Source organism: Syngnathus acus, chromosome 22 (assembly GCF_901709675.1).
Source record: "Syngnathus acus chromosome 22, fSynAcu1.2, whole genome shotgun sequence".
Lineage (NCBI taxonomy): Eukaryota > Metazoa > Chordata > Actinopteri > Syngnathiformes > Syngnathidae > Syngnathus > Syngnathus acus.
The window spans coordinates 256,935-323,522 of record NC_051106.1 but is presented as its reverse complement, the minus strand read 5'-3'; the positions used below and the strand labels follow the sequence as shown (position 1 = coordinate 323,522).

The window sequence follows — 66,588 nt, the reverse complement described above, 5'->3', positions numbered from 1 at the left end:
CTCTAAATGGAAGAACAGTCTTGTTGGCGTAATGTAACGTGTTCACAATGAATTGTACGCATGCAAATTCGTTGCCAGGTTAGTGTTACAGCATTTGATGTATGCTATGATGTCATTATTATCACGCTTGGTAAAGTACTTGTTTCACCCCTCCCCCCCAGGATGTTCTTGTGCCCTCTGGTAAGACATAGAAAATGCTAAAGACGTGTGGAATGCGCCCATGGCCTCTAAGGCACAACAGAAAGTGATGGTGTTTGATGACGGCAGGTCGGCCAGCCCTGCATTTGCGCCTGATGCTGATTATCTACCTCAGCACTTTGCTCAGGCAGGCCGAGGCTCAAATGGATGTTACAAAGAGGCCACCCTGACGGGTGAAGCCGACGCGCAGTCAGGAACATCCTGCAGTAGACGCGCTGCCACCAAACTGTCTAGAGGGGATTTGCTTCCAGCTGAGAGCACTTGCAGAGGCATCCAAGTGACTTTGGACAACAACAACATGTGGAACGAGTTCTTCAGGTGTAAAACTGAAATGATTCTGACGAAGCAAGGCAGCAGGATGTTTCCATATTGCCGGTTTCGCATCTCTGGACTGCAGCCGTCCAAGAAGTATGTTTTGATGATGGATGTTCAGCTGGTAGACCAGAATCGTTACACCTGGACCGGCACCAGCTGGCAAGCGGCCGGGAAGGCGGAACGACACGTGACAAATCTTCTGTTTGCCCATCCCGAATCACCTGCCGCCGGTCAGCTCTGGATGCAGAATCCGGTTTCGTTTTACAAACTGAAGCTGACAAGCAACGCGGCCGACCAGCAAGGCAACGTCCTAGTGCACCCGATGCATCGCTACATTCCGCGTTTGCATGTGGTCCAGACAGAGAAAGCTCCTGAAGACATTAAGCTGAATGCCTCAAACGTTGCCACGTTCACATTTCAACAGACTGAGTTCATGGCTGTCACCATGTACCACAACTGCCAATTTGCTCAACTCAAAGTCGATTACAACCCGTTTGCTAAGGGACTCAGGGAGGACGGTGTCGGTTCGCTCGGCCCGAAGATGAAATCCAACCAAGGTGAAGCTTCAGTATCCGGTCGGCAGCAACCGCTCAAGAAAAGCTTGAAGTCTTTGCTTGCAAATCACAAAGCTCGAAGCTTTACGAACACTACAAACTGTGTCCAAGAAGTATCCTTGGGACCTGCACCCCAAGTTGTGAAGAACACTACCTGGTAAGCGCTTCTTCTTTTAAAGATGCTTTTATTCTTTACTGCAACATCACATTGTTTCCTACTCTGAGCTTGAGTTGTGCTTCAAGAAGTCCTCCATGTTGCTGAGTGTTTTGGGGAAGTGACCCATTCTGTAAATGAGAACGTATGTCTTGGTGCTTGCCTGATCTGCTCTGTGCTTAGTCGTAGATAAAATGAATCCTTCTCAAGATGCCGTTTGAACGAGCTGTCTTGGTTCTGACACCATGGTCTTTAGACTTGATTGACAAGCACCAGTGATTGTTTGTTGTCTCCTTACACCCACCTTGTGAGTTGTAAATGAATGACATGCTACTGTTGTTTCCTTTAGCAACAACTCACGACCAGCAGATCAATTAAGTGGGGACCTCGGCCGAGAGGCGCACATTTCCTTAACGAGATGCAGCGTGGGCTCCTCAAAGGGACTTGAGCAAAGCAACGCTATTACAACTGCAGGAAACGCCACAAGCCAAGACATTGATAAAGCCAATAAGCAGTCGACAGAGTCCTCAAGTGAAGCTCCACCGCAAACAAAGGGCCAAGGACTGGTTGTTTCTGAGCCTGAATGTCAGGCCAAGGTCCAACGGCCTCTTCCTCTGCCGGCCTTGGCGCTGTTCTTGAAAAAGCATTCCACTAAGACCAAGGCCGTCAAGAGCAAGTTGGAATCTTCCTCGACCCAAGTTCCTGCAGAGGTCCAAAGCGGAACAAGCACCGCTTCTGCTAATCAGAATCCAAACACAACATCTCACGTGAAACCTGACAACCAGGGTTCTACCCCAAGCGGATCAGACAAGTTGAGTCTGGGAGAAGAACCTTCTCAAGCGCTCTGCAGTCTGGCTTCTCCGGAAGCAAAACGATTAAGAACTTGCCCTAATGTCCTGGTGCGTTCAGCTTGTGAGCCAGCAAAAGCAGAGTTTGCCAAGGTTGAAGAGCCACTTGGAAACCACAAGACTTTGCTTTGTTCATCTCGTCCTACCTCCTCTTTGTCTCCACTGTTGAACCGTGATACTCCCGACATGCCAAGCACCCCGCCGCCCTCAGTGTCCAAGTCTGCTCATTTTCTTGCTGGCTCACCGTGTTCAGCTTTTGGCTTTGAGCTGTTGTCCCCCGTGAGTTCGCCAGAGCCACTGCCTTCTCTCCCTGCTACCTTTACGTTGGAGCTGGACTCTGGCTCTTCCAAGGCTCCTGAGGCTTCACTGCCAAGCAAAGACTGTGACCCGTCTGTCTTTAAGTGGCATACGGTGTTACCTCCTCCTGAACCCTACGTGGAGCCCTCTTTTGAAGTGTTCCAGCCGACGGCTCAGAGACTTTCACTGGAGTCCTCCTTGTTGCCTTCCCAAAGTGCAGCCAATGAGCCATCCCCGTCTGGTGTCCCGGTCCAGCCCGATCCCCCAGCTGTCCATTCTCTTTCTTTTCAAGAGAGTGAGCAGCCGCTGCCTTTCCCAGGGGAACTGTCTCCCCTTGCACTTCCGCTCACTCTCTCGCCAACGTTTTCCTCCTTGGATGGCGACGCGTTGTCCCCTACGCCTTCTATCGCCGATCTCGTGCAGTTTTTCTCGACAGAAGAGCACCTCGCAATAGGTGTGGAGTTTCCCAACGCGGATTCGCTTCTACCTCCCTGTCCGGCTGATGTCTCGGGAGAAGCCAACACCCCGGCTCCTCCTGAGCATGTCCTGACGATGGCGTCCCCCAAACAACTGAAGAGCAAAAAGAAGACTCGACGGCGAAAAGCCGCCATGTCCGATTTGGACCTGAAGACGGACGACTCCGCCTACGTGACCATGAAGCCTAACCTGGAAGAAGTTGAGGAGCAGCTCTTTATCTCCTTCACGTCCAAGGTAGCCAACTCGCACATTCACACGGCCATATTGTGTTTGTCACCATCTTCCTCATCAAGATAATGTCAAATTGAGCACCGTAAGTAAAGATCTTATGAGCGCCAAAGTTTCGATGTGCACCAGAGCCAATCTCCAGTTGATGGAATTCACGGCTTTTAACCAAAGCGCTCATTTGAAATGAGTCAGCAGTTGCACGTGTAGAGGCCATCAGAATGCACTTGCTCTAACTTTTACCTCATTTGTCCATTTCAAATTCTTGTGAAATGACCATTGTCCTTTGTTTAGAAATTGCATTTTGCAAAATGTTGTCAATTTCTACGATCCCAGATATAGCAAAACATGAACATCAGTATAAAGCTGTTGATTTCCCCTTTTTTTTTTATAGTTTTGACATCATTATGAACTTAAATTAGGCTGCAAATTTGCAAAATATTCCGTAAACAATACCCAAGAAGTGTAGCGTAGCAACAATTTGTTGCCACTGTTATGTTAGAGGTCATGACTCCAAAATGCTGGCTTGCAAGTCAGTATTAGATCATCTCTGTGATTTTGGTCCCTGGACAGGTTCCTGGTGTCGTCACTCCAAAGAAAAACAATGCTTTTATGTTTTAGGAGGCTCTCAAACTTCATATTGCCGAGAGTGACGAGCAAGAAGCAAACAGCCGGCTTGTGCCGTCGCTGCCGGACGTTGGCCTGCTGCGAGCAATGGAATATCGCTCCCGTGGTAATCGTTCATCTGAACAGCCTCAACCTTTCTTCTTTGTGCTTAGCGCGCCGCTTCCCGTTTTGACTCTATCAACAGACGAGACGATCGCTTTCTATGAGGAAGCTCTTGTCAAAGACCTCAAGATGATGAAGCACCAGCAGATCATCCACCCAGTGCTGCAAGAGGGTCGGAATCATCAGTTTCCTCTCTCCTGAAATTTGTTTGCCAATCAGCAGAATTGCAGGACACCTTCCAAACTTACTATCATCTCATAAAAAAAGAAAAAAAAATGGGCTTGCTAAAATCTTTTTTTTTTTCCCCATCTCAGTCGTCATGGTCATGTGTTGTGTTTTCCTCTTCACCAAAGTCTGTAGCAGTTTTGCCGTCAGGCTAACTAACGTTCATGTTATGTCATTTGGTCAGTTGGACTGAAGATGAACCTGCTGGACGCCAGCCTCTCCATTGACCTGCAGTACTTGGGTGTGCGTCTCCCCATACCACCCCCGGGAGCCAGCGTGGAGCCTCTAAGCCAGGCACTGCCGCCGTTGCAGGGTGAGTCACAGAGTTTAAGGTTGGACTCGTCAACATTAGCCATGAGCGTCAGGCTGTTTGTCACCATGACAACCGTCGCCTTTGTCGATGCTCAGTGTACATTCATTCGTCTTTCTGTATTTTTCTAGGCGCTTCTGGATCGTTTGTGTCCAGGACCGGAAAGACAACAGATGTGACGCAAATTAAAGGTTGGAGGGAAAAGTTCAGTCCTTCGGAATCCTCGGAGACTCCGTCGCCTTCCAAGGCCGAAGGTGACCCATATACTCTCGATAACATGTGCGCTGTCTTGTGTGAGACTCTCGAATGTCGCCTTTCATGAAGCTTTGCTCTTAGCAGTGTCGGTCAGCTCAGAGCAGAACCGCAAGAACTTGTCGGCGTTCTGCAGTGACATGCTGGACCAATACCTGGAGAGCGAGGCCAAGCTGATCGACCAGCGCGTGGCCAGCTTCTCTCAGCCACCACCAGATTCGCTGCCCGTCTACGAGCTTCCCACCAGCAGCAGCAGCTATGTGCGCACGCTCGGCAGCATCCTCAAGAAGCAAAGCGCCGCCCCGCCCAGCTTCGACCTCATCACTGGGTTCATCCCACCCTCCAAGAGAGCCAAAGCCCCCCACCTGCAGCTTAAGACCTCTAGGAAAGCTGAAAGGAAGCCCAAGAGTTCCAAACCCCTTTTGACAGACTGCCCCCAGGCCCCAGCTCCCCTCGTGGAGGAGTCTCCAAAACCAAAGGAAACTCCGCCCATAGTCTGCCCTGCGCCAAACATGCTGGTCTCTCCCCCCGCCCAGTCCCCTCCTTTTGAGAGGAGGAAGAGGCTCAAACGTAAGCCGGCCCCGCAGCAGTCTGGCGCAGACCATTCAAGTTCCCTCCAACCGCCGCTGACCCGAGGCTTGCTGAGGCAGAAAGACCTGGAGGACGGCGCTGCCTGGGCGGGGCATCCTCGCACCTTTGTCACGGAGGAGAGGGCCTCCATATCGCTGACGTCGCTTTTCACCTTAAAGGTAGTTGATTTGTTCCCATGTCAGCGCTTGATATGTTTTGCACACACTCCGTGTGATTCCCGGCAGGGTTTTGTGAGCGAGAATCCCACCGCCCCTATCCAGCTGGCACCCCGGCCCGATCCAGCGTGCCTCAACGACTTCTGCCGCCTGGGCTGCATCTGCTCCAGCCTGGCCCGCACGGCCCGGCTCAGCCACTGCGGCCGGCCGCAGTGCATGCTGGGCTGTAGCTGCCTCAAGCAGAAGGTGGTTCTGCTCAAGAACCTGGACGGCTCCGACTCCAGCCCATCGGGCTGCAGCGCCACCAAAAGGAAGAAGAGGAAGAGGATGAAGATGGCCTACAGTAAGTCCGTGTAGCTCTGGATTGCTCATGCTGTGCACTCCCGGTTCAGCAAAAAACATTCAAGTGTGCACACACAAGACAAGCGAGTTCATGATGGACTTTTGACTCAATTTCTACCCAAGCTGGTCTCAATCAGGCCAACGCGCCACGTCGTACTTAAAGTCGACAACGACGGATGGCCGCCATCTTGCTTCCCCGAATCTGTCGGATGAACTTGACAGTAGAAAAGAAACCAGAAAATGTCTGTTGAAAATATGGAAAATGTCAAAAGACATCTGCAAGATGGATTTGAACTTGCAGGCGTCGTTTTTTTTCTTTCCCTTCAGTACTCAAGGAAGCTGACAGCGTCTCTCAGCCCGCTGAGCGCATCCGGACGCTATGGAAGAGGGACGACGGCGACGCCCACCCAGAGGTGATGCATGTCCCCGAAGCTGTCTTGCTTTCCAAGGTGCTCCTCCATCTTATTTCATTCAGCCAAAAATGAACCTCGAAATTAACAAATGATCCGCGTGATCCAAAAGGCAACACAGGGCACCGGCAGCTGTGCCCGAGTGAGAAGATTTGTGGGAAAGTGTGGAACAACGCAGCAGGTAAGTGCTGACTGACTCAATGGAGAATTTCAGCCAGCAACCCTCCACTGACTACGCCTCCATCATCCAGCCATTCAGGAAGCCCAAACGGCGCAAGATGAAATGTGGCAAAAAACCCGTAACATTGCATCCAGGTAAGTTCCTCCTGTTTTTGTGTGATCCCATTTGGAAGTGAATAAGAAAGAGGAGGGGGGGCTGATGGTGTGAGCGTCACGGCCGTCTTGCCAGCTGAGCCGCCAAACCTTGCGGAGGAGTCGAGAGCGTCCAGACGTCTGACCATCCTCACCGAGGGTCGCTGGACGTGTGACGAGGACCGCGACCACGTGCTGAAGATGCTGTGCGAGGCCATGGCCCAGGACCTACTGAAAAAGCCCTTTTGGGCCCGCACGTACCAGATCAGCCCCATCAGCCAGACGGTGGAGGACAGCGGCACCATCCACTACAAAGTTCTCATCAGCAAACAAGATGGCGCTCAGAAGGTTAGTGCGCTTGACAGAGTATGTTGTTCAGCTCCAGTCAAGATAAGTCCAAACAAAGTACAATCTTTTCTAAAGGTCAATGACCTCCACCTTTGCTGTCAAAAACCTTTGTGGTGCCTCATCAAACCCGGCAGGCGCAGGAGGTGGAGCCCATGGAGGCCTGGCAACGTGAGGTCACCGAGGAGGATTTTACAGAGGACTCTCCTCAGGAGCCCGACCAAAGCGACACAGAAGAAGATTCGGCGGAGCGAGCTTGGAGCGAGTGGGAGGACAGGAGCCAGATGGGCTTGGCTCTGCCCTTCTTCAACGGCGTCTCAGCCGCCGGCTTCCTGTCGGCCAGCAAGAAGCGAGCGGGTGGCACCGACCCCATCCAGGTGAGCCGTGATGATGTTGACGCTTTTAGAGCTTTTTAGAGCGCTTTCGAAGGCGACTGAGTGATGGATTGGATCGGCTGGCTTGTGTCTGCATGCAGGTGAATGGGAAAAAGTATCCTCTGGCCAAGATCCAATTAGGCGAGATGGGGGCGCTCCACCCCGCCAACCGTCTGGCGGCGTATCTGACCGGCCGTGTGGCGGCCGCCAAGAAGCAGACCATTATTCCAACCTTACTCGAGCCCCAGCGGATGTCTTCTCACCGCCATGGGCTGACGTACCCAACCGCCATGTCAACCGCTGTCTCCATGTCAACCGCTGTCTCCACGTCAACCGCTGTCTCCACGTCAACCGCTGTCTCCACGGCAACCGCTGCGTCCACGGCACTCGTTACTACTACAGCCCTGACCACCACGTCACCCGCCGTCTCCACGGGTAATGCCGTCTCCACGGGTAATGCCGTCTCCACGGGTAATGCCGTCTCCACGGAAACCACCGCGTCCATCGCACTCGTCGCTGCCACAACTGCCTTCAGTGTAGCTGCCATCTCCCCGGGAACTGCCGCTTTTTCGTCAACTGCCGTCTCCACGGCAATCGCCCCCCTCACATCACCTGTTACTACCGCATTTGCCGTCACCACAGCAACCTTGACCTCAACATCAACCGCCACCGCTACGCCTGCTGCCGCTGTCACTTACTACTTGGTGCCACCTCCACCATCAGGTGAGCTTAAAGTGAACTCAACATAACTGGTTTTCCGGTGTCGTGTAACAATTTCCATTCATGTCCTGACTGAGCGAGCTAATTATTCCTCACAAAAGCAGATTGCGCGTGTTTGCTAATCATTCCTCACAAAAAGCAGATTGCACGTGTTTGGAAACAGCACACACATGACTTTTGGTGGTCTTGAATGGTTCCGCTCGCAGGTCCCCGCATGCCGACGGCCCACCCGGCCGTGCCCTCCTCCTCGACAGTCCGGATGATTCTGCGGCAGGTGCAGAGTCCGACGGGCGTTCGCTACTACCGCAGACCGGATGGCAAACTGGTCCAGCTGATCCCAGTCAGCCAGCTGAGAGCGGCCACCCCCTGCAAGACAGGCGAGTCCCCAAAAGGAAAACCCCTGTCCAGTGTCCCAATGCTCGGTGTCGCCACATTTAATTTTCTGCATGATTGAAAGGCACATCAGAGCTCAGACTCTCACCCATAGTCCGCATTCGCTATTTGTTTTGACGCTTGTGAGCGAGTTCCGAATCAAAAAATATGATTGTAAAGGGCGTGCACTTCTCGAGTGCTTCATCGTCATCGCAAATGGTCTGGCGCCATATGAAAAATGAGAAGGAGAATTGCATGCAAAGATCCTTGTTTACAAATCGTGATGAAAGCTGCTCTTGTTGTCCTCAGGTTCCACCCGCGCCTCTGGAACTTCTTCTCTCATGGCTCCTGCGAGCGGCACGGCTGGTGGCCCAGTGCCGCCGAGCGCAAACGCCGGCATCTCGGGCCTCAAGTCGTTCACGGTCAACCGCGTCTCCTTCCCGCTCCTCCTCGATTCCGCGTCCTCGAGTCAGAAGAGCAGCACCGACAGAATCATTCCCGCCACCTCCACAAAGAATCCTGTTACCGCCGAGGCGGCCGCCCCTGACCTCGTCAGTTCGGAAGTCCGCAGCGTGCCAGCCGAGACAGCACCCACGGCTCTCCTGAATAACCCGGATGTGGCAGAGTCAAAAGTTTCAGGCGCAGAGGCTCCTTCATTCAGCTCGCCGGAGCCAGCCAGGGATGTGGCGGACCTGGACGTGGTCTGCATTGTGGATGACGAGAACAACGTCCGAGATCGCGAGGGCCGTGTTATCAACCTGGTGGACTCGTCCAGCGACCGGACGGATCACTCATCCGACTCCACGGATGAGTCGACCGACTGCGAAGGACTCCGCTCCGCTGACAGCGTAAGAAAGCTTGTTTGTGGCATTTCAGGACATCCTCCACCTCAGCCTTCCATGTGACGTCCTTGTGCAGAAACTTGCCCACAACGTTTCGGAGCGGCTGCGGCGGCACAGGATGTCGCGCATGTTCAGCGAGTTAAGAAATGAACTCCAGCTAAAGGGCAACGTGTCCGCCGCCACCACCTTGCATGAGGTGAGTGTGTGACGTTTTTGTCCGCTGTGGGTCCGGCCCTACTTTTGCCGCTGGTCTTTGTTTGCAGGCCGTTCAGGTGATTAAGAAGCTCCGGGCTACCGAAAAGCGTCTGAGACGGGAGAAGATGGCGCTGACCCGACGGAGGGAGCGCTTGATGGCCAGCCTCCTTCCGCGTGAGTTTCCACCTCTTTTGAAATGGCCCCTCATCAAGTCGATGACGCAAGATGCACCCTAGAGAGGAGCATGCCCACAAAGCAGCTTGACAATAAAACTGTGCTTGTCAATCACAGGTGACGGCGGCCGTGACTGCTTCAAGTCGTCGAGGCCAGACAGCCTGGAAGACGACACCAGCGGGACCAGTTCTGCCAACAAAACAAACTGGTGAGGAGGAGTGTTGGCCTCACAACTCCATTAGATTTTCATTTTCAGTCCATGTTGTGGCGACCGCAAAGAGATGCCGTTTGCTTGATTTGAGCCTCAGCATATGATTCGGAAGCGCGCCGCTATGCCTCAAATGCTTTGCCAATGTGTCAAACGAACAAGGAATGAGAAAAAACTGAAAGCAACACGATGTGATGTTGAAGCAGCTGTAATGTGTGTGTCGATCTGGAGCAAGCCCAAGACCGGCTCCGCGGAGGAGAGAGTTGACTTTACGTCTGTCTGATCACGGGGCTGATGATGTCACCACGTGCAGTGACTTGAAAACCAGTGCGTGTGCTTAACCCCAAACAGCAATGCCGGCATCGTTCGGCCCTCGTCTTCCCCCGAGCCCCGTCCCACGTCCCCGCTCTCGTCTGTGACGACCGACCCCGCCGTTGCTATGGCACCCGCTGCCTCCGAGCTCCACTCAGCAGCCTCTTTGGGTGACGGGGACGTCGTATTTGATTCATCCGCTCAGAAGCTTCCACGGGAACGAGCGCCACCCGACCTCGCCTTAGTCGCCCCACCCCCTCCTTCGCCTAAAGCCGCAGCTGTCAATCAGCCAAAGGTGGCCCCACCCGCCACCTCCCACTCGGAGCTGATGGCGAGGAATCGACCCAGGACGGTGCCCAACATCCTGTCTCGGTGCAAGAGCCTCGCCCCCTCGCCCGGTGTGAGTGGTAAGTAGCTAAGGCGAGTTAGCACCTGAGTCAAAGCGGCACCACAATTCGATTTACACAAGTAGCGAGCCAGAGCACTCGCAAGGAGCCGCTGTATGCCACTGCCCCGCCCACACATTCATACCCGACTCGCATTGCTCGCACAGCAGCCGTCCATCTCTGCCGGACGTTGTCGCAGTTATGGAACTCGCGAACCGCTGTAGGCCACTAGCCCCGCCCACCTGGGAGATTTTTTCAGGCCAGGAGTCAGTTATGTAACCAGTCCACCCTGGCCTTGCCCACACGTGCATGTTCACACCCACACTTAAATGCATGGGCACAAGTAAAACCGATTTGTGCGCGCACACATGCACACACAATTGTATGTTTTTGGCTGATTCAAAACAAATATGCACTCCAATATAAGCATAATAGTCACAACAACACTCACCCTGGATATTTTTAGTCCTGGGCAGTTCCAAGACTCAGCTGTGGAAGGGTTCACCCACCAAATATTTGGAAGCAAAATATGGGAATGGCTTTCTTTGGGTTTTGTTGTGGGTGATACCGGAAATACAAATCAAAATCTCTGGAATGAGGGCGATAATAATCAAAAGGTCTCTCTGAGTCTGACTGTTGGCCTTTCCCTTGAACTGCTTCCTGGACTTGTGACTGTTGGCCTTTCCCTTGAACTGCTCCCTGGACTTGTCTTACCAGTATACTCTGCGTCTACTGAGAGTGTCAGAACAACCAGCATAATAATTATATTATCGACAATAACACATTTAATCAATATCAAAAGAATTATATGTTCAAAAATGTTTTTTGTTTTTTTCAAATGTTTCATGCATAGTCATAGCCTATTCAATCCCATGCAGTGATTCATTCTTTTATCTTTTCTTTACCTTTTATCTTTCTGTTCTTTACCTGTCAGGTGCTCAGAGCTAGTACTGGGCCTACTGTCTGAAGCACCAAAACTGGCAATACAGTAATCCCTCGTTTATCGCGGATAATTGGTTCCAAAAACCACCCGCAATAAGTGAAATCCGCGAAGTACGGTCACCAACAAGAAGTACTGGGCAGGCTAACGAGTTAGCGGAAATATGCTAATTCAAGATTGTGCTAACACGTGAAAACAGACTAATAAATGAATGTAAACGAACATTTGGAGCAATACTACATTGTCCTAAAGGTTAGACATGTTTCATCAATTTAAAAGTTTTATTTTGACTTTTAAATGGTTTTTTTTAATTTGGAAAAAAAATCCGCGATGTAGTGAAGTTGCGATAAACGAAACGCGAAGTAGTGAGGGATCACTGTATTTCCACCTTTGCATCGGTAACAGACATATATTTTAATATTAATTTAGCCAGGGCCAGTTACAAAGTTTAGAAGAATGTGCATGTAAGAAAGAATAACAAATGACTCTTCAACTTACAAAATCAACTAGAACTAAATCTAACAATGAATCAACAGAGGGACAGCCTTATTACATGGCAGCGGCACATATGCACACAGCACATGCAAACTGGGATGCATACGCGGGCACACACAGTTTTTAATGGCACCGTAGGGGGGTGGCTGAATAAATTCGGAACTTTTCTGCAATTGGCTGCGTCCTTCTCCAGCGCCTTTCTTTTTTTGTCCCTCTCCGCACCGACTTTCCTCTTCTTTTTACCACGTTCGAAGTCCATTATCCTCACTTGCACCACTCGCAAGCTACACACATCACAGCAGACGGAACCTGACATACGCAAACACACCCCTTCCTCCACACGCGCTCTGTGTGGTTGATATGGACCGTGGGGGTGGATGTTAATTGATATAAACCAATCGTCTTTCCCTCCTCACATGCTCCTGGCCTGAGTGGCCTAAGTGGCCTGGCCTGTCTCTCTGATAGGCGCGCCGCCACACCGGCAGACTTAAAAAGCAAAACAAAAAAACAGAGTCGCAGGCCAGCAGGCCAATCCGCTTCGGGAATACTCCAGGTTCTCCCTATGGTCAGTCCGGGCGTGCCGCCCACACACCCAACTCGCAGTGCTCGCACGCCGGCCGTCGTCCTCGCTGTCAATCTCTGACGGACGTTGTCACTGTTATGGAGCTCGCGCTCTGGCAATGCCTAGTCCACATGTACTAGCGTGGTCAGACAATAACGCCAGGCCGGCGGAAGTTCGCCGATGCTGGGCCGACCGGCATAAATAGATGTGATGACGTCAACACCTTCCTGCTTTGTTGCCATCCAAGATTCAACGTTTTTCCACTTTAGTGGCAGGTGCACTCGATCAGAAAAAAATATCACTCAGGTGCACGTCCTGGAAAAAACCTTGCTCATTTGTTTCTGACCACCATAATTGCAGGCGACCTCTGCGGCTTGCAGGCCATCGAGCCCTCTGAGCTTTTATCCATGGTGGGGGCTGCGTTGCCAGGGCAACCGTTCCTGACTCTGACCCCACTGCTGATGGATTGCGCCACGCTGCTGTCTTCTTCAGCAGCAACAGGTACGTAAACAGTCCTGGCACCCCACACTTATGGGTTTTTTTCCTTTTAGTAAATAGTTGCCAAAGGGTTCTGAAAGGTCGCGCACTATAACAACCAAATCGCTAAGTTGGTAACTGCGTGTGCTTTTCATCAGCAGAATGGTGCTTTTTTTTGCGTTATCAATTTTAAATGTCTTTGTTTTGAATGAAGGGTTTAAGGCAGGCAGATTTTTTCAGGTCAGGAGTCAGTTATGTAACCAGGCCACCCTGGCCTTGCCCACACGTGCGCCGCCGCACCGGCAGACTTAAAAAAACAAAAAAAACAGACGCAGGCCAATCCTAGGCCGGCCCTTCGGGAATACTCCCGGTTCTCCCGTGGTTTAAGGTAAAAATGTTATTAATCCGATGGCTTCATCAAAGAAATCATAAAAGCTAATTGTTAGTTGCATCCTTAAAGTTGGCACACTAACGTCAAAGTATGTTATGTCCAGTTGAGGACCCGAACAGCTCGTGGCTGCTGGCTCCTGCAACACCACCACAACCACCGGCACCACCAGCTGAGTCGCCGCCCCCCTCATCCTCCGTTGCGACGGCAATGCCACCGGTCAGCCGGGTGGTATCGCCGTCAACCTTGGACCACCAAACTGCCCCCAGGGACGAGACTCCGGGGCTGAATGGCCACACACTGGCCCCTCCCCCACTGCTGCACATGAAGGCGGGTGGTGGGCAGGCGGAGCACCTGCCCCCTGCTGAGGCTCCGGCGTCCTCAGGCAAGGGCATGTCTTGGAGGCCCATGCCCAGGTTGGTCCCGCTGGGGCTGCGGGGGGCGCCGCCTACGTGAGGACATCGCAAGGATCGGATGATTTGCCCGTTGGCCTGGCAACCGCTCACTGGAACCGGTTTTGTTGGTCCTAGTTTTTTTATTTTTATACCTTACAAGTACAGATGTCTGCAACACTAATTTAAATAAAGTCTGACCACATATGTTTCACCCTTTTTACCCTATGCTAACTTTATAAGCTTGTCTCATTCCATTCATGCTTTTCTAGAGTGGTTGAGCTGGAGTCGACCCCAGGTGACTTTGGGGTGCATAAGTAAACAATTGACTGGTCGCCTTACAATTTCAGGGCTTGTAGACAATGAACCAGTCGTAGCGAATAAAGATGAAATTGACTGCTCGATGTCAGTGCACTTCTAGGAAAACAATGCACTGGTCAGTGTCAGGGCATGTATGGAATGGGAACTGGTCCCAGCCAGTTTCGGGCACACTGGTCGTTCGTCCACATCAGGTTACAACCAATGTCCAGGTATGTATCAAAAATGTATATAGTGTTCACCAGCAGAGTGTGCAGACAAACTGGAGTGGTCTCCAGCAATTATTCGGGTATTTGTCGGCAAATGGACCAGTCACCAGTAAATTGACAGAACCATACTGATAAACCTGTTTTTCATATCTTGAAGATTATCGAATTTATTTTCCTAAGTATTCATATCCACGTAATTTGTTCGTGTTCTGTAAGGAGAGTGTAAAACAACTTCCTTCAGAAATTTTACTTTGCAAGTGAAGACCGGAAACACTTGTGCCGCGCGGTAACTTGACGTGGCGCTGCGTCAGCTTTCGAGTCACCGCGGGACCTTTCTCTTCTTCTCTGCGATGCGGAACCTCAGCCGGCGACCCGCACCGGTCCAGACTCACGAAGAAACCTGGGGGGAGGCTTCGGTTCTGCTCTGCTGAGCAAGGTCGGGCTCGCAGCCGCCATGCCGCGTGGAGCTAGCCGCTAGCAGCGAAGCTATGAGCGGCGACGGCGGAGGCGCCATCAGCCGCCGGATCAAGAATCTGCTCAGATCCCCGTCAATCAAACTTCGGGGGCGGGGACGAGTCTCACGTCATCAGTTGGGCGACAAGGTGCGTGCCGAGAAAGCGACACTTTTCCTGACAGTTATTAGCGTTGAGCACCTTACAGCATCTTGTTTCCTGTACATTGAAAACAAGTGCTTTATGTCGGGTCATATTTTCACATCGTGGTGACCTGCCTGTCTTGCAAGTTCAATTAATTCCGTGACTATTTATTTTCTTTGTGCGCATAGCGGCATACGCCACATGGTCATGTGTCTTGAAAATTGACTTCTGATTTGTGGTAATTTACCACATGGGCGTTCAGATATGGTCACGTGACATGTCAGTGGAATTAGGTGACTTGTAATGTGAAAGTCAAACATTAAAAATTAGACACTTGGTCATATGACATGTCGTTTGACACTGGATCACTCAACATGTGGTAATTTGTCACTGGTTATTTGGCTCGTGGTCACGTGACTTGTAGTCGTTTAGCACATGGTCATTTAGCGAGCACCCATCTTGTTTTTTGTGCATTTCAAAGCAGATGATAACATGCTAGTATATGCTAACTGTCGACAGTTGTAAATGTCGACAAACATTTGCGTGTCAAAGCCCCTGCAGATGATTGCGCTACATTGACGCTCCTGACTTGCCTGTCAAGTTCTTCAAGTCGAAAGTAACCCTAACTCCTAACACCCCTCCCCCCAAAAAAAAATTGCGCCGCAATTTAGCGCCCCCCCCCTCAGCTGCACACCGGGTGCCCATGTTTGCTAAGAAGTTGTGCACAGAAACAAGGGGAAATGCCAGGGAAGGTGGTGCGCAGGGGAGAATTCACCTGTGAGGATATGTGGTCATGAAAAGGGGGGGGGGGGGGGGGGTCCACTGTATAGTGCAACATTATTAGTGGGCTAAAGTCAATCACACCTCAATTTTATATTTTATTTTATAATTTTAATATTATAAATACAGGCCTAATTATTCCTGCACATTTTCTGAATTGTGTCAAATGGGTGATTCAAGATTCAAGAGTTTTTATTCGCAATGTTTGAGCGTGCCAAACAAGGAATTTGACTCTGGTAAATCACAGCCTCTGTTCAACATTTAGGTGACTAACAACACTCAGAACATGTAAAAATTGGCAAATATTCTCAAACATCCCCTGATCTTAAACTCCCAAGAGGGCAAGGAAAAACTCAAAACTCCAGCTAGGGGAAATGAGAAACCTTGAGAAGAGACCACAGATGGGAGGGTCCCTCTTCCAGGATGACCAGGCTGCAATGGATGCAGAGAGGACACAGTACAAACAGTGTAGACAATTCAAAAAAGGTGTGGAGAGCAGGATGTTATTGTACAGTAATGACTCTAAGAGTGGTGTGAGTTCATCAGAGCAACAGCCTGGGGGAAGAAGCTGTCTCTGTGTCTGCTGGTTTTGGCGTACAGAGCTCTATAACGCCGTCCGGAGGGGAGTAGTTCAAACAGACTGCAACCTGGGTGAGAAGTTATATATGTGTTTGGTACTCCAGCTGCACTGCAGCTCAGAGGAAAAAGCTCCAAGGGGTCATCAACACAGCACAGAAGATCGTTGGCTGCCCTCTCCCCACACTGGAAGACCTACACAGAACCCGCTGTCTCAAAAAAACATAGAACATTCTGAAGAACACTTCCCACCCTGGCCACTCCCTTTTCGAACTGTTGCCATCAGGCAGACGCTACAGATCAATTAGGTCAGGGGTGTCAAACTCATTTTTTTCGCAGGCCGCATTTTAGTCATAGCTTCTTTCGGAGGGCCATTATGACTGTCAACCCAAATAAATGTATGAGCACCTCATATTATATACAGTAAAAGCTACAAAACAAACTGACAAATAACTCGTTTTCAAATCAGACGAGTAAAAACTGGTCATATTTAAAAAAAATCAAGATATTAAAAGTGAAGACAATTTGCAATTCTAGTAATGACACACGAATTTGATGCACAATTTGTCTTCGCGGGCCGCATCTGGCCCCCGGGCCTTGAGTTTGACACCTGTGAATTAGGTCAAGGTCTAGCAGATTCGCCAACAGTTTTTACCCTACAGCGGTAGTCACATTAAATGCCGCTAAAAAGGGATGATTATGTCTGTGTATGTTCTTCTGTGGGTTTTTAGCTTGTATTTTTTATCTTTTTATTCTATTTATTTTTTATTTTATGCACTGATCGGTTGGCACTTTTTACATTTCGTTGTACATGTACAATGACAATAAAGATCTATTCTATTCTAAGGGTCTGTAGAGATGTTACTTGCACGTTTCCTGGTCCTGGACAGGTACAAGTCTTGGATAGATGGGAGGTTGATTCCAATTATCTTTTCTGCAGTCCTGATTGTCCGTTGCAGTCTGTGCTTGTCTTGTTTGAAGGCCGATCCAAACCAGACAGTGATGGAGGTGCAGAGGACAGACTGGATGATGGCAGTGTAGAAGGTCTTCAGCAGCTCCTGCGGCAGGTTGAACTTCTTGAGCTGTCTCAGGAAGTACAGCCTCTGCTGGGCCTTCTTCCGGACAGAGTCTATGTGGCCGGTCCATTTCAGGTCCCGAGAGATTGTGGTTCCCAGGAATTTGAAGTTGTCTGTGGAGAGAATAGTATTACTGCGGATAGTGAGGGGTGAAAGTGGTGAAGGGTCTCGCCTGAAGTCCACTGTCTTGAGCGGGTTCAGCTCCAGGTGGTTTTGGCTGCACCAGTGGACCAGCCGCTCCACCTCCTGTCTGTACGCAGTCTCATCACCATCCTGGATCAGTCCGATGAGAGTGGTGTCGTCTCCATACCTAAAGCTATAACGTCACCCCCAGGTTACGTGAAATTGGTTTAGTCTCCACTTCACCTCTGAGTGAGTGACAATGTTGCGGGATGAGAAAACTATCCACTGTTGTTCTTGTCAAGTGCCAAATAAAGGAGATGGACAGGAAAAGGTCAACGCCATCATTCTTAATGTTTCAAAATTATTGCTGTTTTCTGCCACTTTTATGTATGGTCAATACACACTGATAACTATAATGTTCAGAATTGTCCCATTCTCTTTGTGCACTTTAAAGAGTTTCCTGTTGTGATTGCAATAGTGAAGCTTGTGCAATTGAGAAATGCAATTTTCACTTTCTCGCGTCGGTCCAATCCCCGGCTGCAGAAGCTGGCTCTTGGGACATGGAATGTCACCTCTGGCTGGAAAGGAGCCCGAGCTGGTGTGTGAGGCAGAAAGGTTCTGACTAGATATAGTCGGACTTGTCTCCACACATTGTTTGGGCTCTGGTACAAGCCCTCTCGAGAGGGCTGGACTCTCTTCCACGCTGAAGTTGCCCACGGTGAGAGGCGTCGAGCAGGTGTGGGCATACTTATTGCCCCCCGGCTGGGCGCCTGCACATTGGAGTTCACCCCGGTGAACGAGAGGGTAGCCTGACTGTTGTTTGTGCCTATGCACCGAACAGCAGCTCAGAGTACCCACCCTTTTTGGGGTCCTTAGAAGAAGTGCTTGAGAGCGCTCCTTCTGGACACTCTATTGTTCTACTGGGTGACTTCAATGCTCACGTGGGCAATGACAGTGAGACCTGGAAGGGCGTGATTGGGAGGAACGGCGCCCCCGATCTGAACCAGAGTGGTATTCTATTGTTGGACTTCTGTGCTTGAAACGGAATGTCAATAATGAACACCATGTTCAAACATAAGGGTGTCCATGTGTGCACTTGGCACCAGGACACCCTAGGCAGTTTGATGATCGACTTTGTAGTTGTGTCATCGGATTTGCGGCCGCGTGTTTTGGACACTTGGGTGAAGAGAGGGGCGGCGCTGTCAACTGATCACCACCTGGTGGCTCCGATGGTGGGGGAAGATGCCGGTCTGACCTGGCAGACCCAAACGCACTGTGAGGGTCTGCTGGGAACGTCTGGCAGAATCCCCTGTCGGGAAGAGCTTCAACTCCCACCTCCAGCAGAGCTTTTCCCACGTCCCGGGGGAGGCGGGGGACATTGAGTCCGAGTGGACCATGTTCCGTGCCTCCATTGTTGAGGCAGCCGACCAGAGCTGTGGCCGTAAGGCCGCCTGTCGTGGCGGCAATCCCCGAACCCGCTGGTGGACAAGGCGGTAAGGGATGCCGTCAAGCTGAAGAAGGAGTCCTATCGGGCCATTTTGGCCTGTGGCACTCCGGAGGCAGCCGACAGGTACCGGATGGCCAAGGTAGCGGCTTCGGCGGTTGCTGAGGCAAAAACCCGGGCGTGGGAGGAGTTTGGCGAGGCCATGGAGAATGACTTTCGGATGGCTTCGAGGAAATTCTGGTCCGCCATCCAGTGTCTCAGAAGGGGGAAGCAGTGAACCGTCAACACTGTTTACAGTGGAGATGGCCTGCTGCTGACCTCGATTCGGGACGTCGTGAGTCGGTGTGGAGAATACTTCAAAGACCTCCTCAATTCCACCGACACGCCTTCCATTGTGGAAGCAGGGCCTGGAGACTCTGAGGTGGACTCTCCAATCTCTGGGGTCGAAGTCACTGAGGCAGTTAAAAAACTCCTCGGGGGCAAGGCCCCAGGGGTGGATGAGATCCGCCCGGAGTTCTTAAAGGCTCTGGATGACACGCCTCTGCAACATTGCGTGGACATCGGGGACGGTGCCTCTGGATTGGCAGACTGGGGTGGTGGTTCCCCTCTTTAAGAAAGGGGACCGGAGCGTGTGTTCCAACTACAGAGAAATCACACTCCTCAGCCTCCCTGGTAAGGTCTATTCAGGGGTGCTGGAGAGGAGGGTCCGTCGGGAGGTCGAACCTCGGATTCAGGAAGAACAGTTTGGTTTTCATCCTGGCCGTGAAACAGTGGACCAGCTCTACACCCTCGGCAGGATCCTCGAGGGGGCATGGGAGTTCGCTCAACCAGTCCACATGTGTTTTGTGGACTTGGAGAAGGCGTTCGACCGTGTCCCTCGGGAAGTTCTGTGGAGGGTGCTTCGGGACCATGGGGTGCCGAGCCAACTGATAAGGGCGGTTCGGTCCCTGTATCATGATGCCAGAGTTTGGTCCGCATTTCCGGCAGTAAGTTGGATTCGTTCCCAGTGAGGGTTGGACTCCGCCAAGGCTGCCCTTTGTCACCGATTCTGTTCATAACTTTTATGGACAACATTTCTAGGCGCAGCCGAGGCGTTGAGGGTGTCCGGTTTGGGGACCTCAGCATTGCGTTTCTGCTTTTTGCAGACGACGTGGTGCTGTTGGCTTCTTCAAGCCTTGATCTCCAGCTCTCACTGGAGCGGTTCGCAGCCGAGTGCGAAGCGGTCGGGATGAGGGTCAGCACCTCCAAATTCGAGTCCATGGTCCTCGGTCGGAAAAGGGTGGAATGCCCTCTCCGTATCGGGGATGAGATCCTGCCCCAAGTGGAGGAGTTCAAGTATCTTGGGGTCTTGTTCACGAGTGAGGGCAGGAAGGAGTGTGAGATCGACAGGCGGATCGGTGCAGCGTTGACAGTAATGCGGACTCTGTACTGGTCCGTCGTGTTGAAGAGAGAGCTGAGCCAAAAGGCAAAGCTCCCAATTTACCGGTCGAGTTACGCTCCTACCCTCACCTATGGTCACAAGCTATGGGTCGTGACCGAAAGAACGAGATCCCGGATACAAGCGTCCGAAATGAGTTTCCTCCGCAGGGTGTCCGGGCTCTCCCTTAGAGATAGGGTGAGAAGCTCGGTCATCCGGGAGAGACTCGGAGTAAAGCCGCTGCTCCTCCACGTTGAGAGGAGTCAGATGAGGTGGCTCGGGCATCTCATCAGGATGCCTCCTGGACGCCTCCCTGGGGAAGTGTTCCGGGTACCCTGTGGACGACCCAGGACGCGCTGGAGAGACTATGTCACTCAGCTGGCCCGGGAACGCTTTGGGATCCCCCGGGATGAGCTGGATGAAGTGGCTGGGGAGAGGGAAGTTTGGGAGTCCCTCCTAAAGCTGCTGCCCCCGCGACCCGACCCCGGATAAGCGGAAGAAGATGGATGGATGGATGGATGGATGGACTTTCTCACATTCTATTAAAAAACGTGTGAAATGATTTTTTTTTTTCCCATTGGGTCTTGAAGTAGTCTCGCTGAGGCCGTAATTCAGTGTAGAAGCACCACTGGCTGAGAGGGAGGGTCTTGTGACTCGCGAGCATGCTAACAGATGCTGACATGCTACTCAATTTCCTTTCCATCCGCAGGTGACCTTGGAAAAGGTCCTGGGCATCACGGCGCCTGGGAACCGAGCACTGTCATGTGACCCGAAAAGTGGACTCTTGGCGTATCCCGCTGGGTGAGCAACAAATTGTCGTCGCGATTAAAGCAAGAAGTAGTACCTTTGTCACCTCCTGGTGGCGGCATGGCTGCATTTGGGTAATGTTAGCGATCTTGCTAACGGGCCGAAACGTTTTATATCTGGACGGAAAGGAAGCTTTTTTGTGTTTACGATGGGGTCATACAGTAGGTTTTCACAGATGAAAGCTTGACACCGAGGTCAAAAGTCAATTTCTCAGCAATATGAAATATGCAAGAAACAAAAAGTATTTTTTGTTTAAATTTTTAGATTTTCCTTCTCAAGCTTGAAGGACATACAGACCAGAGCGAGCTGCTTGGTTAATTGAAGACTGTGGGTGAAAAATGTATTTGGACAAGTCACATACATCAGGGTGGGGGTGGGTCAGCATCTTAAGTCAGCATGGCTTATTCTTAAAACACTCACGACGGCACAATGATGACGCGCACGTTGAGACGAGCATCACGATGGACACAATATGACCATAATCACGTGCATGCAGGTGCGTTGTGGTCCTGCTCCATCCTCGCAAGAACAAACAACGGCACATCTTCAACGTATCGAGGTAAACTCCTCATGGGCCACATTTGGCGCTGTTGCTTTGGTGACACACTGCACGCTCTTTGCAGGAAGACCATCACCACGTTGGCCTTCTCACCTGACGGCAAGCATGTGGTCACCGGCGAGGTGAGTCCCGCCTTGTGTGATGCTGGTAATGTGACTCACAGTGCTTGACGCGTCAACATTTAGATACAAACCGGATTCGGTTGAAGTTGGGAAATTGTGTAAAATGTAAATAAAAACAAAATACAATGATTTGAAAATCCTTTTCAACCTATATTCAATTGAATACACTACAAAGACAACATATTTAATGCTCAAACTCAAACTTTATTTTATTTTTCAAATAATTAACTTAGAATTTCATGGCTGCAACCGTGCAGTAGAAGTTGGGAAAGGGCATGTTTACCACTTCGTTACATCACCTTTCCTTTTAATAACACTCAATAAACGTTTTGGAAGAGAGGAGACTAATTCTCTTAGCATTGGTTGAGTTTTAACCCGCACTTACTGATGTAGTGATGAACTGTATTTACGGACAGTGGTTTTCTGAAGTTTTCCTGAGCCCATTTGGTGATATCGTTTACACACTCATGTCGGTTTTTAATGCAGTGCTGTCTGAGGGATCGAAGGTCACGGTCATTCAGTCTTGGTTTCCGGCCGTGGCGCTTACGTGCAGTGATTTCACCAGATTCTCTGAACCTTTAGATGATATTATGGACCGTAGATGTTGAAATCCCTAAATTCCTTGCAATTTTGCTTTGAGAAATGTTCTTAAACTGTTCAACTATTTTCTCACGCAGTTGTGGACAAAGTGGTGAACCTCGCCCCATCCTTGCTTGTGAATGACTGAGCATGTTTGGGGAGGCTCCTTTTATACCCAATCATGGTACCCACCTGTTCCCAATTAGCCTGATCACATGTGGGATGTTCCAAATAGGTGTTTGATGAGCTTTTCTCAGCTTTCTCAGGATTTTTTGCCACCTTTCCCAACTTCTACTGGACGTGTTGCAGCCATGAAATTCTAAGTTAATTATTATTTGGCAAAAAACAATTACGTTTATCAGTTTGAACATTAAATATGTTGTCTTTGTAGTGTATTCAATTGAATATGGGTTGAGAAGGATTTTCAAATCGTTGTATTTTGTTTTTATTTACATTTTACACAATTTCCCAACTTCAACCGAATCCGGTTTGTAGATCGTGTAATCGTGCAAGTTGTCATGTGACTTGACGTTAATTTGCCACAATTATTTGACGGCTGGTCGTTTGACTCCCGGCGCCGCGTGTTCCTCAGAGCGGCCACATGCCGGCGGTGCGCGTATGGGAGGTGTCGAACGGCGTGCAGGTGGCGTCCCTCCAGGAACACAAGTACGGTGTAGCCTGCGTGGCCTTCTCGCCCAACATGAAGTACATCGTCAGTGTGGGCTACCAACACGACATGATGGTGCACGTGTGGAACTGGAAAGTAAGGCGCTCTTCATCCCGTGACTGCACGTTTGCAGGTACAGGTACTAGTCCCCGAGATAAGTTAATATTTCGAGAGAGGGTAAAAATGCAGGACTCGGGTTCTCCTTCCTGTAGAAGGATTTAGTCATGAAAGAAGTTACCAGTTCCGACAGAAAGTACGGGTCGTAAAAGAAGGTGTGTGTGCGCGTGCGTGCGTGTGTGTGTGTGCGTGCGTATGTGTGTCTGTGTGTAGAAAGGCGTGGTGGTGGCAGCCAACAAGGTGTCGAGCAAGGTGACGGCCGTGTCCTTCTCGCATGGCTCATCCTACTTTGTGACGGCGGGCAATCGACACGTCAAGTTCTGGTACCTGGACCACGGCAGGACCTCCAAGGTGATGTTTCTAGTCGTGCAAGCCAAGTCTGGCGGGCAACAAGTCCAACAACGCTGCCTCCGCCCGCAGGTGAGCGCCGCCGTGCCGCTGCTGGGCCGTTCGGCGCTGCTGGGAGACCTAAAGAACAACTTCTTCTGCGACGTGGCATGCGGCCAAGGCCAGCGGGCGTCCTCCACATTCTGCATCAGCACCTCGGGCCTCCTGCTGCAGCTGGACCAGCGCCGCATGCTCCACAAGTGGGTGGAGCTACGCGTGAGTCCACCTTTGTTCTCGCGCATATGTGCTAACGTGCTAATCGCAAACCTCTCTGCTGCTTCTTCTGCTGCTTCCTGGGCAGAGGCTTGACTCCGCCTCTGTAAGTCATAGCATTAGGTGCCAACGTTTGTCTTTTTATTCGTTTTGTTTTCACCCGTGAGGTTTTTACCCGAGGTTGAATTGAGCGTCACATTTTTTGCTTGTCAAGCTGTCACTTTTTTCATGCTTTCACCTGTCTGTTAGTATTTTTTTCAGGTTTTCACTTTCACATATTTTCAGTTCTTTCATTTGTCATGTTTGGTCGGGTTTGCCCTGCATGTTTCCACTCCTCATGGCTTGTTGGGGGCGGAGTCATCAGTCTCATTGGTGGGCCAGGATAGCCCGGCCCCTGATCGGCTGAGTGCCTCTCTGTTGTTGCTGTGTCACATGATATCACATGACATCACCTGAAGCTTGTGTGTGTGTGTGTGTGTGTGTGTGTGTGTGTGTGTGTGTGTGTGTGTGTGTGTGTGTGTGTGTGTGTGTGTGTGTGTGTGTGTGTGTGTGTGTGTGTGTGTGTGTGTGTGTGTGTGTGTGTGTGTGTGTGTGTGTGTGTGTGTGTGTGTGTGTGTGTGTGTGTGTGTGTGTGTGCGTGTGCGCGCACGCGCGTGTCTTGCAGGCATCTCAAGCCACGTGTTTGTGCGTGACGGACGAGCTGATCTTTTGCGGCTGCTCGGACGGTGCAGTCCGCGCTTTCAGCCCTCACACACTGCACTTTCTCTGCACGCTGCCACGCCCTCACTTCCTGGGCGCCGACATCGCCACCATGACTGATGCCAGGTAAGAAGATTTGGAACAACACAGACAACCCTTGCCCATTTGATATTCATGTGTTATTTTTGTTATTCTGAAGCTCGTGGCTGAAAACTGCCCCTCTTTCCTCCGATCTTTAGACTTCCCTAATCTAAGTCATGACTCGCGTGGAAGGCCGTGGAGACTGTGCTTGACATGCCAGATTTTGGAAAGAGTAACTTGTAACTTGAAAGTTAATGCTGAACTTTGTCCTCAGTTCTCTGTTCTGCCTTCGTCCCGATGCCCAATACCCGGACACGGTAGCCCTGACCTACGACTCGAGCAGCGGTTGGCTGTCATGCGTGTACAGTGATCACAGCGTGTACGTGTGGGACGTGGGCGACCTCCGAGACCCGCGCCGGGTGGGCAAGCTCTACTCGGCACTCTACCACGCCTCCTGCGTGTGGAGCCTCGAGGTCGGTGCAGCCTTCGAGATTCATTGGGGGGTCCTAGATGATGATCTCCTCTCATCTCGTCCACAGGTGTTTCCCGAAGATGGTGATACGGAAAACATGGCGCTCCCACCAGGATGCTTCCTGTCGTGCTCGTCGGATAACACCATACGTGTGTGGAACTTAGACACTCACCGCTTCCCCAACAACATCCTCAGCCGTGTATGCACGCATGCACGCACGCACATATATCTATTTGATATTTCAAATAGAAGATATTGTTCTGTGGTCTTTGCTGTGGTGTTCCTCAGGGGTCAATCATAGGACCCCATCCTGTTTGCACTCTTCATGCTTTCTCTCAGCGATATACACACACAGACATGCAAATAAATCTGACCTCTGACCCCCAGGATCTTCACAAGGTCCTTTACGTGGAGGACAACCCATCCAGCCTCCTGGACCCAGACAGCGTCTCGCTCGCCGCCATCAGCGAGAAGGGGCAAAGCACTTCCGATGTGCCGCCCGGCGACCAGAGCCGTGCGGGCATTCGGTCGCTGAGGGTCAGCCCCGACGGGCGGCACCTGGCCTCAGGGGACCGCGTGGGCGTCCTCAGGTTGGTGTCCGCCCCCATTCTGGGAACAGGAAGTTGACGCCTTGTCAATGATTGTGCTTGCGTGCGTTTCAGGGTGCATGACGTGCGCACCATGGAGGAGATCGTCAATGTTCAAGCTCATGACGGCGAAATCCTGTCCCTCGACTTCTCCCAATGCGACACGGGTGAGGCGTCCTGTGGCATCTTATGCAGGCCCTTTCTTGCGCTTTCTCATCAGGAAAAGGATCCACAGCAAAGATGGGCAGGTCACATGACTTTGTGTGTGTGTGTGTGTGTGTGTGTGTGTGTGTGTGTGTGTGTGTGTGTGTGTGTGTGTGCGTGTGTGTGCGCGTGTGCGCGCGTGTGCGCGCGTGTGTGTGTGCTCGCGTGCGTCCGCGTGTGTGCGTGCGTCCGCGTGCGTCCGCGTGTGTGCGTGCGTCCGCGTGTGTGTGCGTGCGTCCGCGTGTGTGCGCGTGCATCCGCGCGTGTGTGTGTGTGTGTGCGTGTCCGCGTGTGCGTGTCCGCGTGTGTGTGTGTGTCTGTCAGGTGTGCAGTTTCTGGCCACGGCCAGTCGGGATCGCCTGATTCATGTGTTGGACGCGGCATCCGACTACCGTCTGGTCCAGACTCTGGATGAGCACTCGTCGTCCATCACCGCCGTCCGCTTTGCAGGTGAGGGAACTGGCAAGGCCCGCCTGAGACGCATGACCCGTGACATCATCACCTCCATTTCGCTCGACCCGCAGCTAATGAGGGCAAAGTGCGGCTGATCAGCTGTGGCGCCGACAAGAGTGTCTACTTCCGCACGGGCCAGCAGGTGGCGTCACGCCCTCCGAACTGCGCTGATGATGTCACTTCCTGTTAATGATTCTGACCTCTTCCTTCCTGCTCGTTGTCTCAGACGGACGGCGACGTGGAGTTCACGCGAACCCATCACGTGGTAAGAAAGAGCACACTGTACGACATGGACGTGGAGCCCACCAGAAAGTATGCCGCCATTGGCTGCCAGGACCGCAGCATCAGGTAACTCCGCCTCTCCCGCCTCCCACTTGGTGATGATGGTTGTGACCAATGTTCTCTCTAATTTTTCATGTATCTGGGCATAGACCCAAGCTCCCTGAGCAAACTGAGGACTACAGTGAGCAACATCAGGTCGCTTCGGGGGGGGTTCTGATGGGACGTCCAACGCTGCGTGTTTGTTTCGCTTCGGGGGTGGGGGTGGGGGGTGCTGATGGGACGGCCAACGCCGCGTGTTCGTTTCGCTTCGGGGGGGGGGGGGGCTGATGGGAAGTCAAACGCTGCGTGTTCGTTTAGCTTCGGGGGGGGGGGTCGGGATGTTTATGCGCTGGATAGATTTCTTGTGCGCTGAGAACGTGCGGGCAGTGCGCGATTGCGCACACGCGCAGCTTAGAGGGAACATTGGTTGTGACTGCAATTTTTGTACAGGATCTTCAACATCAACAACAGCAAGCAGAAGAAAATCTACAAAGGATCTCGGGGAGAAGATGGAACGCTCATCAAGGTGAGGAGCGAGTTGCCGTGGAGACGGGAGCTCGTCAGCATCTTCATCCCTTTGGTCCTTAGGTGCAGATTGACCCGTCAGGTCTCTACATCGCCACTTCCTGTTCGGACAAGAGCATCAACATTTTTGACTTCTACTCTGGCGAATGTGTGGCCACTATGTTTGGACACTCGGGTGAGTTGGGCTGCGCGCGCACGCACGTGTGTGTGTTTCACTCACCCACTTTGTCTCTTCTGCAGAGGTGGTCACTGGCCTGAAGTTCAGCAGCGACTGCACACGCCTGATCAGCGTGTCAGGTGACAGGTAGGACTCGAATGGCAGCTGTTTGTCACGCACACACTTCTCGTGCGTGCGGCCACAAAGACGAAGCGTGTGCGTGTGTGCAGCTGTATCTTCGTGTGGCGTCTCAGTCTCGGGCTGACCCTGCGCATGCGTCAGCGTCTGGATGACCTGAGGCTTCCCGGCCAAGGCCCCGCCTCCTCCCACCAGGCACCTCAGCAGCGGACGGGAAAGGCCGGGGAGGCGAGGCCTCCTGGCGTGGTCGCCATGTCATCGGACAGTGACAAGGAAGAGGAGGAGGAGGAAGCGAGTGCGTGTTGCCACGGTAATGTCGTCAAGTTTTCTCAGCATCTCTAATCTGTGCTCCTTTCCCTCAGCTGAGGTGACACGTGACGACGGCAAGACGGTTTTTCAGGCTCCGCCAGACGGCCGACTGCCTCGCCGCCGCTGGGCAAGGAATTCGTGCCATGCTGATGCTAGTCATGTTGCCATGGTGACATCCATGTTGGACCTGAGACAGCTGGACTTGTACTGTTCCAATGGCGGGTTGGCGGTAAGCGTCCAGTATCGTTTTAAACTGCCGTCCCAAAATGCCAGCAAGTGCCTTCATGCTAACTCCGCCCCATCCTGATGAAGGCACGCCCACTTGACTACATCCCCTCTGAGGCGGGGCTTCACAGAGACAGTCAACAGCTGGGAAGTCGGCTGAGTCTCCAGGTGAGTCCGTAGCTGTGCGATGCGTAGACAAACGTCGAGTAGCAGCCGCTTTGAGCGCTGAATTGTACACACCAAATTGGCCACCGCAAAGTCCTGATGAGGACGTCTCAGCTGCACTCGTGGAACAAGAACCTGAGGACTAGTGCCTTCTCTCTGGACAACAAACAATCAGGACTACACCCTTCTCTTGGGGCTAGAACCTTCCCATGTATTGTCACGGGAACCTTACCTGAAAACCAGAACTTATACTTGGGATGAGAAAATTCTTCTGTCAGACCTAAAACCTTCACTCAGGGCTCCAGGTGGATCCGTAGACCTTCTGACCGTCTGACCGGTGCCAACAGGTGGAGCACACAGAGGCGCTGGCCAATCCAAAGGCAGACTTCACCTTGGTGTCCGATCTGAATGTGGAGAGGGAGCAGCCGGTGCTCTTTCCTGACCAATGGGAGGATAGAGTGAGCCTGAGCGGCGACTTTGAGGTGAAGGGCGCCGATCCTGCAAGCGCACAAGAGGAGAAACCCAGTCCGGACAGCGGTTGCTCGCTCAGATTCTCTAGAACCTCCAGTCCTGACGTGGCAGTGGCCAAAAGTGAGACTCAACTCACTTCCAGATGCTTCCTTGATGCCAGGATCCGCAAAGTTAGGAACAAAGGAATAAAGAGGTCCGTTTGTATTTGTCCCGCCAGACAGTGAGCCTTCGGAGCAGACAGATCGTCTTAGCGACGAAGCCGACTCACTGGACGAGGATGAGGACGCCGGTCCGGTCCCGCAGACTCCGGACCAGGAGACTTTCCTCAAGAAACACTTTGCCACGCTGGCCGACATCGCAGAGGGACCCAGCAGTACCGCGCACAGCTCCAATGAGAGTCTCAGCATGTCATTCAGGTTGCTCAACCAGAACTCTCCTGCCAGGTACCACTAGACCCACATCGGCAGAATGTTCTGATTCTGTCTCTCATATCTTCTCACCTTTTTTCTGGTTCGGCTCTTCAGCCGAACCATCCCGAAGTCAGACGGTATGGAGACCAAGTCCTACCCGGCGGTGCCTGAGGTTGGGACCCAGGACCCGAGCGTGACATGGACTCCCAACCAACCGGGAGATTGTCACCCACAAGAAGTGAAGCGGAACCTCGAGGCCACCACAGGAAGCAAGGAGTTGGACCTTGAGAAGACGGCGAGTGCTCCAGGTAGTTTTGCAGTATTGTACTTGGGCGGAGTTTCATTTGTTCACAAGCAATGCGTTGACGTAGGGCTGAACTTTCCACTTGCCATTTTTGATGGAAATCACAATTTCAGACAATGCAATGGTGTTAACGTCAAACCTCCGTTACTTGCCACAACCCACAAGCTACAAGCTGCGCATGTGTCGGGTACGCCCATAAATAACTCTTCCTTGCCCCCGGAAATAAGCTGCACTTCATTCTTCAGTCAAGGGGGACGTCCGTCCAGCTGCAATGCCACCCTATGGCAGCTGGAGGCAATTACAGCCTGCTGCACAAGTACTATTTCACTTCCTGGTGACGAGCGTTGTGGTTTTTTTTTTTTATTGCCAGATGGCATGACCCTTCAGCGTCCCACCTCTCTCCCCTCAGCCCCCCGACGCACTTCGGCTGCGGCTCATCCTCCTCAGAACCTCGCTTCCGCCAGCCCCAGGTCGTCTCTTCAGCAGGCGACGGGTGCCATGACGCTTCCGAGAAAGTGCCCCGCTCCGTCAGTGTGCGCGCCGCGCTCTTACATGAACCCCACCGCCAGCTCCGCCGCCAAAATGTCCCGCTCGGCCTCGCTGGGTGACGCCCTCAACCAAGTGGGGCTGATGGCGGGGGCGGCGTCCGGGGCTTGCCAAACACCCGCCATGGCCGTTCCTTCCCTTTCTTCTTTACCAAGTTGCCAAGGTAACCAGGCTGTCCCGCTCCCCCGGCTCCTGCTGCCTGACAAACCTTCCATCACGAGCATCAGGACCACCCCCCCACCTGGGCCCCCACCCGGACCCCCAACTATGCCAGGGGACGACGCAGGTTTGGACGCCGCTTGTCTTCCTCATCCCTTCATCCTGTCATCTTTCCGTCTGGGCTCGCCTTCATCATCCCTCCTCTTCCTGTCTGTCACCAGCTGGTGAGCCGCTGTCCCCTAACCCCTTTTATCTGTCCTCACCACACACACACACACTATTAGCGGGTGTTTGCGACTAAGCCAAGTTGCTATAGCAAAATCAGTGAGAAAGTTACACGAACCCTAAAAGTAATTTTCATTGCCTCAGGAAGACCCACAGCTTTCACAGTGAGTTTCAACTTGAGCTTCTTATTTGCTTCAGACTTTACCTGCAATGTGATAGCAACATTTCTGAATTGGTGGGGCATGACGGTTCTTTGCCCTGCCCTGCTCTGCCCTCCCCTCCTCTTGCATGACCCGCCCGTCCATTTGACATGTTTCTTTTCGCAGACTTGCCTGCCAGCGTTGAGTCCTGCCAAGCGTTGACCGATCAGATGCTTAGCTGCTTCAAGCGAGCCACCCACCTCTACAGGAAGGTACTCGCCCCTCCCCCAACTTCCGCTCGCCGCTCATCTCAGGGATGCTAAAACGTGGCCTCCTCTCTGTGCCGCCCTGCAGGTGAGCGGCACTTGTGCGGAAGACGATGACCCTGAGCACATTCAAATGGCCAGTGTCCTGTCTGAAGCCCTCTGGTCCATGAGGGCAGAGCTTCAGTCCCTGCTGTTGGCACCGAGCAGCAGCGCCCTCGCGGGGACGGCGGACCAGGAAAGGACAGTGGCTCTCCTGGAGGAGTACTCCATGCTGCTTCTGCAAGCCGTTCACAGGAAGCTTGGACCCCTCACACCCCCCTAAATTCCCCCCCCCAGGTCCCTACTCCATCACCCCACCCCCTCCTTTCTCGTTGTTTTAAACGTTACTTCCTGTTTACGGGTGAGACTTCTTGTTGATTGTTTAGAGACGACTGCACTTTGAACAAAACTTTGACTGTTAACAATCACTCTCTGTTCTCTGTAACGGTTGAAACAAAATGGATGATTGACAGCTGATCTCAGAACACGGTACACAGGTCACATGACTTATTCAGATATTTAAAATGTTCTTAAATAAATGTTTGCAACAAAGTCTGCAAGTGTTAGCGTGGATGCTAGTACATTAGCACCTTCCGGCTGAGATGCCATTGTTTTTGTGTTCTGGCAGAAGATAAGACAGCACGAATATTAGCACGTTAGCATGCCACACCACCAGTGACATGCTAAGGCTTCGTACACTGACTGCGTCTGCACAAATTTGTGCTTCAATTGTTCGTACACGTCATATGCACAAATCTGGAATTGATTTATGAATCAATATTCTCAAACTTGGAATTTGCTAATCAGCTGGTGGAGGCAGCCGTAGATTGCCTACTCCGTGGTTCACAGATGAAACACGTACGCTTAAGCAATTATGTAGAAAGCATGAGTGCAGATGGCGTTTAACCAAACTTGAGGTTTCCCATCAGGCATGGCATGACAGCCTCCTGAAATATAAAGATGCGCTTATCTTAGCAAAAACTCGTTATTTTGCGCAAGTCATTAATCTCAATAAAACCGACCCCCGATAGCTCCTTCCACTCAGCTGACGAGTTCATGAAATTTTTTGCTCGAAAGATTGAATCCATTAGGGATGAGATCAAGAATACCATTCCAATCGCTCAGTCGAGACCGCCGATTACCGGCGCTGATGATCATGCAATAACCCTCTCAAATTTTAAAAGCGGTGGTTGGGGACCACTGGCTTACACAATTGGTTAGTGCGGCTAAACAACATGTTTACTCAACCCGCTTCCAGCCAAACTACTTAAAGAATTATTTCAAATTTTAGGACCGTCCGTCTTAAATATAATTAATCTGTCTGTCTCCTCTGGGATAGTGCCAACAGCCTTTAAAATCGCTATCATTAAACCGTTACTTAAGCGACCAAATCTTGACCCGGACTGTCTCAGTAATCATAGGCCAGTTTCAAACCTCCCATTCATAGCAAAACTTCTTGAAAAAGTAGTAGCGCAGCAGCTTATTGATTACCTGGTCGCCAATAATCGATATGAATCTTTTCAGTCTGGTTTTAGAGCTAATCAAGCTAGCTCAGTGGCCTAGTGGTAGAGTGTCCGCCCTGAGACTGGAAGGTTGTGGGTTCAAACCCCAGCCGGGTCATACCAAAGACTATAAAAATGGGACCCATTGCCTCCCTGCTTGGCACTCAGCATTAAGGGTTGGAATTGGGGGGTTAGATCACCAACTGATTCCCGAGCGCGGCACCGCTGCTGCTCACTGCTCCCCTCTCCCCCAGGGGATGGATTAAAATCACACGGGGATGGGTTAAATGCAGAGGACAAATTTCACTACACCCAGGTGTGTGTGTGACGATCATTGGGACTTTAACTTTAACTTTAATCATTCCACTGAGACAGCACTTGCTAAAGTGACTAATGATCTCCTCATAGCTATGGATTCAAACACTTCCTCGGTATTGTTACTACTCGATCTTAGTGCTGCCTTCGACACTGTAGACTTCGATATTTTATTAGAGCGTCTTAAAAGTTGTGTTGGTATTTCAGGGTCAGCACGTGGCTGGTTCTATTCCTATCTATCAGACAGGACGCACGGAGTGGTCCATGGCAATACGTCCTCTGAGCTCTATAATGTTACGTGTGGTGTCCCACAGGGATCGGTACTCGGGCAATTCTATTTAATATTTACATGATTCCGCTTGGGGACATAATACGGAAATATAATAATAGTTTTCAATGTCACGCGGATGACACCCAATTATATATGCCGTTATCGATGACAGATCCGCGGGACTGTTGTAATCTTGAGGCGTGCCTTGCGGAGATCAAGCAATGGATGTCTCTCAACTTCCTTCGTCTTAACCCAGATAAAACTGAGATGTTGATAATTGGTCCAACTCGTTATCAACACTTATTTAAGGAAACCACTATAACTATAGATAACCGTACTATCACTCAGAGCGATACTGTAACCAATCTCGGGGTAATATTTGACCAAACGCTATCCCTTCAAAAGCACATTAAGAATATAACCAGAATTGCGTTTTTTCACCTTCGTAATATTGCTAAGATTCGTCCGATCCGCTCGACCGGTGATGCGGAAACTATTATACATGCGTTCATCACGTCGCGCCGGACTACTGTAATGCATTATTCTCTGGTCTTCCTAAGTCCAGCATCAAAAGTCTACAGTTAGTACAAAATGCTGCTGCAAGGCAGCTCTCACGGACAAGAAAATTTGATCACATTACCCCAATATTAGCCAACTTACATTGGCTCCCGGTCCATTTAAGATGTGACTTCAAGGTTCTTCTATTAACCTATAAATCACTGCATGGCTTCGCGCCTTCATATCTCGTCAACCTAGTTGTTCCTTATGTTCCGTCTCGTAACCTTCGTTCGCAAAACGCTAGTCTTTTAGTGACACCGAGGCCCAAGAAAATGTCTGCAGGGTCTAGAGCAGGGGTCACCAACCTTTCTTAAACCGAGAGCTACTTTCTGGGTACTGATTAAGGCAAAGGGCTACCAGTTTGACACAGACTTCTGAAATAGCCAATTTGCTTAATTTGGCTTTCACTGTGTTACTATTCAAGATTCAAGAGTTTTTATTCGCCATGTTTGAGCGTGCCAAACAAGGAATTTGACTTCGGTAAAACACACCCTCTGTTCAACATTTAGGTGACTAACAACACTCAGGACATGTGAATAATGGCAAAAACAGTGTAGACAAATTCAAAAAGGTGTGAAGAGCAGGATGTTATTGCACAGTAATGACTCTGAGACTCTATGAGTGGTGTGAGTTCATCAGAGCAACAGCCTGGGGGAAGAAGCTGTCTCTGTGTCTGCTGGCTTTGGCATACCGAGCTCTATAACGCCGTCCGGAGGGGAGTAGTTCAAACAGACTGCAACCTGGGTGAGAAGGGTCTGTAGAGATGTTCCTTGCACGTTTCCTGGTCCTGGACAGGTACAAGTCTTGGATAGATGGGAGGTTGATTCCAATGATCTTTTCTGCAGTCCTGATTGTCCGTTGCAGTCTGTGCTTGTCTTGTTTGGAGGCTGATCCAAACCAGACAGTGATGGAGGTGCAGAGGACAGACTGGATGATGGCAGTGTAGAAGGTCTTCAGAAGCTCTCGCGGCAGGTTGAACTTCTTGAGCTGTCTCAGGAAGTACAGCCTCTGCTGGGCCTTCTTCCGGACAGAGTCTATGTGGCCGGTCCATTTCAGGTCCCGAGAGATTGTGGTTCCCAGGAACTTGAAGGTGTCTGTGGAGAGAATAGTATTACTGCGGATAGTGAGGGGTAAAAGTGGTGAAGGGTCTCGCCTGAAATCCACTGTCATCTCCACGGTCTTGAGCGGGTTCAGCTCCAGATGGTTTTGGCTGCACCAGTGGACCAGCCGCTCCACCTCCTGTCTGTACGCAGTCTCATCACCGTCCTGGATCAGTCCGATGAGAGTGGTGTCGTCTGCATACTTCAGGAGCTTCACAGGAGAATCACCTGAGGAGAAATCATTGGTGTAGAGAGAGAAGAGCAGTGGGGAGAGGACGCACCCCTGAGGGGCTCCAGTATTGGTGGTCCGGGTGTCAGATGTGATGCCCCCCAGTCTCACACGCTGTCTCCTGTTGGTCAGGAAACTGGTGATCCACTGACAGGTGGAGGCAGGCACCGCAAGCTGGATGAGCTTCTGTTGGAGGATGTCAGGAGCGATGGTGTTGAACGCCGAGCTGAAGTCCACGAACAGGATCCTGGCGTACGTTCCTGGGGTGTCCAGGTGGTGCAGGATGTAGTGCAGTCCCATGTTGACCGCATCATCCACTGACCTGTTTGCCCGGTAGGCAAACTGGAGGGGGTCAAGCAGGGGGCCCGTGACCTCCTTCAGGTGGTTCAGCACTAACCTCTCGAAAGATTTCATGACCACAGATGTCAGTGCGACGGGTCTATAGTCATTCAAACCTGTGATGGCGGACTTCTTGGCCACTGGAACGCTGGTGGAGCTCTTGAAGCACGAGGGCACCTCACACAGCTCCAGAGAACGGTTGAAGATCCGTGCAAAGGTGGGCGCCAGCTGCTCAGCGCAGACTTTCAAGCAGGAAGGTGACACGCCGTCTGGGCCCGGTGCCTTCCTGGTCTTTTGTCTCCGGAACATCTGGCGCACTTCCTCCTCGCGGACCTGGAGTGCGGGCGCGGCCTCTACAAGAGAGAGAGTGGGTGACAACGATGATAGAGGTGTGGACAGAGCAGTTGTGGGGAGAGGTGAGTATGTAGATTGTGCTGCAGGAAGTCCCGTTGTGTGGGAGGACCGATCAAACCTGCAGTAGAACTTGTTTAGCTGGTTAGCAAGCCTTGGGCTCTCCACAGGACGGGGGGTTCGTTTCTTGTAGCCCGTGATGCTCTGCAGACCTTTCCACACTGTTGAGGGATCAGGATTGGCAGAGAGGTGTCTCTTCAGGTTCTCCCCGTAACACCTCCTGGCTTTCCTGACCTCTCGGTTCAGTGTGTTTCTGGTCTGCCTGAACAGGTCGCGGTCGCCGCTCCTGTAGGCCTCCTCCTTGACTTTGCGCAGCCTCCTGAGGTTCGGTGTAAACCAAGGTTTGTCGTTGTTGTACGTGCAGAAGGTCTTAGTCTGCACACACAGATCCTCACAAAAACTGATGTATGATGTGACAGTGTCAGTGAGTTCATGCAAGTCTGAAGTTGCAGCTTCGAAAGCTCCCCAATCGGTGCAGTCAAAGCAGGCTTGGAGGTCCTGCCTTGACTCCACTGTCCACTTCCTCACAGTCCTCACCACAGGCTTAGGAGTTTTTAGTTTCTGCTTGTAGGCCGGGATCAGATGAACTAGACAGTGGTCCGAGAGTCCTAAAGCTGCACGAGCCGCAGAGTGGTATGCATCCTTGATCACGGTGTAGCAGTGGTCCTGAGTCTGTGCCCCTCTGGTGGGACACGTTACGTGTATTGTCATTTCCAGTTCACATGTAAGTGTGATTTTAACAAGAATAGCAAAAATACAGTCAAACCTTGGTTTTTGACCACAATCCGTTCCAGAAGGCCGTTCGAGAAGCGAATCGGTCGAATTCCGAATCTATTTTTCCCATTACAAATAATGGAATTTTTTTTAATCCGTTTCAAGAAAGAAAAGAAAACTCGTTTTTTAAGCATTTTTTCGTTTGCGCATATTTGTCCGATCGCGCAACTGCAGCGGACCGCCGAACGCGCAACCGTAACGTGTCGCCCACCGCGCAACTGCACCGCGCTGGTCGCAGTATTGTGACAGAGCCGTCGCTGAAATTTAGAAAATATTTTTAAAGTCCTGATGTACTTTCCAAAATTTAAGTCGACCTAAGTGCGCAGGGAGCTTAATTTTGTCCGATCGCGCAACTTCAGCGCACCGCCGAACGCGCAACAGTAGCGCGTCGCCGACCGCGCAACTGCACCGCGCTGGTCGCATTATTGTGACAGAGCCGTCGCTAAAATTTAGAAAATATTTTTAAAGTCCTGATGTACTTTCCAAAATTTAAGTGGACCTCAGTGCGCAGGGAGCTTAATTTGGTCCAACCGCGCAACCGCAGGGCGCCGGGTGCTCACTGTCGCATTGCTTTAAGAGCGTCTTTGTGCTTTACTGCTCCCACTTGCTTTCTTTGGAGGCATGATTAGGGGTTAATACAATCCTCAAAGTAACGAAAATACAATAACAACGGAGTCAGTCGGCATCCGGGCCGCGCGGTCGGGTTTTCTCGGGTCCTCCCGGCTCATCTCGCGAGGTTCGACCTCCGAATTTACTTCGACAACCGAAGCAAAAAATCTCGAATTTTTTGTTCGAATTCCGATTTGTTCGAGAACCAGGACGTTCGAAAACCGAGGTTTGACTGTAAAATAAATAGATGCAGCTCACTGACAAGTGCCGCTATTTGAGCTAATTTTAGAACAGTCCTGCGGGCGACTCATGCGGTCCTCACGGGCGACCTGGCGACCGCGGGCAACGTGTTGGTGAACCCTGGTCTAGAGCATTTTCTATTCGGGCTCCAGAGCTTTGGAATGCTCTACCAATGGATATTAGAACTGCTACCTCACTAGAAACATTTAAGACACGTTTAAAGACACATTTCTATGATATGGCCTTTAATTAACCTGTAGTGGCCGATTCGGCTGGAGTTTGTTTTCGCTCCCTCTCCCCATCCCCCCTCCCCCATCCCTCCCCGGCTGGGGAGGTGGTTAGGTGGCACCCAAGCTGACAGCGGCTATCTGGATTCTCGTGGACCAATTCAGGATGAGGGAACTGCAGCTTACCTTCCTCGAAGACACTGCCAGGACAATCGAGGGCACCTCCGGCAGCCCTTCGCTTTGACTTGGACATCCACTTTTTCATTAATTTTCATATTATGTATTATTTGTGCCCTCTCTGCATCCATTGTAGCCTGGTGATCCTGAAAGGGGGGGGATCCTTCCATCTGTGGTCCCTTCTCAAGGTTTCTCATTTTCCCCTGGTAGTTTTTTTTTAGTTTTTCCTTGCCCTTTTGGGAGCTTAAGATCAGGGGATGCTTTGAGAATAATTGTCAATTTTGTGTCTATGTGAAGCCCTTTGAGACTGCTTGTGATTTAGGGCTATAGAAATAAACTTGACTTGAAATTCTTTTGTTTACATTGCTTCTTATCAAAATATTTTTGTAAATTACTTAATTACTTACTTTTTTAATTACATTAATTACTACTGAAGTCTATCACGAAAAAACCCACATTGTCTGTAAATGGTGTGTGTGCGTGTGTGCATGCGCGCGCACACGTGTGTGTGTGTGTTTCCATCATGATGAGATTGGATGCAGCTGGGCCCATGCTCTTACCTGTTCGGGAGCAATGCTAGAAAATTCTGGGGATTCTTGACAAGTGCTTGCTGAGTCATGGACGAGTCGGTGCTGGAGCGTTACTTGGATGACTCTTTTGCAAATGTGAGTGATTGAGCGGCAGTCACGCTCTGCGAGGAGGCGTCCTTCGCTATATCTCGCTTCACTTATTGCGGCCTCACCGCATGGCTGATGTTTCTCAACTAGGGCTCGTCTCTGCTGACGCAAACATTGCTAGCTAGTTGAATTGCAATTAATCAGAGTTGCTATTACAAGAGTGAGAATCGGAGTGGTGCGCTTTCAATAGCTTTATTGAACAAAAGCATTCTTGGCACACCTGCCGGTAGCCTCAAGTAATTTGCTGATCAAGTGAATTCAACTAAAGCTAAAATATTTGTGAATAAAAGCATATTGTGGATTTTTTTCCTGCTGTGATCACTGCAATTACTGCAAATGATTGATAGTGATGGTGATGGTGAGTGATTCACGATTGATTCCAATCAATCATTGCAAAGTTAAGCCATGATGATGAATCATCATCCACAGAATTCACCTCCAAATGATCTTGTTGGACCTTCAATTAAATATCCATCACACAATCATCTTATATCATTCAGGGTTAACTGGTGTGTATTTTTCTGGGCAGGACTCTGGCTTCCTGGACGGGGAAGATGCCGGCATCCCGAGCACGGCCGACCCGCTCCCGCCCTCCCCGAAGGCGAGCGGTGAACTGAGCGACGACCTGGACCTCAGCTTCCTACCTGACGAGCTGAGTGCCAGCACACAGGATACCGAAGGTACTGGCTACCTGCACTACTGTATTGCATGAATCACCTGCTGGTCGGGCCCTACTAGTGTCACGACTATGGAGGCAAAATTATGCACAGTGAAAATACTTGACTTAACCAGGTTAAGAGACTTCTAACCTTTTTCCAAGAGTGTGCTTGCCAAGACGACGGCGCAAAATCAAAATAGAGCGTGGCATCATGCAAATGATTGCAAACTGTCCCTTTTTGAACAGGTAGAAAAGTAACAGAATGGTGGATTGTGTCAAGTGTTTTAAAGTAAAGTATGAGCAAAAGTACTAGATGCCTTTAATGCAGGTTTGCGTGCATTTGACAGGAGGCGGTGGGAGCGTCGCTCTGGCATCCCATCACGAAAGTGAAGATGAAGATCAACCTTTTTCGTCATCCTCACGGTTGGCTAACGACAGTGCCATCTTCTGCCCCATGACCCCCATGACGCCCATGACCCCCATGACGGAGAGGTCAGGGATCGTCCCGCAGCTGCAGTACGTCCAGCTACCATATTGAACGTTGTCTCCATAGTGAGCCTGTTCAGGTTCATGCTCTTGACGTCATTAGTGTACATGGTCATGTTTTCCATCCTGTTCCTGTCCATGATCTTTTTCCTGCACACATTCTTGAAGCTGTGCAGGGTGTCCACATTTCTTTTCCTGTTCCTACTGCATTTTGGCATCCAGTGCATGCTGTCACGGGTGTATGTGTACGCAGGAACATCGTCTCCACAGTGAACCTGGGTTGTCCGCTGGACCTCAAGTTCATCGCCCTTCAAGCCCGAAACGCAGAGTACAACCCCAAGGTATCGAGCTCGCCCAAGACAACCTCAGGAGTTGAAGGCTTGAGCTCAACCATGAGCATGTTTAGCTCGAGATGGTTGGCTCATCATGTTTAGTTAGTTAACTTTAGCATGTTGAGCTCAGCATTTTCTTTTGGACTGCGTGCTTAGCTCGGCCTCTTGGAGTATGTTTATTTTAAACATGTTGTGCTCACCAGGTTTAGCGTATTTAGTCTGGCATGTTTAGCATTATTAGAGGTGCATTTTGTGCTTCTAGCGCTTCGCCGCAGTCATCATGAGGATCCGAGAGCCCAGAACCACGGCGCTGATCTTCAGTTCCGGGAAGATGGTCTGCACCGGAGCAAAGAGGTTAGTAGGTCTACATAGTCAAGCAGGTTTGCCTGGGCCGGCCAGTCCCGCTCCAGTGTCGTCTTTCTTTTTTTTGTTTGTTTTTTAACGGCAATCTTGTATGAGCGCACGCAGTGAGGAGCAGTCCCGACTAGCGGCCAGGAAGTACGCCCGCGTGGTGCAGAAGTTGGGCTTCCCCGCTCGCTTCCTGGAGTTCAAGATCCAGAATATGGTGGCCAGCTGCGACGTCTGCTTTCCCATCCGTCTGGAGGGCCTGGTCTTGACCCACCAGCAGTTCAGCAGGTCGCAGCTTCCACGCACTTCCTCTCTGCGCAACGTCCTCGCTCATCCTGCTGCTGTGCTTCTTCCCGCTCAGTCTTGTTACTGTTCCTGCTGGTGTTCTTCTTGGTGCTCTTGGTCAGGCTCAAGTTCTCCATCCTGTCCCTGCCCATCACTTAGTTCCTGCAACTTATTCTTTAGTGATCATTTTCCTGTTTCTGCATGTGCTCTTCAGACTGTTACTCCTTGCTCATGTATAGTTTTTACACAGGATCTCATTCTTGATACTACGCATTTAGTACTTGTTTCGGGCAAGTTCTGAATCTCGTTACTGTCTGTGCTCAAGTTTATGCTGATGCTGTACATGTTCCTACTCAGGTTCTCAGTGATGTCGCTGATCATCTGTCATTATACACACATTCTTGTTCCTGTTCAGGTTTTGCTATCCTGTTTTTAATCTTATTGTACTTGTCATATTCAGCTTCTCAATCTTGTGACTGTTTATGCACTTCATCCTGTTACTGTACTTGTTCCTGCTAGAATTCCGTCCTGCTCTCAGAATTACTTTTAATCTTGTTTCAGATGAAGTTCTCAATTAGGTTACTCCCTATGTTCTGAACCTGTTCACCGTACTTGCTCCTGTTACAGTTTACAGTTTCCCATTGACATTGTTGTTTTAATTGACGGGATAACTGGACTGTTCTTGCGGCTGTGCAGTTACGAGCCCGAGTTGTTTCCGGGCTTAATCTACCGGATGGTGAAACCTCGGATCGTTCTGCTCATCTTCGTGTCGGGCAAAGTCGTCCTGACGGGTAGGCGTCGGCCAGTCAGGCTGCCTGCTACATTCAATAGATTACTTGATCAATCAATGATCTGCCGGTCAATCTGCTTTCCTTGCAGGCGCCAAAGAGCGCAGCGAGATCTACGAAGCCTTCGAGAACATCTACCCCATCTTAAGAGGCTTCCGCAAGCAATGATGTCACTTCCTGCTCATTTGTAAATATTTGCGGTTTTATGTTGTTGATGGCAATTAGTTTTAGTCATGTACCATCAGAACACAAAAGTGGGGAAAAAGTAAAATAAAAAATATATAATAAAATAAATACGCTAATAAACGTTCTTAATCACATTTACACCATTAACTTGTATTTGTCACGCTGGAAGAAAAACATCTGTTAACACATTGCCCACATTTGTTTACGTTCAGTGGAAGCCCCGCCCAGCATTTGCTACGTCACGACATAAACAAAACAGAACCCGGAAGTGTGGGGCTGAACGTTTTCGCCGTGTTTGCTGGTCACGACCCAAAAAAGTCTGACGTCACCATGAACGCCTTACGAGTGTTGACGTCGTGGACTAGTTACGTTAGGTGATATATATTTAAAATATATATTAAGGAAAAAAAGGTTAGGTGATAACCACGCGAGCATGGCAACGTCAGCGGGGCTGCCGCTTCTCGCCGAAGACCCAGCAGCCCCTTGTCCTGCTGGCAGGCCGCCGCAGCCGCCTGCACCTACAGCGCCGCCTCGCACGCATCAGACCGTTCTGGCTGCCGGCGTCATGGTGGAATCCGTGGATGACGCAGAGGGTCTTTTCGTGGCGGTAGAGCGGTGCCCGCTGTGCAGCACGTCCCGCCGAAGGCTGACGTGTGCCCGTTGCGTGCAGGCCGGAGACTTCGTGTACTTGGACGGCAGAAACGCGGAGAGGTGAGAGCAAGGCGGAACTTCGCTGACATATTTGGGAATATACGATTGACCTCAGCACAGTTCGCCTGTAAAACGATGATGTGCAGTGGTTGAAGCGACGTCATCCGAAATCTAAACCCCCTCTTTACTTCGGCGTCATTGTCACCCTCCAAAACGACACAATAGATGTTGGGACAACATTCAACACTACAGCACGGCACACCTCGCGTCGGCTCGCAGAATCCGTTGAAACATAGCATTAACAAAACACGACACAATGCCAAGCGACTCTTTTCCTAAAGATAACCGCGCACTGAAATGTCGTTTCTCGGGTGTTGATTTGAAGTTCACACATTCGACGCACAGCCATTGTTTACGTCCATGTTGTTGTTTTAGTCGACTCGGTCGCGTTAGCACTGCAGCTAATTGGAGCTCCGTTAGCAGTTAGACACGTAGAGGCGATGACTTGCTGATGTAGTCTTAAAACGTTGAATTTCCCCACAAACTAACCCCTATGACGTAGAATTCAACATGAATGTCACACTTTGGCTTTGACAGCGTTTTAATACTTTCGTCAAACCCCCACCTCGGATTTCCGTGACCATGCACAGAGAGTTGTGAGTTTTGCTATCGTACTGCTTTTTTCTTTGCTTTTTTGCATCTTTTATGTTTTTTTGTTTTTAACCTGTGTGTTGTGGATAAATTATACACCACTTGTGCTTTTCAAAGTGGTCCATAATTATATTTGGATTGGATGGGATGAGACATTTGGTCTTTGTGTCTCGTGTCCACGCCGCAGGTACGCAGACAAGATGGCAAGGCTAAAGACGCTGAAAGACGAGAAGGAGCAGCTGCAGCATCGGTGAGATTTTGTGCGCGTCGACTTGTTTGGGTAGTGATCACAGAATTTCCTATCCTCCTCAGGGTCATCCACAGCATGCGCAAGAAGTTGCGGACCGACGAGACGGTGAGTCTGACGAGTTGGAGGTGGCGGCGTGGTTGACCCTAAGCGCTTTGTGACTACGCTATGTTCAGAAGTGGAAGATGATGTGGTGCCGCGTGAAGATGGAACAAATCAGCCAGGCGCTGACCTGCGCACGCCAAGAAGTCAAGATCGGTAAGCGGACGCCTGGCGTCATCTCAAGTCCTCACCCTATTCTTGCGTCATCTCCAGACTTAATTGAGTATAAGTCACAAATCACATCACCATGTGTCCTTACGCGTCACTCGCTACCCCCATCCCGCAGACAAAGAGCTGCTACTGCACTCCCAGGAGGAACGTCAGCGCCTTCAGCGCCGCGCGAACCGCCACCAGCAGAAGCAGGAGAAAATCGAGCGACACAACCGGCGCCTGGCCGAACTGCTGGAGCGACGCAAGCGAGAGCTGGGCGAGCGACTCACTCAGCTGGCGGCCACGCGGCGCGAGCACATCGCCGAATTGATGGCGCACATCTTCCCCACGCGGGAAGAGAAGGCCTGCAGCAGGTGAGCCACGGCAGAAAAGCCCTACTTTTCGACCGAGATGCAGTAAGCACGCTAACGACACGCTGCCACACCCCTCAGAGACCCCGCCGATGTGGCATCCGAGTGCGAGGCAGCATTGACGTCCAGCACGGTGAGCGAGCTGGCGGAGGCGCGCAGGACCACCTACCTGTCAGGCCGCTGGATCTGGGACGACCAGAACGGCGAGACTAGCGTCAGCATCGCGGGGCCCGCCGCCACCCTGCCTAGCAACGGAGACTGCTCCGCCTACTACAGCTGGGTGGACGAGAAGAGCGCCAAGCACGGCCCGGGTTGGTGGTGGTCTGCCAGCACAGCGCGGTCTGATGCGTCTGTTTACCAGTGCCGCCCGGGGTGTCCCTTTCAGAACTGGACCACATCAACCCGGCCCACACCATCAGCGCCGCTCTGTGCTACGCCACGCAGCTGCTCACCGTGTTGTCGCACATCTTGGACGTGGGGCTGCCCAAGAAGCTGTGCAACAGGTGGCGCTGCACCAAAACACAAAATAGCGCGCACCTGACTCTTGACCTCATCCTCAACGTTTTCTTCCCTTCCTCCTCCAGCGAGTTCTGCGGCGACAACCTGAGTCGCTACCGATTCACGCGCGCACTCAGCAAGCTCAACACCAACACGCTGCACCTGTGCTTTTCACAGGTAATTGCGGCGACCGCGCCAGCTTCTTCCGCTTCACTGCCTGTGTGCGTCGCATGCGTTATAGTTTGAGGCAGGGGTCACCAACCTTTCTTAAACCGAGAGCTACTTTCTGGGTACTGATTAAGGCAAAGGGCTACCAGTTTGACACACACTTCTGAAATAGCCAATTTGCTCAATTTGTTATTATTGTCATTTACAGTTCACATGTAAGTGTGATTTTAACAAGAATAGCAAAAATACAGTCAAACCTTAGTTTTTGACCACAATCCGTTCCAGAAGGTGGTTCGAGAAGCGAATCGGTCGAATTCCAAATCTATCTTTCCCATTACAAATAATGAATTTTTTTTTAATACGTTTCAAGACAAAAAACCCCGCCTTTTTTAAGCATTTTTTCATTTGCGCATATTTGTCCGATCGCGCAACTGCAGCGCACCGCCGAACGCGCAACTGCACCGCGCTGGTCGCATTATTGTGACAGAGCCGTCGCTGAAATTTAGAAAATATTTTGAAAGTCCTGTTGTACTTTCCAAAATTTAAGTCGACCTAAGTGCGCAGGGAGCTTAATTTTGTCCGATCGCGCAACTTCAGCGCACCGCCGAATGCGCAACAGTAGCGCGTCGCTGACCGCGCAACTGCACTGCGCTGGTCGCATTATTGTGACAGAGCGGTCGCTAAAATTTAGAAAATATTTTTAAAGTCCTGATGTACTTTCCAAAATTTAAGTGGGGCTCAATGCGCAGGGAGCTTAATTTGGTCCAATCGCGCAACCGCAGCGTGCCGGGCGCTCACTGTCGCATTGCTTTAAGAGCGTCTTTGTGTTTTAGGATGGCTTTACTGCTCCCACTTGCTTTCTTTGGAGGCATGATTAGGGGTTAATACAATCCTCAAAGTAACGGAAATACAATAACAACGGAGTCAGTCGGCATCCGGGCCGCTCGGTCGGGTTTTCTCGGGTCCTCCCGGCTCATCTCGCAAGGTTCGACCTCCGAATTTTGTTCGACAACCGAAACAAAAAAATCTCGAATTTTTTGTTCGAATTCCGATTTGTTCGAGAACCAGGACGTTCGAAAACCGAGGTTTGACTGTAAAATAAATAGATGCAGCTCACTGACAAGTGCCGCTATTTGAGCTAATTTTAGAAAAGTCCTGCGGGCGACTCATGCGGTCCTCACGGGCGACCTGGTGCCCGCGGGCACCGTGTTGGTGACCCCTGGTTTGAGGACATTTTGAGTCACATTTTTTTTGGGGGGGGGGGGGTGCTGGATGTCTGGGTTTGTGCAGCACGTGGACTATGACAAGCTCCACCCACACCACACCCTCCGCAACATCATGTTCCTGGTCTCGGCCGACAATGCCAACCTGGGCAGGTGAGCCGGCGACCGCATCACGGTCGTCCCGAGAGCGAGCACTGAGCATGTCCCCTCCGTTTCAGGACGGGTCCATTTGAGATGAGCGCCGACCTGGAGGAGTCGATGGAGTTGGTGGAGCCCGAGGCCTCGGGAGCTGCCGAGGAGAGCGGAGACGAGGCCGTCACCGATGACGAGACTGACCTCGGCACCGACTGGGAGACCGTGCCCAGTCCGCGATTCTGCGATATACCATCGCAGGTACTGCCCACCTTTTATGCGCAACATGTCAGCCACCGTTAGGAACAGTTTCGGCACTTGGATTTGAATCCGATGTCCCGCCCGCAGCCGATGGATCTCTCCCAGAGTGCGCTGCAAGTGTCTCAGCCGTCTGTCATCACCGGAGGGATGATCTCATCTGCGGCGGCCTCCTTCACATCTTGGGTCCGAACGTACACGGGCCAGCGCTGACCTGTCCACCTTTGGCCCTCGCAACATGGATGGAGGGGGGTGTTGTGCAGCGAGGACAGCGTCCTGGAGGCCGTGTGGTGCCAATGGAATGGTTCTTTCTAACCCTGTTCTAGAAGGCAGGCTGAGGAGGGCTGTGACGTCACCATCACACTCGTCGGCATTTCTTTGGCGGGGTGGCATCGGACTCTGCTGCACTTTTTTCTAACCCTGTGGTCTGAAACTTCTGAACGTTGCCCAATGGCTGAAAATACTGCGGCCCATCACCCCAATTTATGTGGATGTGGCGAATTGTCATTTCTTTATGGGTTGTATTTTTAAAGTTTGAAGTGGGTATAAGGGATGGGCGCGTACTGATATCAGGTCTAGGTATAAGGTCAAAACCGGCCTTATATTAAGGGATCAGTATTTCCTGGAGGGCGTCGATACTAGCCACTGATACTTAATCTGACTAAGTCCTCGTCAGCAGTAGTTGCCGCTATACCGCAGCAGTTTGACACATCAGCAAATTGTCTGCCTCAGAAAAAAAACTTTTGTTTGCAATCTTTTCTTAGTGTGTTAAAGTGTGTTAAATGACATTTCTAAAGTCTGTAGGGAATAGTACTCGACGAGCAAATACTTGCACTGGTATGCAAAACAGCGGTGTCCAACATCCCTCATAGAGATGTCCACCTCAATTCGAGCGCGTTCGTCCCGTTGTTCACAACTGTGTTTAACTGTGTTAAGTTGGTGGTCAAGGACACGTGTAGTAATGTTAACAAAAGATTTCTACTTATTTAAGCAGAAGATATTTCACGTGTGTTTTTCCCCCAACGTCTTGCTTTGGCTTTGTAATGCTTTGACAAAGTCCACCAGACCTGAGACTTGTACTGGCATGTGCTTCGGGTCCACAAAGAAGCCAGAGTGTAAAAGCAGGGCAGCATCTCGAAGAGCCTCGATGGACGTGGGGCTGTCCAAGAAGCTATGCAACAGGTGGCGCCGCACCAAAACACGCTCCTGACTCTTGGCTGCGTCGCACTACTTACGTCCATCAGCCAAGCAGCTGACGGCACGGCGTTTTGTGCCAAGAGCCAGCCCATTGATTGATGCCCAGTGGAAGGGAAAAGTGACTATGACCGCAGACTTTCATGGTCATCCTGGATGAATATTTGCTGTCGCTATGGAATGTTCTTTTTTAATAAAAACCTTTTTTGGTTTTCGTTCTTCACATCATCCCAGCCTCGATAAGAGTCATAGTAAAAATTTGAAATAACTCAGTACTAGTTTTGAACAGTATACTACAGTGTTGTTTTGTACTATAGTGCAGTAGTGCTTTGGCTCTACAGACTGGGACGTGTTTAGGAGGGCGGCCACTTGCGACGGTCGGGCGGACATTGAGGAGTATACTGACTGTTTCCTCCTACATCGGGAAGTGCATTGATGATGTGACACACTCAGTATCCGTCGTCACTCGGGCAAACCGGAAGCCATGGCTGACAGGGGCTGTCTTCAGGCTGCTGAGGGCCAGGGACAAAGCCTTCCGGGCGGGGGATGAGGCTGGCTTGAGGACTGCGAGGGCCGACCTGTCCCGGGGCATCAAAGAAGCGAAGAGGGCGTTCTCGGGCAAAATTACCGCTCACTTCAAGGACAGCAGGGACGCACGGCGCCTTTGGCAGGGCATTCAGACCATCACGGACTACAAGCCCGCGCCGCAGAGCTGTGATGGCGACGTCCGTCTGCTCAATGACCTCAACCGCTTCTTTGCTCGCTTCGACGCTCAGAACAGCACTTGCCCGCTGAAGGCCACTCCCCCTTCCCACGAGCTGCCCCTGTGCCTCTCCGCCGACAGCGTGAGGAGGACGCTTGCCGCTATCGACATCCGTAAGGCGGCGGGCCCGGACAACATCCCGGGTCGAGCGCTGAAGGACTGCGCTGGTGAGCTGACGGATGTCTTCACGGACATCTTTAACACTTCCCTGCAGCAGGCCATCGTCCCGTCGAGTTTCAAAGCAGCCACCATCGTACCTGTGCCGAAGAAGCCTGCTCCGTCCTGCTTCAATGACTACCGCCCCGTGGCACTTACGCCCATCGTCATGAAGTGCTTTGAGCGGCTTGTCTTGGAGCACATCCGGTCAGTTCTCCCCCCCACCATTGACCCCTTCCAGTTTGCGTACCGAGCCAAACGGTCCTCTGAGGATGCCATCTGCTCTGCCCTCCACTCGGCCCTCACCCACCTGGAGGGGAAGGACTCGTATGTGAGGTTGCTGTTTGTGGACTTCAGTTCTGCCTTCAACACCATTGTGCCGCAGCGTCTCATCGGCAAACTTGACAAGCTGGGCCTCAGTACCGGCCTCTGCAACTGGCTACTGGACTTCCTCTGTCAGAGGCCACAGGTGGTACGTGTTGGCGACAAGATCTCCGCCAGCATCACGCTGAGCACAGGGGCCCCCCAAGGCTGCGTGCTCAGTCCGCTGCTCTTCACCCTCCTGACGCATGACTGCGCTGCCACCTGCAGCGGCAACCGCATAGTGAAGTTTGCTGACGACACGACTCTGGTGGGTCTCATCACCAAGGGAGACGAGACTCAATACAGGCTGGAGGTTGACCTTCTGACCGCGTGGTGCAGGGACAACAACCTCCTGCTGAACGTCGACAAGACCAAGGAGATTGTCGTTGACTTCCGGAAGGGTCACGCCCAACACCTGCCGCTGACCATCGACGGTGCTGTGGTGGAGAGAGTGAGCAGCGCCAGGTTCCTGGGGGTGCACATCAGTGAGGATCTCTCCTGGTCCACCAACACCGCGTCGCTGGCGAAGAAGGCCCGGCGCCGCCTGTACTTCCTTCGGAAACTCAGGCGAGCGGGGACTCCTCCGGCCGTCATGACTACGTTTTACCGCGGCACCATTGAGAGCGTCCTCTCCAGCTGTATTGCTGTCTGGGGTGGCAGCTGCACTGACCAAGACTTGAAGGCCCTGCAGCGCATTGTGAAAACGGCTAGTAAGACTATTGGTGCTTCTCTCCCCTCCTTGAAGGACATTTACACCTCCCATCTCACCCGCAAGGCGACCAAGATTGTGAGTGATGTGAGTCACCCCGCTCACCCTTTGTTTGAACTTCTGCCCTCTGGGAGGCGGTACAGGAGCCTGCGCTCCCGCACCACCAGACTTTCCAACAGCTTCGTACTCCAGGCTGTTAGGATCCTGAACTCGCTCCCCCTTTCAGCGTAGCGTCCTGTTCTTGCTGTATGCTCACTGGCTCGGTTTTGCCCCTCATATTCAATGGGTTATTGGTCTGTTTTTATTCATCGCTCATTTTATTTTATTTATTATTTATTATTTATGGTTTGTGCCTTCTTGTTTTTGTTTTGTGTCGCCTACTTGTATGTCTCGTCACCGTGGGATGGAGGAAACGGAATTTCGGTTTCTTTGTGTGTCTTGACGTATGAAGGGATTGACAATAAAGCTGACTTTGACTTGACTTTGAGTAGTGTAGTTCCCTCGATTGATAGTGTAGGAGTAAATAGTAATAGCACAGTACAGTAATTTAGTGGTAGTGTGATGTAATAGTAATATAGTAGGCAGTGCAGTAATAGCATGGTAAATACTAGTGGTGTGCCCGCTATCGCGCTTTAACTAGTTGTGGTAGTGTATTAGTACAGTAGTTGGGCACGATGTCCTACCTCACAGCGTAACTTAGTGATAGGAAACGGTGGTAGTTTAGCGGCCGTACCAGTTATAAAATAAACGAGCAGATTAGCATGTTTGGTATGTGCAGAAGCCTAGTGGGTCACATGATCTTTAATCTGCACACAAATATCCCTTTGACGCACACTCACACGACACAGGTGCATTATGGGACATGTAGACGCCGTCCGAATGGTTGCCATGAAGTTTTGTGCAGCATCTGTGGTTCTGCTTCTGCTCATTGACCAGTCAGAAGTCTTTGGTCTGCTTCCCACCTGGGAGCGGGACCGCTCCTTCAGGACACGGACCATGACACAGGACTCAACTGTGCCCCCGGAACTGCCCGTCATCTGGACTGAGCTGCTGGGCTTGAGACAGCTGGTGCTCAGTCTACAGGCGGCGGTGGTGGAGCAACGTCAGTCCCTCAGGACCACCGAGAGCCGCATGAGGGATGGACAGGAGGTGGTGGAGAAGCAGAGACAACAGCTGGATGCCATGCACATCCAGATGGATGTGGACCGGATGCTGGTCCTCAGTCTACAGGCAGCTTCGGTGGATCAGCACAACATCCTCTGGACTATTGAGACCCGCCTAAGGGACAGTGAAGAGGTGGAAGAGAAGCAGAGACAGGTTTTGGTCTCTCTGCAAGTCCAGGTGGAGGCAGACAAGAAGATGGCGAGCGAAATCAATGCTGATCTTAAAAGGAGGGAAGAGCACAGGCAAGGTGAGTCCCCTTAGACCAGGGGTCTCAAAGTCCAGTCCTCGGGGGCCGCATTCCTACATGTTTTCCAAGTTTCCCTCATTCAACACACCTGATTCAAATGATCAGTTCATCCTCACGTTCTGCAGGAGCCTGATCATTTGAATCAGGTGTGTTGAACGAGGAAAACTTGGAAAACATGTAGGAATGCGGCCCCCGAGGACTGGACTTTGAGACCCCTGCCTTAGACCATTGCAGTGAACATTTAGACCACGTGAAGCCACTCCGACCGCGTGAGTCTTGTTATTCCATACAGGCCCACCAAGACCATGTACCTCTAACTTCACTTAGATCCTGTGCCGTGGATGATCTAAATGGGACAGGCTAAACCTAGCACATGGCAGATCATGTGCTTGCGTCTGCCCCCTCACAAGTTTTCCAGTGTCCAAACATCCCTAAGTTCTTTAGTGCTGAAACATCAAGTTTGTGAAATGTTGACCACTGCTCCAAACACCACTCCTCAAAAAACAAGCCAGTGAATAGGGCAGGGGTGGCCAACCAGTCAGAGACTAAGAGCCACATTTTTTACTGTGTCATCGCAAAGAGCCACATCATACACATGAGCACACATGAACATTCCCCCCCACACACACACAAACACGCACACACACGCACACACACACACACACCTCTGCACAGCCAAATTTATTGTGTGACATTATTATGTCACGCACCAACATGATAATGACAAATTGACTCCTACAGTACTAAAACCACAGACCAAAAACCACATTTTCAACAATGAACATTGTGTGCATTGTCTCACACAGACAAACTCTCATTTCAACAAATTCCACAAACAAAAACATAAGTTTTTTCACTTACTATGTGTGGCGGGACAGACCATTCGTTTTAGTTTGTCGTTTTCAGGAGACAAGATTTCAATAACGTCACTGAGGCATTTTTTAACGAACTCCACTTCATTGTATGGCTTTTTAGCCCGTGCAATGTTCCAAGCCAGTTGAAACAATGCAAGTGTGACAGTCTCTGAGTGCTTCGTAATTTTTTTGAAAAACTGTACCTATTTTTCTGCCTGACTTTTCAAAGTGTCCAAACTTGTGCTTGCGAAATTCAGTCCCTTTTGCAAAGTCCTTATCGATATTGGCATGAAGTGAGCTGAAGTGGCGCTGAACATTTGAAGCTTTTAAATGCGCTGACGTCCGACATATCAGGCAGAATGGCTTGCCATTACGTTCAACAAAAAACAACTTTAACTCTGTTAAAAACGTCCTGTGTTTATCGTCATATATTCGTTTAGCTGTGCATTTTTTCCTTGCCATTTTGGCCGGGTTGGCCACCCCTGGCTTAGCGTCTTGTCAGCTTTTCTGGACCTAATGGGCCCCCGTAGTCACAGTCGCCATTCATTAAAAAGCCAGCAAAACCAATCGCTCTGCCCTGTGTTCATCGTCATATATTCGTTTAGCTGTGCATTTTTCCCTTGCCATTTTGAGAGCGAAATTGACACTCCTCAAATGGGTTTGTCCCTCCTCCTTTGCGGGATTTCACCTCACGCGCATGCGCGTTTGACCAAAATACCATATTGAACTCAAGCGAAGCAAATACGCACGAAAAATAAACACAAATGTTGATATGAACGTAAAAGAGCCGCATGCGGCTCGCGAGCCGCGGGTTGGCCACCCCTGGAATAGGGGCTCTCAGTGTTAGGGTTTACAGATTATCTTGATCGTATGATTACGTTGGAATGTAACCTGTAATAATTTACCTAGCTTGTCCTGTCTTAACAAAAGTAGTAGAACAAAGTGCTAAGATCTTTTGAACTGATTGACTAGCTGCAGAGGAAGCAATCAAAATTGCTTTGTTTACACAACGTCGTAAAAGACCCCCTGCTAGGCTTTGATCAGCAGGCCAGGGGCTTCAACCCCATCCTGTCCACTCTCACCGCCACTCTCACCCCCACTCTGTTTCTCTCAATAAAAATGCTCCTGCATGAGGCCTGAGTCAGACCTCATTCGATCATCGCTGTACGCACAGCGACGAATGGACTCTCCACATGCAGGTGTCAAAAAGGACTTACTTGTCTCCCGTGTGGTTCTTGCAAAATAACTTAGAGTGAGCACCACCCTAACATTTTGGTGCCGTGATCCGGATTCCTCATACCCGCCATCTGGCTGACGGAGCAGAACGTGCTGCATTGTCGACAAGACAGTGTCCTTTAGGAGGACCTGGAAAAGAAAGTCCTGGGAAGAGAATTTCTTTGCTGGGCCAGCATCTTAGGTCTGCCTTCGTCTGACAGAGGTGGATTGACGGGATCCGGCAGTGCAACGAACCAGGGGACAAGTAAGTTAAAGCCTTCTAAAAGGACTTGTCTCCCGTGTGGTTCTTGCAAAATAAGTTAGAGTGAGCACCACCCTAACACTCAGGAAGTCCTGAATCCCTGAGTGCCCACGCAGTTTCTATTGAGGGTTCCGGTTGTCACTGATATGGACAACCCCTTGAGCAGCCAGCAAGAGCTAGTAAGAGGCCCAATGCGGGGGTTCTCATTCATATGGACCAGTGTCCATCTGTCTTTGTATTGCTTGCCTCTCTTGCACCATCTCGCGGTCCAGGTGAGACAATTGACGGCAACAAATGTTTGATTGTGTGGTTCTCAGAGGAAGTGGCAAGGCTGCACTCCAGAGTGAATGCCAGTGAAGGTTCTGTGGAGGACTTGAAGAGGAAGACAACAGGTGAGTCAAATCCTTCGTCTGACCAACATCTGACAACTGGTGTCTAACCACAACAATGACGTCCACTGACTGGTTGCAAACCATGACAAATGTTGCCCAGCCCTGGCGGACGATCTTCCCTTCCTGAGGATGAGGCTGAGGGCCAGCGAGCGCGCCTTAGACCAGCTCAAAAGGAAGAGCTCAGGTTAGGTTTTAAAAGTTCAGATATCAAGGCAGCCAATTAGAGCCAGCCTCACAAATCACATGACATCAATTTACGGTGTCCTAACAGTTCTGGCGTCTCGACTTTGCCTGGTGGAAAATCTGAAGAAGAGGAGCTCAGGTGAACATCCCTTCCTGGTTCCTGTTCCCTGTCACTGGTTGAGTAGAACCTTAGGCAAAATTTTTTTTCTTCTTTCCAGTGGCGGACGCTGAAGTCCAAGTCCATCAGAACTCCAGCCAGGGTCACACATCGGCCTTAATTTCAGAAAAAGACGGCCAGCGGCAGGAGACAAAGTCCCGTGTGGAAACCGGTTAGACTCCTGATTCTAGTTTGACAAGCTTTGACATCAGACTCTTATAGTCTTGCTGACCATATTCTGTAAAGACCATGTTAGTCTGCTGGGATTGCTCCAATGTCTACTTGAAGCACAGGTGTCAAACTCTGGTCCCGGAGGGCCATTTTAGATGTTTCTCCTCCTCCAACACACCTGATTAAAATGATCACGATTGCTCCTGCAGAGTTTACTGATGAGGGGATCACTAGAATCAGGTGTGAGCAGAATTTGACACCTGTGACTTGTCCCATATTACACAAGCTTACCATGACAATCTGAGTACAGTGGCACAATGTGAGTCTCCTCACACTAAGAAAACCAAAATAAACCACAAGGCCACCTTGACCATGTAGGCCTATTTACTTCCCTACTTACTACTCCCTACTAAGGTCTGAGGTCTTCATGATGGCATTAACTTGCTGTTTTTCAGATTCATCGAATATACACCAAAACATGAGTGCTTTCCATGCTCGACTACTGCACCTCGAGGGCAAAATGATGACGGGTGAACAACACCTACAGGACATTAGAGGTAACTATTATTTGGAGGTCCTTTGCAGGTTTGGCCTCTGGGGGTCTAGAACAGGGGTGGGCAATTCCGGTCCTCGAGGGCCGGTGTCCTGCATGTTTTATAGGTCTCCCTGCTGCAACACACCTGATTCATACGATCAGGATTGTTATCCAGCTTCTGCAGACCTTGCTAATTATCTGACCATTTGAATCAGGTGTGTTGCAACAGGGTGACATAGAAAACATGCAGGACACCGGCACTCGAGGACCGGAATTGCCCACCCCTGGTCTAGAATGTGGAGATCTGGACTCCACAGTTCTTGTCTTCTGGAAGTTTAGACTCTGGAGGCCCAGACTGTGGAATTTTAGATTCTGAGGGAATGGGCTAGAAGTTGAAACTGTGGAGGTATTAAGTCTGTAGGCCTTGACTTGGCGATGGGTCAAGAGGTTTTGACTCTGCAAGTCTGTAGTTTGAAGGCTAGATTCTGGGGGTCTCAATGCTCTAGTCTAGAGGGCTCTAGTCTAGAGGGCTTGTTTGTCTGGGGTCAAAACTCTGGTTTTACGCGTTGTTTGCTTTCAGCTGCCGTAGTGAACACGCTGAATGACACAGAGACACAAAGAGAAAGTAAGCACACAATCACCCTGTGTACGGGCGCGCGCGTGTGTGTGTGCATGTGTGCGTGTGTGTGTGTGTGTGTGTGTGTGTGTGTGTGCGTGTGTGGAGGGGGGTACGGGGTGATTGGAACAGATGAAAAGGGGGAAAAAGAGTGATGGGAAAAAGTAGGCAAAGATAAAAGAAGCCTATAAACCGGTGTCAAATGTTGTCGAGAACTGTGTGTGTGTCCGTGTGTGTGTGGAGATAAACACCGCGTATTAACCAGCAAATCTCCTTATGAAACTCAATCTCTTTCACATGCCGCAACACACACTCACGGATTCCACGGAGTCGCATGTGGCATGATCTATCTCCAATCCTCCTCCAGCGGTTTGATTGATTCCATTGCCACTGGCTGATAAGCACAAATGTTTAAAGACACAAAATGGAGGCCTGGTATGCATTTACAGTGACTGATCATCTCAAAGAAGAAGCGTGTGTGTGTGCGTGCGTGTGTGCGTGCGTGCATGTGTGCGTATGTGCGTGCGTATGTGTGTGCGTGCGTGTGTGCGTGCGTGTGTGCGTGCGTGTGTGTCACTGAGATGGTTCTGGTCTGCAGGGTTGGAGGTGCAAATGAATGTGGTGAAAAATCATGTGGAAGACCTGTGGACTGAAATATCAGGTAAGGTTCATAAAAGTCCTAGAAAGAGAACCCCAGTCAACTGTTAGGACAGTCTACAAGACCTACAACCTTTGACTCAGAGGCCTGTACTCTGAAGGTCTTGAGTCTGGAGGCCTCAAGTCTGGAGACTAGAAATCCAAGATACTGCAAGCGGTTCGGGTCAGGGTCTCTATGTTGACATTCATTTTTCAGTCAAATCAGGTCAACTTTCCAACATGGAAGCGCAACTGGGTAACGCCTGCAACAACACTGCAGGTATACTAACACACTATTTGCATGTTAGCATGCTAATATGCAAGCTAATAGCTGATTGGATGCCACATGCCACCGAAGCTCTAGAAGGCAATGTGAAGATGGCTGAAGCTCATGTGGAGAAGCTGAAGGTTCTCAGCTCAGGTTAGTCATAGTCTTCATATAATAATTAAAAAGAGTACTGGTAAAAGTTTGGTCCCCTGTGGGACCCCACATGAAGTTAAATGTCCCTCAAGTTGTTATTCTGTTCTCATATCACCCATGTTGCTCTTATGTTGACATTTTGTGTGAAGCGTTGGAGGTTCGACTCAACGTCAGTGAGAGACTTTTGGAAGAACTCAAGACTGAATGCACAGGTGTGTGTGTGTGTGTGCGTGGATGTGTGTGCGTAGATGTGTGTGCGTGTAGGTATGTGTGTGTGTGTGTGTGTAGGTGTGTGTGTGTGAGTGCGTGGGTGCGCTAATGTGTTGTCACTATCATGTTTTTATGTCAATACTTTTGTTCTCACGTTACTGTGTGACTATTTTGTTGTTGATTTTGCGTGTGCAGCATTGGATAGGCGACTGAATGTCAGTGACAAATTTCAGGAACAACTCAAGACCGAAAGCAGAGGTGTGTGTGTGTGTGGGGGGGGGGTATCTGTATAAGTGTAACTTAAGTGTTTAATTGACGTAAGGCGAGTTGTCGACGGTCACGGAAAGACTGAAACTCACAGAAGCTGAAGTGGGGGATCTGTGGATGAAGAATACAGTTGATGAAAGCATGAGAATTTGCATGCATCATCATCATCATTCTCATCACTACTGTTGTCACATCATTCAGCTCAGACAACACGAGTTTCCAACGTGGAGTCACGATTGACTAACAACATCCACAGCACTGCAGGTAATGTGGCTCATGTAATTTCATCTCATGTCATCTCATTTCGTTCTCATGCTGTCATCTCGCCATGTGAATGTGTTGCGTCATCGCGGGTGTAGCCGTGGAGGTCCGACTGAACATCAGTGAAAAAATTCTTGAAGAACTCAAGACTGAGTGCACAGGTTTGTATGACAATGTGAGAAACTTGCATGGCACGTCATTATGATCGTTGCTGTTCTAATGTTCTTCAGCTTGGACAACGCACCTTTCTAACGTGGAGTTTCAACTGACACACAACATCGACAATACTGAAGGTAACCCTCATGTTGATCTTAGGTCACTTATTTTCTTTTCATAGGACAGTCATCTTAATAATTGCGCTCACATATTCTCATGTCACTCATTTTGTTCTGTCAGTGTTGCTGAGAAGGTTAAACATGAACGGGCAGAAGATAAACAACTTGAAGGAGACAACTGAAGGTCACACAGGCACAGTGTGTTAATGTTTGTGTGTGTACTTGTGTTTCTCATGTTGATGACGTCCCCACAGATTTGATGTCACGCTTGCACGTTTTGGAGCAGCATGGCACACAGACATCAGGTTGTAGAGTTGTTTGCTTGGTTGATTGTGCATGGCGATGATGTCATTATCAATGGCATTTGTTAGGGTTGATAGATTATTTTGATCTTATGATTATGTTGGAATGTAGACTATAATGATTAACCAAACTTGTACTGCTCTCACAACGCAGTAAAATAAAGTGGTTGCATCCTCTGCTTGATTGACCAGCTGCAGAGGAAACAATCAAAGTTGTTCTGTTTCCACCAACGTCGTAAAACACCCCCTGCTCTGATTTGACCAGAGGCCAGGGGTTCACCAAACTTCTCACCCCCACCCTGTTTTCTCTCAATAAATACTCTCTTGCAAGAATCCAAAGTCAGACTTCGTTCAAACATCGCGGTATGCACAGTGACGAACGTGTTCTCCACTTGCAAGTGTCAAAAGGGCATACTGTCTCCCATGTGGTTTTAGCAAATAAGTTAGAGTGAGCACCACTCTAACAGCATTGATGATCGTTGGCAGGTGAGACCAAGGTGGCCTTTGCCGCCGCGCTGACAGACTCGGGATCCGTGGGACCCTTTGACCAGGAGACCACTTTGATCTTCTCAAAGGTTTTTACCAATATCGGACGCGCTTATGACGAGACCTCGGGTGAGCTTTGATAACTCGCCGTCCTTAAGATGATGATGTTGATGGTGATGATGACACGACGGCAATGACAATGATGTGACCAAAGATTGGTTGGCCATTTTGCCCAGGTGTGTTCACGGCGCCCGTGGACGGCATTTACGTGTTCAGTTTCACGGCGGCGGACTTCCTGAAAGGCTACATGGGCGTCACCCTGTACCGCAACCAGCAGCCCATCGTCTCCAGCCTGGACCTCAACGACCACGGCGGCTATGCGTCGGCCACCAACGGCGCGCTAATCCCTCTGGAGGCGGGAGACCGCGTACGTCTCAGCCTACCCGCCAGCTACAGACTATACGATGACACGCGCAGCTTTAGTGTCTTTAGCGGATTCCTGCTTTTCCAACTGGAGGCCAACCAATAAACTGTCTTCTTCTGCTTGTAAACAACGTGACATAATTGATCATACCCAGAAACGACGAGACAAGCGAACATGCTAACATAATATATGTACGATATATGCTAGCCACGATCCATGTTAACATGCTTGCATTTGTGTTAATGTTACGCAATAGTGTTTTACTCTGGAACAATGTGACATGCTAATGTGCTAACATCCATGCCCAATCGTGGGCCTCATCCACTAATAAATGCATATACAGTAATCCCTCGTATATCGCGGATAATAAGTGAAATCCGTGAAGTACGGTCACCCTCTCATCTGTATTTTTTTTTTTATCTGTACATTTTGTGTGTCAATAAATGTACATGAAACCATTTAAGTGCATATTTTATTATTAGAACATTAATGAATTGTTTCAAACATGCAAATAATACATTAATAGTATAAATAACATACAGAAAAGTTTGTATAAATATTGAAACTAAATATTATACATGTGTGCGTGTAACATGTTAACAAGTACTGGGCAGGCTACCGAGTTAGCGGAAAGATGCTAATTCGCGATCGTGCTAACACGCGAAAACGGACCTCTAAAGGAATTTAAACGAACATTTGGAGCAATACTACATTGTCCTAAACCAGGGGTGGGCAAACTTTTTGACTCGCGGGCCGAACTGGGTTCTAAATTTGGACCGGAGGGCCGAACCAGGAGCAGATGGACGTAGTGTTTGTGTGAAGTAATATAAGCGACCTGTAAAGGTCATTGCATAAAAGATTTTGGCCTTTAGTAGGTAGTAAAGCATGGATATTCCAAACAAGTTTTATGCATTTATTAACAGCATTAAAAAAAAAAATCACTAAAAAACTGCTATCAGTGATTCTCATAAAATACGACACTATTATTATGAATAACAGTCTCCATCACTTCAGTGCCTGCAGGTCAGATTAATGAAAAATGTTTATCTTATGAGATCACATCAAACTCTTAGGAGAGATCCGTTTACCTCGATCTGTGACGGGTTGATGTGGCTGAACGTCACGTCGCGTACGTCGAGCCAAATTGGCCACTCTTTTAACATTCGGCACTCACTTCTTTTCTTCGGGCCACTCATTTTAATGGAAGGATTCCAGGGGAAGGTTTGTGGGTGGCTTTAGCGTCAAACTGTATCTGAAAGCTCAGCGAGCGAATTACAAGAATGCTGTCGTCACAGCCCACGCTCTTAATTCGGGACTGATACAAATAGAGCGCGAGTGCGCCATGTCCGTACTACTGAGTACGTACGTACACGCACTTGTGAGTGTGCACCGAGCTTTCTGACACGGCTTCCGGTAGTAAATGCGCAGGCGAGCGGTTCCCCATCTACTGGGGAAACGCGGTCATTGCAGGCAAAATGACACAAAAAAAAAAGTTTAATAATACAATTAATTCAGGGTTGGCGGGCCGGATTAAACGGTCCCGTGGGCCGGATGTGGCCCGCGGGCCGTAGTTTGCCCACCCCTGTCCTAAACGGTTAGACACATGTGATCGTTGATTTCTCTTGTTAGGAGACCCACTTACATCGTCAATGACTCCTCTAACCCAGTGGTCCCCAACCACCGGGCCGCGGACCGGTACCGGTCCGTGGGTGACTTGGTACCGGGCCGCGGAGCCGCACAGGAAAAAAAAAAAAAGTTTTTTTTTTTTTCATTGACGATCAATTCATTCAGGTTAAGACGCTCGTCCCGGTCACGTGACATGTTTCCCCAGTCGAGCCCGCAAAGCTAGCAAAAATGAGTAAGAATTTATTTTGAAAAATATAAAAAATTTGGCGAATCTCTCCCAATTACATCTGTCGGTGCATCTGAAAAATAAGGACTCTTGACACAGGGCGCTCGTCTCGGTCACGTGACATGTCACCACAGTCAAGCCCGCGAGGCAAGCAAAAATGAGCAAGAAACAGAGAAGTTTGGAAAGCTTCTTCAGAAAGGGAAAAACGTCCAATGAGGACACTGAAGAAGAAGAGGCTACGACTTCTAAGAAAAGGAAAGCTGCATTTAAAAGAACATTTCTGGAGTCCTACTTAAAATATGGATTTATCGCCACAGGTGACTCTGACGCGCCAAGTGCACTCCGCATATGTGGCGAAAGGCTAGCTAACGAGGCAATGAAGCCTTCAAACCTGCTTCGGCACATGGAGACCAAGCATCCTGCATTTAAAGACAAACCTTAACCACTTCGGGTGTCATTGTCTCCGATTACGCCTAGATGGGAACGGCTCATTTCTGAGAAAAGAGCTCGGTGCTCCCACTAATTCAACGTTTTATTTTTATGTGGTTTATATTTGTTTTTATGCCAGTCGTATCATTTTATTTCATCCTTTTTATATATATAAATATTACCTTTTTTGCACCACGGACCGGTTACGTGTCAGAAATATTTTCGCGGACCGGCCTTTATATAAATAAATATATTTATAACCCCTTTTATCTGTCCTCACCACACACACACACACTATTAGCGGATGTTTGCGACTAAGCCAAGTTGCTATAGCAAAATCAGTGAGAAAGTTACACGAACCCTAAAAGTAATTTTCATTGCCTCAGGAAGACCCACAGCTTTCACAGTGAGTTTCAACTTGAGCTTCTTAAGTTAAGTTTTTTTCTTTTTCTTTTTGTACAACAACAAACAGAAAATATATATATATATTTTTTTCTAGCAAATTGTCTACAATAACATATATACCCTCTATCGGATACAACATCCAAGAAAACGAAATAAATCACCCAGCACTGTATACATAAAAACTTTCCAATAATCAACATTTCTGCCCTAAATTCAAACAAAATATTCTTCCGTAATCAAGTACAGGTATGCAGCAAAATGAAACCAAACATGGAATAGTGCAATAGAACTTATCAACATTAAGTCCACTTTTCCTTTTTTTTTTTTTTTTTTTTATGACCTTACTCTCTAAACCGTATTGGAGTCTTGACCAGTCTCCCTGATTTAGTACGGTACGGTTGCTTGGGAGAGCACACAGTGTCACTGTGTGACTGCGGAGCATGTGCTGAGGTTTCTAAGTGTGAATTGTCCTGATCAGCAGCACTTTGGTTAGAGTCCATATCCACATTCAATTCTCTCTCAGTTGTAGAAGATGGAAACACCCTCTCAGCAGTCTCCCTGAGATGTCTCCGGTTTCTTCTGAGCATCCTGCCCTCAGGTGTACGCACCACATAGGAGCGTTGTTGTTCGTGCCGCTTCAGAACTACAGCTGGCTTCCAAGTGTTTCTAGACTGCATTCTCACATTTTCTCCAGCGTGTAGCTCCGGCAGATGCTTAGCATGACGATCATAGTAGCTTTTCTGTTTAGCTTGCTTTTCTTTCAGCTTGTTATGAACCTCGAGTGCACCTTCAGGAGTGAGTAGTGAGGTGGACGTTGGTAACTTTGTCTTTAGCCGACGTCCCATCAGCATCTGTGCAGGCGACAGGCCCACACCTTCCAGTGGTGTATTCCTGTACTCCAGAAGTGCAATGTAAGGATCTCCAGACTTCTTGAGCATTCTCTTCACTGTCTGCACCGCTTTTTCTGCTTGTCCATTTGATTGAGCATAGTGTGGACTTGAGAAGACATGACTGAACTCCCAGCTTTCTGCAAAGCTCTTGAAATCAGCACTGGCATACTGAGGAGCACCATCACTGACCAAAATATCTGGGATCCCGTGCCTAGCAAACATGGACTTCATGGCATTTATAGCACCCTTACTGGTGGTATCGGTCAACCTCATTATCTCTGGGAACTTTGAGAAGTAGTCAACACACAGCAAATATTCAGAGCCATTGCTGTGAAACATGTCTGAGCCAACCTTCTCCCATGGTCTAGTTCAAAGTCAAGTCAAAGTCAGCTTTATTGTCAATCCCTTCATATGTCAAGACACACAAAGAAACCGAAATTCCGTTTCCTCCATCCCACGGTGACGAGACATACAAGTAGGCGACACAAAACAAAAACAAGAAGGCACGTTGAAAGAAGGTATTACGTTGAAAATAAATAATAAATCAAATAAAATGAGCGATGAATAAATAACAGACCAATAACCCATTAAATAAGAGGGGCAAAACCGAGCCAGTGCGCATACAGCAAGAACAGGACGCTACGCTGAAAGGGGGAGCGAGTTCAGGATCCTAACAGCCTGGAGTACGAAGCTGTTGGAAAGTCTGGTGGTGCGGGAGCGCAGGCTCCTGTACCGCCTCCCAGAGGGCAGAAGTTCAAACAAAGAGTGAGAGGGGTGACTCACATCACTCACGATCTTGGTCGCCTTGCGGGTGAGATGGGAGGTGTAAATGTCCTTCAAGGAGGGGAGAGAAGCACCAATAGTCTTACTAGCCGTTTTCACTATGCGCTGCAGGGCCTTCAAGTCGTGGTCAGTGCAGCTGCCACCCCAGACAGCAATACAGTTGGAGAGGACGCTCTCAATGGTGCCGCGGTAAAAAGTAGTCATGACGGCCGGAGGAGCCCCCGCTCGCCTGAGTTTCCGAAGGAAGTACAGGCGGCGCTGGGCCTTCTTCGCCAGCGACGCGGTGTTGGTGGACCAGGAGAGATCCTCACTGATGTGCACCCCCAGGAACCTGGCGCTGCTCACTCTCTCCACCACAGCACCGTCGATGGTCAGCGGCAGGTGTTGGGCGTGACCCTTCCGGAAGTCAACAACAATCTCCTTGGTCTTGTCGACGTTCAGCAGGAGGTTGTTGTCCCTGCACCACGCGGTCAGAAGGTCAACCTCCAGCCTGTATTGAGTCTCGTCTCCCTTGGTGATGAGACCCACCAGAGTCGTGTCGTCAGCAAACTTCACAATGCGGTTGCCGCTGCAGGTGGCAGCGCAGTCATGCGTCAGGAGGGTGAAGAGCAGCGGACTGAGCACGCAGCCTTGGGGGGCCCCTGTGCTCAGCGTGATGCTGGCGGAGATCTTGTCGCCAACACGTACCACCTGTGGCCTCTGACAGAGGCAGAGTTGGCAGGGGGTGTGAGATCAGCGGCTCTTTTTGATTGCTATTCTTGTGCTCATTGCAGATAGCACACTGCGCTACAACTTGCTCAATTTGGGCAGACATGCCTGGCCAATAAAGAACATCCCTTGCCCTTTCCTTACATTTGACCATGCCCAAATGTGACTCGTGTATCTTGTCAAGCATTTGTGCTCTCAACAGCTCTGGTACAATGAGTTTCTCTGATTTGAATAGCAGACCAGAAGCAAAACTGATCTCCTCTCTGAATGTCCAAAATGGTCGCACACTGTCAGACACAGCAGACCTGTCCTTTGGCCATCCTCTCATTGTTGTGTTTATTAGCTCCTGCAGTACTGGGTCTTGTGCAGTTGCATTTCTGAACATTTCCAGCTTCTCCTCTGATATAGGCAACTGCGGTGTGATCCAGTTCACTTGCAGGTCCTCCTCCAAAAGGTCCTCTTTCTGCTCACGTAGATAGGCACGGCTCAAGGCATCTGCAATGTGAAGCTCCTTTCCTGGCTTGTATGTTACTGCCATGGTGTATTTTTGGAGCCGCATCATCATTCTTTGCAGCCTCATGGGAGCCTGATGCAGTGGCTTCTTGAAGATGCTTTCCAGTGGTTTGTGGTCGCTCTCGACCTGGACCTCTCTGCCATAAATATATTGATGGAATTTCTCACATCCGTACACTATGGCTAGCAGCTCTTTTTCGATCTGAGCGTATCTGCGTTGACAATCTGTAAGCGCTCTTGATCCGTATGCCACGGGTTGTTCATCTTGTAGTATTACAGCCCCGATGCCTTCAGAGCTTGCATCCACAGACAGCGTCACAGCCTTGTTGACGTCATAATATTTCAGAGTAGGAGCTTCCGTGATCAGCTGCTTTAATTTTTCAAAACTCTGTTGCTGAGGCTCCTCCCAGTGCCATTCTGTCTCTCCCTGCAACAGCTGCCTTAGGGGTGCAGAGACATCAGACAGATTGGGAATGAATTTCGCTAGGTATTGAATCATCCCCATGAATCTCATTAATGCTTGTTTGTCATCAGGCAGGGGTATCCGAACAATGGCGCGTATTTTCTCTTCATCAGGCTTTAACCCATCTGCACTGAGTGTATGACCAATGTACTTGACCTCCTTCATCCTGAACTTGCACTTGCTCTTATTGAATCTGAGGTCATTTTCATCTGCTCTCTGTAGCAGCTTTGTCAGTCTCTGGTCATGCTGATCTAGTGTGTCTCCCCAGACCAACAGATCATCAATGATGTTCACCACACCCTCTAACCCCTCAATCATCTGGGCCACAGCTCTCTGGAACACCTCGCTCGCTGATGATATGCCAAAGGGAAGCCTCTTGAATCGGTATCTCCCGATGGGTGTGTTAAACGTGCACAGCTTAGAGCTTTCTTCGTCTAGTTTTATCTGATAAAATCCCTGGTTTGCATCCAACACAGAGAAGTACTTAGCGTTTGGCATGCATGACACCACTTCTTCCACAGTGAGAAGTGGATAATGCTCTCTTCTTATTGCCCTGTTCAGATCTTTGGGATCCATACAAATCCTGATCTTCTTAGGAGTGACCACTGTCACCATGCTATTCACCCACTGTGTAGGCTCAGATTGTTTTGTGATCACACCCAACTGCTCCATTTTGTGAAGCTGTTCAATGACTCTGTCCCTTAGAGCAACAGGGATTCTTCTTGGTGCATGTATTACTGGCTTTACTTCAGGGTCTAGTTTTATGCTGTGCTCACCTGGTAAGCATCCAAGTCCAGAAAATAGATGCTCATAGTCTTTCTGCATTTTCTGCACTTCATCTTCCATGCTATACAGCCTCTTCACCATTTTTAGTTTGGTGCTTGATTCTCTTCCTAGTATTGCTGGAGCATCTTTCTCAATGATTTCAAATTCAATCTTGTGCTTTTGACCTTTGTACAGACATGTGACTGACGTCTTGCCTAAGGGCTCCATCTTGTGGCCTGAATACGCCACCAACTTGCAGCTGGATACATGCAGCTTATTGTTGAGATTCAACTTGTGAAACGTTTTTGCCGACATCACATTACAGTCAGCTCCTGTGTCAATACGAAATGTGATTTTCTTCTTGTTTATTAACAGCTCTTCAGACCATCTGTCTTGGTCACATTTGGCATTTTCAACCGCATCAATGCTTCTCATCTCTACAGTTCCAACAAACATTTCCTCTTCCTCACTGCCGTCACCTTCCTGTGTCTGTCCCACAGCATGCATTTTCTTATTTTTAGGTTGTCTGTTTGCACGGCACATCTTTGCAAAATGATTTGTCCTGTCACATTTTCGGCATGTTTGTCCATACGCTGGGCACTTTTTTCGCTCATGCTTGTAACCACATCGGTCACAGTCAAATTTCCTTTCACTGGCCATCGCGCTGTCTTTTGTGCTGCTAACTCCTTTTTTGTATGCTTTTGCTGTGCTGACTTTGTGCACTTCAACTTCATCATGTAAAGCTTTCATTTGCGTCGAGGTTATCTCACTGGCACGGCATACATCGAGTGCTTTTGTTAACGTAAGATCCGCCTCCCTGAGCAATCGAGCTCTTAGTTGATCATCACGTATCCCACAGACAATTCTGTCACGTATCAGTGAATTGCACAGGTTGCCAAATTCACAGTCTTTAGCTTTATTTTTCAGGTCTGTGACATAGGCATCTATTGTTTCTGAGGGACCTTGTGCACGGGAGAAAAAAACATGCCTTATGTAGGTCAGGTTCTTCCTGGGCTCACAGTAATTTTTGAATTTGGTTTTCAACACAGCAATCTTGTTCCTCTCGTCTTCCGTGAAAACAAACGTGTTACTCACTTTTATTGCTTCTTCTCCCGCAACATGCAGGAAAGTGGCACATTGCACCGTCTCCGACTTTTCTTCTACTCCACTGGCAACCGCGAAAAGTTCATAACGTTGCAGCCACGTTCTCCAGTTCTCGGCAAGATTTCCTTCCAGACTCAAACTCGGCGGTGGTTTGAATTGTGCCATATTACAGCTCAAGTTTATCTTCTGACACCATGTAATGTTTCTCTATACTATAAGAAATAACTTGACAGGACGACCAGGTTTTAGGGAAGCAGTGAGTCAATCATGTATTGATGTTCGTTCTTTTAGCAGCCGTCTCTCACCAGCTACAACATGCCATCCGCCCGCCATACATCACCTCTAGCCCCACCCCCCAGTACGGGTAACCACACAGTCCAAATACACTACAAACAAGAGAGGAAAGGAAGAAAGGCGCGAGGGCTTTTTGGGGCGAACATCTTTGCTGTTGAGGGCTGAAACATCTTTGCTTTTGGGGCCACTCAAACCTTTGGAGAGACATCACTCTGACATCGGTTGAATAAAATCTTTTCCCAATCAGCCGTGTGTCACTGGAGTGCTTGTTAGGGATGTCATACTGAGGGCAGCAAGGGCGGGGACCGACCCTTGGCTGGCCATCTTGCAGTGGAGGAACACGTCTACGGAAGGCATGCTGAGCAGCCCCGCGCAGAGACTGATGTCTCGCAGACTGAGAACGCCACTCCCGGTTGCTGACACACTTTTGGAGCCGAGTGTGGTGGCGGGGGTTCCAGACAGGCTGCGAGTAAAACACCAGACAGCCAAACTCTGGTATGACAAATCGGCCAGAGATCTGCCTGAGTTGTGTATCGGACAGGACATAAGGATGAAGCCCCTGCCTGGGGACAGGACGCGCAGGTGGCGGAGAGGAGTATGCTTACGGCTGGTGGGCCCCAGGTCATACCTGGTGGACGTCGAAGGGACACTGTACCGCCGTAACAGGGTGGATCTGCGACCTGCGGAGAGAAAC

General features: G+C 50.0%; 6 protein-coding genes and 1 long non-coding RNA gene across 20 annotated transcripts in view; 6 read left to right on the top strand and 1 right to left on the bottom strand.

Moving 5' to 3' along the window:
* The window catches only part of mgaa (MAX dimerization protein MGA a), a 14,948-nt gene extending 1,160 nt beyond the window's left edge, over window positions 1-13,788 (top strand). For 2 of the 8 annotated variants that reach the window (XM_037241867.1, XM_037241866.1), the window contains exons 2-23: window positions 162-1,224; window positions 1,571-3,077; window positions 3,690-3,801; window positions 3,880-3,969; window positions 4,207-4,335; window positions 4,464-4,586; window positions 4,669-5,333; window positions 5,400-5,673; window positions 6,000-6,121; window positions 6,195-6,263; window positions 6,331-6,397; window positions 6,492-6,742; window positions 6,877-7,116; window positions 7,215-7,836; window positions 8,040-8,225; window positions 8,515-9,053; window positions 9,124-9,243; window positions 9,311-9,416; window positions 9,534-9,624; window positions 9,976-10,343; window positions 12,680-12,820; window positions 13,291-13,788. In XM_037241867.1, the coding sequence (XP_037097762.1) occupies window positions 221-1,224; window positions 1,571-3,077; window positions 3,690-3,801; window positions 3,880-3,969; window positions 4,207-4,335; window positions 4,464-4,586; window positions 4,669-5,333; window positions 5,400-5,673; window positions 6,000-6,121; window positions 6,195-6,263; window positions 6,331-6,397; window positions 6,492-6,742; window positions 6,877-7,116; window positions 7,215-7,836; window positions 8,040-8,225; window positions 8,515-9,053; window positions 9,124-9,243; window positions 9,311-9,416; window positions 9,534-9,624; window positions 9,976-10,343; window positions 12,680-12,820; window positions 13,291-13,640 (7,176 nt within the window). In that variant the 5' untranslated portion in view covers window positions 162-220 and the 3' untranslated portion in view covers window positions 13,641-13,788. Of the gene's footprint in view, window positions 1-161; window positions 1,225-1,570; window positions 3,078-3,689; window positions 3,802-3,879; window positions 3,970-4,206; window positions 4,336-4,463; window positions 4,587-4,668; window positions 5,334-5,399; window positions 5,674-5,999; window positions 6,122-6,194; window positions 6,264-6,330; window positions 6,398-6,491; window positions 6,743-6,876; window positions 7,117-7,214; window positions 7,837-8,039; window positions 8,226-8,514; window positions 9,054-9,098; window positions 9,244-9,310; window positions 9,417-9,533; window positions 9,625-9,975; window positions 10,344-12,679; window positions 12,821-13,290 lie in introns of those variants that run through there. The other 6 variants (XM_037241871.1, XM_037241869.1, XM_037241868.1 and 3 more) reach the window with 6 other exon arrangements.
* A 580-nt stretch (window positions 13,789-14,368) lies between these two features.
* mapkbp1 (mitogen-activated protein kinase binding protein 1) lies at window positions 14,369-31,017 on the top strand. Of its 6 annotated transcripts, none has more exons than XR_005096279.1 (28): window positions 14,369-14,705; window positions 20,825-20,916; window positions 21,419-21,481; window positions 21,546-21,603; window positions 22,775-22,988; window positions 23,180-23,317; window positions 23,387-23,553; window positions 23,655-23,672; window positions 24,231-24,391; window positions 24,621-24,819; window positions 24,886-25,017; window positions 25,206-25,408; window positions 25,481-25,572; window positions 25,934-26,059; window positions 26,134-26,204; window positions 26,289-26,410; window positions 26,834-26,909; window positions 26,972-27,083; window positions 27,149-27,212; window positions 27,296-27,498; window positions 27,566-27,741; window positions 27,825-27,905; window positions 28,250-28,493; window positions 28,591-28,816; window positions 28,898-29,091; window positions 29,458-30,016; window positions 30,344-30,429; window positions 30,512-30,564. XR_005096279.1 is itself a non-coding variant. In XM_037241875.1 (28 exons), the coding sequence occupies exons 1-28, from the start codon at window positions 14,592-14,594 to the stop codon at window positions 30,743-30,745; spliced, it is 4,101 nt and encodes a 1,366-aa protein (XP_037097770.1). In that variant the 5' UTR covers window positions 14,369-14,591; the 3' UTR covers window positions 30,746-31,017. The 6 variants fall into 6 exon arrangements, 5 of the variants coding, with proteins under 5 accessions (XP_037097770.1, XP_037097769.1, XP_037097771.1 ...); XM_037241875.1 differs by having other exon boundaries at window positions 22,775-22,945; window positions 23,387-23,569; window positions 29,458-29,919; window positions 30,512-31,017; XM_037241874.1 differs by having other exon boundaries at window positions 22,775-22,982; window positions 29,458-29,919; window positions 30,512-31,017.
* A 6,814-nt stretch (window positions 31,018-37,831) lies between these two features.
* tbpl2 (TATA box binding protein like 2) lies at window positions 37,832-41,042 on the top strand. The gene is made up of 8 exons (XM_037241639.1): window positions 37,832-37,879; window positions 38,421-38,571; window positions 38,897-39,065; window positions 39,289-39,376; window positions 39,630-39,721; window positions 39,836-40,003; window positions 40,697-40,791; window positions 40,880-41,042. Exons 1-8 carry the CDS (start codon window positions 37,832-37,834, stop codon window positions 40,954-40,956), a joined length of 888 nt encoding a protein of 295 aa, XP_037097534.1. The 3' UTR covers window positions 40,957-41,042.
* A 177-nt stretch (window positions 41,043-41,219) lies between these two features.
* atg14 (autophagy related 14) lies at window positions 41,220-46,847 on the top strand. Of its 2 annotated transcripts, none has more exons than XM_037241466.1 (11): window positions 41,220-41,685; window positions 42,464-42,526; window positions 42,589-42,631; window positions 42,700-42,781; window positions 42,912-43,149; window positions 43,228-43,457; window positions 43,508-43,649; window positions 43,731-43,821; window positions 45,103-45,188; window positions 45,254-45,428; window positions 45,516-46,847. In XM_037241466.1, exons 1-11 carry the CDS (start codon window positions 41,408-41,410, stop codon window positions 45,636-45,638), a joined length of 1,551 nt encoding a protein of 516 aa, XP_037097361.1. In that variant the 5' UTR covers window positions 41,220-41,407; the 3' UTR covers window positions 45,639-46,847. The 2 variants fall into 2 exon arrangements, with proteins under 2 accessions (XP_037097361.1, XP_037097362.1); XM_037241467.1 differs by having other exon boundaries at window positions 41,221-41,685; window positions 43,532-43,649.
* A 2,642-nt stretch (window positions 46,848-49,489) lies between these two features.
* Window positions 49,490-57,928, top strand: LOC119116335 (paramyosin-like). The gene is made up of 19 exons (XM_037241637.1): window positions 49,490-50,021; window positions 52,670-52,744; window positions 52,845-52,928; window positions 53,016-53,066; window positions 53,146-53,256; window positions 53,711-53,812; window positions 54,371-54,415; window positions 55,005-55,067; window positions 55,260-55,322; window positions 55,401-55,463; window positions 55,613-55,675; window positions 55,869-55,931; window positions 56,142-56,204; window positions 56,300-56,362; window positions 56,432-56,494; window positions 56,598-56,660; window positions 56,731-56,781; window positions 57,265-57,393; window positions 57,501-57,928. Exons 1-19 carry the CDS (start codon window positions 49,490-49,492, stop codon window positions 57,791-57,793), a joined length of 2,040 nt encoding a protein of 679 aa, XP_037097532.1. The 3' UTR covers window positions 57,794-57,928.
* Window positions 56,796-57,236, top strand: LOC119116235. The gene is made up of 3 exons (XR_005096251.1): window positions 56,796-56,912; window positions 56,992-56,993; window positions 57,214-57,236. It is a non-coding gene; the product is annotated as an uncharacterized LOC119116235 (long non-coding RNA).
* Window positions 57,929-60,423: 2,495 nt separating the features above from the next.
* On the bottom strand, window positions 60,424-65,786 carry LOC119116233 (uncharacterized protein K02A2.6-like). The gene is made up of 2 exons (XM_037241465.1): window positions 62,762-65,786; window positions 60,424-61,632 (listed from the first exon to the last, which is right to left on the bottom strand). The coding sequence occupies exons 1-2, from the start codon at window positions 65,763-65,765 to the stop codon at window positions 60,716-60,718; spliced, it is 3,921 nt and encodes a 1,306-aa protein (XP_037097360.1). The 5' UTR covers window positions 65,766-65,786; the 3' UTR covers window positions 60,424-60,715.
* Between the last annotated feature and the right edge of the window lie 802 nt (window positions 65,787-66,588).

What these genes read in the sequence shown, in the direction of transcription:
- mapkbp1 (XM_037241873.1), top strand. Translation starts at nt 14,592, where the DNA reads ATGAGCGGCGACGGCGGAGGCGCCATCAGCCGCCGGATCAAGAATCTG. An exon ending in GTCATCAGTTGGGCGACAAG is followed by an intron (nt 14,706 to 20,824) that starts GTGCGTGCCGAG and finishes TTCCATCCGCAG; the next exon opens with GTGACCTTGGAAAAGGTCCT. An exon ending in ATCAGCGTGTCAGGTGACAG is followed by an intron (nt 27,213 to 27,295) that starts GTAGGACTCGAA and finishes GCGTGTGTGCAG; the next exon opens with CTGTATCTTCGTGTGGCGTC.
- tbpl2 (XM_037241639.1), top strand. Translation starts at nt 37,832, where the DNA reads ATGGACGAGTCGGTGCTGGAGCGTTACTTGGATGACTCTTTTGCAAAT. An exon ending in CAGCACACAGGATACCGAAG is followed by an intron (nt 38,572 to 38,896) that starts GTACTGGCTACC and finishes TGCATTTGACAG; the next exon opens with GAGGCGGTGGGAGCGTCGCT. An exon ending in GGGATCGTCCCGCAGCTGCA is followed by an intron (nt 39,066 to 39,288) that starts GTACGTCCAGCT and finishes ATGTGTACGCAG; the next exon opens with GAACATCGTCTCCACAGTGA.
- atg14 (XM_037241466.1), top strand. Translation starts at nt 41,408, where the DNA reads ATGGCAACGTCAGCGGGGCTGCCGCTTCTCGCCGAAGACCCAGCAGCC. An exon ending in GAAGAGAAGGCCTGCAGCAG is followed by an intron (nt 43,150 to 43,227) that starts GTGAGCCACGGC and finishes CACACCCCTCAG; the next exon opens with AGACCCCGCCGATGTGGCAT. An exon ending in GACAATGCCAACCTGGGCAG is followed by an intron (nt 45,189 to 45,253) that starts GTGAGCCGGCGA and finishes CCTCCGTTTCAG; the next exon opens with GACGGGTCCATTTGAGATGA.
- LOC119116233 (XM_037241465.1), bottom strand. Translation starts at nt 65,765, where the DNA reads ATGGCACAATTCAAACCACCGCCGAGTTTGAGTCTGGAAGGAAATCTT. An exon ending in GATCTCACACCCCCTGCCAA is followed by an intron (nt 61,633 to 62,761) that starts CTCTGCCTCTGT and finishes CTTGACTTTGAA; the next exon opens with CTAGACCATGGGAGAAGGTT.
- LOC119116335 (XM_037241637.1), top strand. Translation starts at nt 49,490, where the DNA reads ATGGTTGCCATGAAGTTTTGTGCAGCATCTGTGGTTCTGCTTCTGCTC. An exon ending in GCTGAAGGTTCTCAGCTCAG is followed by an intron (nt 55,464 to 55,612) that starts GTTAGTCATAGT and finishes TTTTGTGTGAAG; the next exon opens with CGTTGGAGGTTCGACTCAAC. An exon ending in ACTCAAGACTGAATGCACAG is followed by an intron (nt 55,676 to 55,868) that starts GTGTGTGTGTGT and finishes TTGCGTGTGCAG; the next exon opens with CATTGGATAGGCGACTGAAT.